Source organism: Cuculus canorus, chromosome 1, assembly GCF_017976375.1.
Source record: "Cuculus canorus isolate bCucCan1 chromosome 1, bCucCan1.pri, whole genome shotgun sequence".
NCBI lineage: Eukaryota > Metazoa > Chordata > Aves > Cuculiformes > Cuculidae > Cuculus > Cuculus canorus.
Genome location: NC_071401.1, coordinates 196,567,536 through 196,639,624, shown reverse-complemented (window position 1 = coordinate 196,639,624; position 72,089 = coordinate 196,567,536). Strand labels below are relative to the sequence as shown.

General features: G+C 37.5%; 1 protein-coding gene across 3 annotated transcripts; it reads right to left on the bottom strand.

The window, feature by feature from the left end:
• Positions 1-18,513: 18,513 nt before the first annotated feature.
• On the bottom strand, positions 18,514-58,619 carry LOC104066031 (guanine nucleotide-binding protein G(i) subunit alpha-1). Of its 3 annotated transcripts, none has more exons than XM_054057471.1 (9): positions 58,209-58,538; positions 46,978-47,057; positions 39,062-39,104; positions 38,842-38,983; positions 34,835-34,992; positions 33,888-34,016; positions 28,969-29,098; positions 28,154-28,307; positions 18,514-26,011 (listed from the first exon to the last, which is right to left on the bottom strand). In XM_054057471.1, exons 2-9 carry the CDS (start codon positions 47,012-47,014, stop codon positions 25,821-25,823), a joined length of 984 nt encoding a protein of 327 aa, XP_053913446.1. In that variant the 5' UTR covers positions 47,015-47,057; positions 58,209-58,538; the 3' UTR covers positions 18,514-25,820. The 3 variants fall into 3 exon arrangements, with proteins under 3 accessions (XP_053913446.1, XP_009566870.1, XP_009566869.1); XM_009568575.2 differs by lacking the exon at positions 46,978-47,057 and having other exon boundaries at positions 18,522-25,696; positions 25,797-26,011; positions 58,209-58,619; XM_009568574.2 differs by lacking the exon at positions 46,978-47,057 and having other exon boundaries at positions 18,523-26,011; positions 58,209-58,619.
• Between the last annotated feature and the right edge of the window lie 13,470 nt (positions 58,620-72,089).

The following is a 72,089-nucleotide window of genomic DNA, read 5'->3' as shown; positions in this document are numbered from 1 at the left end:
CACACACGCTGGTTTAAAAGAGCAGTGAAACAATATTGGTCAGCATGACTATTAAGGATGCCAGAAGACCAGCGGGCTAGCGGTTATCAACTAAGCCAATGGAACTGTGCTGATTTACTGAGAAAACATCCTGTCAAGTTTGGATTGTACTTAACTGCTTCTTTATATTTAATTATAAAAATCTTAAAGCAACACAAAAGCCTACAACAACAAAGTCAGCACCTGCTGAGCAAGAGCTGTCTGCAGTGAGGGCTCTAGGGACTAAAGCAGTCCTTCGGGAAACAAAAATACCGGCTTCTTCACTGATTACAATCTTTGTTGCAAGAGTACTTTTCCCCTGTGCCCATTTCTATCACTGGGAAATATTGTCATCGAGACTGATCATGTTTTCATTTGCTTCAGTGGGAGGAAAAACACCACGAGAAAAATTATGGGGCTGGAATTTTAATCCTAACACATCTTTTGGGAAGAGTGAAGAATAAATTCCCCTGACCTTTGCAGTGTTGTCCATCGTGTGGACAAAGCCCGGTACCCCAGCCCAAGGGTTTGCTCCAGGACTCCGCCACAGATCCGACTGTGGTGTGTACGAGTGCCAGGACTGTGCACGGCCCCCCTCCCTGGGGCCCAGGCAGTGCTGTGACATGCACACCGTGTCCTCACAACACAGATGTTGAGGAAGTAAACACATACAGAAGGCAGAAATCCTTCCTTCCAGAGAAAAGACAGCACGACAACAAGCTGGTGTACAAGCATGAGCTCATGGTTCGTTGAACAGTTTCTTTGAGGACTCATTCCACTCTGTATTTGTTTTGGGAACACAGAAAAAAATCTAGAACACTATTTTTGTCTCCTGGACAAATTCAGTGAGTCTATTTCAGAAAATTACTGTCATTAAACACCTCTGAAAGCAGCTGTAAGTAGAGGGAAAACCAAAGATAGTCATGCACAGAATGATGCTACCAGGATTACAGCAAGAGTAATTAATATTTTAGAGGAGGTTGGAAAAAAACTTATAATAATGCTAAATTACACAATAACCAAGTCAGAAGAGATTTTTCTTTCTGCCTTCTGCTGTTGAAAAAGAATTCCTGAAACATTAAGTCTCAAAGGATGTTCCACCCCTTCTCAGTCATCATCCCACCTCCCCAAATAAAGGAAAAATTGAAAAAGGCTTCAAGTTTTCTGTGCAGAAAGAGTCCAAGATCAAAGGAGACAGAGTTAATAGAAGAGGGTTCAAGACAGAATATTACTTGTAACTTGTCCGTTTTATTTCCAGCTTCCCCTTCAGCTGTTTATCACTTTTTCCATCTGCTTCAAGAGAGGCTGTCTATGATTTTGGAAAAGCAGACACGTTAAAATCATGCTAAAAATATTTCGATTGCAAAGTATGATGCTTCATAAAATACCAGAAGGCCAGAAATAATTCACAGGGAAGCTTTCAAAATACTTCAAGAACACTTTTGTATAAAATGGCATGCCAAATCATAAAAACCCTAGGAGAGAGAGGACTCCCCAAAGACATTTAAAGGTAACTGAAATTTTTTGTACATTAATATTTAGACATTTGGAGAAAAAGGAGGAAAAACATTGAAGAAATTTTAAAATAAGCTTTCTTAACACATAAAGACCCTGAGAGGATGTTTGCATATTTAGATTTTATTTTTTATTTATGAATTTTCAGATCAAAGTAAGAAATTTCAGGTAACTTTTTAAGAAACTTGCAAGACGTGTTGCCAGAGTAAACACTGTAATAATAAAGGGACATTAGTGTGGCATGACTTGTCTGCAGAGTTAGGTATGATGACTTTGTGCTACTCCAATGCTATTGTAAAGTAAAGCCTATTAACAGAAAACATCTTGAAATTTGACTTTGCATTTACCCTTGACTGGGAGTGCACACACGGTTTATCCCATAGTTCAGCTGACAACGGTAATTTATGTTAGCTGAGCTGCTCCACTGACTACATAGAGATGTGTGAAAGGCCAATTTCTATTCTGCCTCAGTAAGCTTCTTGACTCATTGTTATTTTGCAAAAATACCCAGTACTTTGGTTTCTGACTAATTCACTAAATCATAATCTCCCATGTACGCTTTAACATGTTAATTCTCCCACGCTTTTGGAGCAGGCTGAGTTTTTCACCTGAAACAAAGAGTGAAATCCAGACGTAGATTTTAGCCATCAACAGTTGCACGTATTTTGCAACATAATTTAATAACACCAGGAAGACGTCTAGTATTTCTCTGCCTCCTGAAGCAGGGCAGTTAGGGGATATTACAAATGATCTTGTAAAAAGCACTTCAGTGCGCTGTGTTTAAACTGCTCCAAAGCCAGCTCTGATAGATACTGCAAACCAAGAAAATCACTTGCCAAGAATTATTTGTGGCAGGCAGGAAACCAAGAGCCATTAAGCCCACTGTAAATTCTATTTGTTTTTTGACCGTTTATTCATGACTCAGTGACAATACACTCTCCATTGCCTTTCTTTCACTGCATGTTATTTTAAATGACAACACATAGTCAATATTGTACTGCCAGACTCAGTGTAATAACAGATTTTCGGCCAAATTCTCAGCTTACAGGACCCAATAAATGTGCAATTACTTTAATGTAACCAGACCAAATTGCCTGTCTGAGCAGCTCGTCTCTCCATGTATTTAAAAGACCCACAATGAGCATAAAGTTTAAATTTGTAATTTTAATCCCTTGATACAATATACATCAGTAATTCAACACAATTGTATATACATCGCCAGGAAGCAAGCTGTCAGCATCAAGATCACATTTAAATAGTGTTTCTGGGATCAAACTGTTTAAAATCAAAATGAAATATAAGAGCTCACTAGCCTTCCCTACCTGCCACTTGTGCATTAGCACTGCAGAGTGACTTTTTCCTTTCAGCCTTCCTATGTGGGAAACTCCGAACTTTCTACATGCACCCTGTAACTGACATTAGAATGCAAAGCAAATGTGTGGTGCCAAGAGACTTCTCAGTGTTTGCTTCTGATAATTCCACTGCTGCCCAAGCTGTAATTCAACTACAGCAGCCACGCTAGACTTCTGTAATTCACAGTAAATCATAACAATAATGGGATTGTCTGTGGATAATCGTCTGTGAGAACTGCTGACAGAGTGGCAAAAGAAAAGTCTGTCTATTGTTAAATCCAGCTTAGAGAAGGCCAAATGGATGGGGGAGTGCAGACCAAAGGCCCAGGGGTGCTTTCAAAGCACCCTAACACACTCCAGGCAACATGAGCCCTCATCTTTCCAAAGGTCTGCCACGCTCAAGTAGGCTCACCCAGCAGGGCCAAAGACAGCCTGTTGTGCTCTTACAGCAGCTCTGCTTCTTGGAGGCTCTTTATGTAAGAAAAAGCCCAGAAAGGCAGAGAGGGTTGGATTCCACTACATAGTCCATCAAAATCTTCCTTCCAAGAAACAGAGAATGAGGGCAGAAAATATTTCTTCTATAACATCACCCATGTTATGGAGATAGCTTGGCTTATTGCAAGAGCCAGTGTTGTCCCAGGAGCATCTACAGGACAACATTCTTTGCCTATATCTCTTCCACTCATCTACTCATCCTCAGTGCTACTTCTTTAGCCTCCAGCAAAGCAAGCAGCTCCATATTCCACAGGGTTGTTTTGAAGAATGTTTTAAAATATAAGTTGTTCTACAGATGTGAGGAGCATTCAAAGCAGAAAGGAAGTGTTTTGAAGAATCACAGCAGACCACAACAAAAAAAGCTCAGTATCCCCTGTTACATTTATTGGTGCAGTTGAGCCATTTTGCTTCAGTCGTGTTTGTTCTCTCTGTGAAATAGAATATTGATTGGAGGAAGCAGAAAGAACAGTTCACAAAAGCCTGAAATGTCAAAATTGTTAACTACCAGTTTTAGGGAATATCTCAACCCGAGTACTCCAAAGAGCATTTTGCTTCCCCATTCCCCTCAGACATAAGCAGCTGGAAATCTAGGTTTGAAAAAAACAAGTGATCAGTTGCACAACAAAAAAGCTGTCAATTTCACAATTTGTTTTATGCCTCTTGCTGATTGCAAGGCATGGTAAATATTTGTCTAGAGTATTTACTTCTACTTTGTTATAGGGCTAGATTCATTAATGTACCCTACCTGTGTTTTACTACTCCAAAGATGAAAACCAGCCATAAACTCTGCTGAAAAAAACCCCACAATTTATTATGCTTGCTTTGTATGCACAGAATTAAATAAAACATCAAGAATATACCAGTCAGTTTAGATATAATAATCTGTCTCCACTGGTAACATACATTTTGTACACATATTAAGCTTTAAAGGGAAAATATGTCTCTTGGCTACTGACATTATGTCCATCTTTCCTATAACATTGAGATATGTCTTAAAATTGCATATTCTAATAGTATTTCATGTTTTTCAAAGGTCACATACCACATTTCCAAATCCCCTGATGATTGAGCTCAAACACCAGGGGAAAGATTCTTGCAATGGCTTTGTCTGTTCAGTGTCTATATCTCTCTCCTTCCTGAAGAAAAGCACGTCATGAGGAAATATTTAAGTCCCTGGTCACATACGTGAATGTTTCATAAGCGATTTCTATATTTATTTTCTTAAAAGAAAAAGGATTTATCACCTCTGAATTACTCTGTTTATAAATTGTTACATCCAAAAGACACAAAAGGCAATTCAAGTCTTCTGAATAACATTAAGGCCTGATGTTAATCCTACTGAAGTTGCTTATTGGAGAACTAAGGTATCCCTGTATGCCTGGGTTTTTAGACTGAAAGACAGTGAACTTATTCATTATGAATAATTTAATGATCTGAACATTATTTGTTGTAGTTTCAATTCCAGATACCTGGCAAGGAGGTTTTGGAAGGACATTTCCTCATTTTATCCTCACTTCCTTCACTGTTACACATTGCAGCTCAAAGAGATATTCAAGTGTATATAATATACAACAAAGCTAGAAAGTGCACACAGAATCTGTATGCTATTCAGCTATTTTCTTTACAGCTCATAGCAGTATGCCTGAGCTGCTAATGGAACTGCCTCTGCACTAGGTCAGCCAGATCAAAAAGTAGCGGTAGGTACAAGAGCTGTCTGCTGGCTGTCTTTCCCTCTGTGTTAGATCACCTCTATTTTCTCAGGAAATAAAAAATGAAAAGTTCTCAAAAATTTATCTGTGATTTGATATATTCAGCTTTAAAGACACCTCATAGATTTCAGTAGATTTCAGTACATTTCCTTGATTAGCAATGTAATTTTTAGGTTCTTTAGCTAGAATCCCCCATTACTGAGAGTCTTCCAATATTTTAAAAGGTTTTGGGGTATTTTTATTATTTTTGAGATGCAAACCAATAATTTTATTCCTCTCCCAACAAATAAGTGGTTTCATATCACTTTCAAGACAATGTTGTCTTTAGGAAAGAAATAGTCAGAAGACCATCAGCTTGCATTGTTCAAGCAACACAAATAGGTTGTTGAGAACCCTTCCTGCCAGACTTTGGCTGTGACGACTGTTTAGTTACATGATTAATCATGTGATAACTCCCCTTCGGCTCATCTGAGAACAGCAATACAGTATTTCAAGCACAGAATTATAAGCAAACCTACCTGAAAGTGGTAAGGATGCCTGGCACTGAAGACCTTATGCATTTAACTCGCCCTTAATCATATATGAAACTATTAGGCTGCAAAGAATGTAGAAAGTTCCCAAAACACCTGGAATAGTCTTTTCTTTATGATTCCTGGAAACCAAATATCAAACACTGAATCATTCTCAATAACTGAAATCATCCTATGTTAGCAGCAAGCGCAACTCAGATCTATCAGCATAAAGTGGCATTCACTGGATACTCATTATTCCATTGTTAAAGACTTGAACACAAACTCTGGGAAATTTTTTATCTTTTTCATTCTTACAGTTTCTAATAGAATAAAAGTTCGTTTGCTTTCAACACTTAAAACTCATGTACCTTATTAAACAAAAAGAACAGAGCTGGTGTCAGACATCCTGAAACTCTTAGAGTTAGGCAGAACAAAGTCTACTTCCTACTGTAGTAACTGTCTACTTCTTTTCAAGCCAGAAAGGAAATAATGTTATATATATAGTGAGACTTGACAATATTTAAGATGACAGGACACAGATAACTTAATGAAGTCTACAAGTATCCAAAATATGAAATAGCCCTCCTAAAGACAGAGACACACAAATATGTGAGCTTCAGATTTTTGCTTTTTTGTTCTGCAAGCTTGTCATAATCTAGAGGATTTTTGTCTTTTGATAGGACAGTAACAGCCTCTAAATTGAAGAATACTATTTTTGCCTGTGAATATTGGATTCACCCTGTGTAGAGGGTACATATATCACCTGTGTGGATGGCACAAAATGCATTGAAGCAGAATTCTGAAAACAGGACAATCATTCAAATTTTGACAGTACTGACGTGTTGCCTCAGCAAAATTCCACTCTCCTCTTGAGTTTCTCAGTGCCAGGAAGGAAATAGCTTTATTGCTTCTTTTAATAAAGCACATTGAATGAATATGAATATATTCATATGAAGAAGTTCTGTGACACTGCGCTATGAATAGTTTGCGTAACTATTGATGAAACATTTTCACTATAGTAAAAAATCTCAGAGAATTGTTAAAAAGCACAAAAGATGGCTTAAGATTATCAATGCAGTGAGAACAATCCCTACTCTTAGTGCCAAAGGACACATCTACATTGAGCTCTTCAAACACTAACAAAAATTTATGTCACTTGAAAAAAGTAAGCAAGAAAAAACATGGGATTCTTTAGTACTGAAATTGAATCACTTCTGTGATTAGAATTCTGTTGAGTTGCGTGCAGCCATTAACACATTTAAACAGACCTAATCACCTCGCCTCAAAAAAACCCCAAAAAACACCACCTCAAACCACCAAAAGTAAGAAAACTCACTGAAATTTAGAATATAGGTTAGAAATTTAAATATTTGCCCTAATATAGAAATACCATTGACTGTTGGAGTAACCACTTTAAACAGGCTCATGAATTACAATTTTCGTTTGAAACTAATACCTTTAGCATGAGTCAAGGTACTTCAAGAGAAAAAAATTACATACGCTAAAGCCATTATCATTGTTCTCTAAAAAATAGGAGAATACTTCTGACTCAAAAGACCCTGCACTTCCTTCATAGGGACGAGTAATTTATCTTTTGTTTTGTTTTTGTTTGATAGCTTGATTTTGCTATTTTTAAGCAAATAATAAGAATTCTGACAACCCAAATTAAATGCTGACTTGAGTCACTCACATTATAAGGTGATTTTATCAGCTAGCGAAATGAAGGGAATAAGGACCTGCAAAACCACAGTGTTGTTCCACTATGTTGACATAAGTAGCAGAACATTAAATATATGAGTTTTATTACCAGATTTATCACTTAAGGAAAAAGTGTATATGAATATACATATACAAGTGCCCCAGAACAATCCCACCTTCCTAGTCTTAATTGTATATTGGCTGAGCCTGATAGCTAATCAGAGATCACTGCATTCCAGGGTAGGATTGTGGAACAAAGAAAATTACTACTCGTATTCTCAGGACCTAACCCTTGTTTTGGAAAGGTGACATCATTACCAAGCACTAGTAAACTGAAATAAGGCTGAGCTGATTTCCTGTACTCTGTGTACCTCCCTTAAAGATGCATTTTATAGACCATATTCACAGCTTTGCAGGAAACGGATGTTTATTTTTAGCAAGATCCTTAAATGCTTCTACCAGTGAGCAGATCTATAAGCAAACAGTACGACTGCTAAATCTCATTGATCCAACTGTTTTGTTGCAACTTAAGAACACAGTTAATTAGACTACAACACTGGACTTATTTAATGCACTCAGGCACCAAAGACTTGAAGGAACAATATAACCATCTTATGTTCTTTCTTAATTTTAATTTTTTTAACGTAAGAAAAAAAAGTCATAGAATATTTTTCCAAATACAATGATTCATATCTACAGTAATGAAAACATTACAAAATTCAGACCATGTACTTGAATCCCTTGGTGGAGATACAGGCCAGCTTCAGAAGATTTCAGAAACCTCGAGCAGGAATCCTGCCCTTTTCCTTTTTTACTCCCATGCCAACACCATCTGCTCCGCACAACATCTGCCACGGAATTCCTAATAGGGATTCTGCAATATTTCACTGGATTTTAATCCACTTCATTCAGTTCCAAAACAACTTTTTTTTTTAATCAAGACAAGGACAGGAATTGCAGATCCATCAGGTTTGCCATTCCTTGGCATCTCAGAGCACTAGAATCCACATCTCCATGGCAGCTTCCCCTGGATTTGGGAAATCTTAAGTATTCCATATTCTATAACTGCATAGACCCACTACTCTTGAGGGTGCTAAGGCCATAGGGAGATAAGCCGTTAGGCTTCTGTCTCAGTCATTAAAAATTTACCCTAAATATTTAATGGTAAGACAAAATGCAGAAATTCAGACCTGCTGCATTACTTTTGCTTTGATTTTCTTGCTTGGGGCAGGAGGAGGCACCAACACAGGCTGCACACTGGAAACAGATAGTATGGTTTGAAAGCAAGTGGCTGTTGGCACCTAGGAGATGGACATCACAAAACACATTATTTCCCTGACCTTCACACTCAACATTTTCCCAGGATCACTCCAAGACTCTAAGGCTGCTGACCTATATCATTACAGCCTGTCTGCAGTACAAGTCCAAATTTTTTACTTCCTCAGAAGGAATGTCAGCAGATTTTACTACAGTGCCCACTCCAGATATTTCTTCTCCATGCAGAACATCAGATCACAGTGTCAGTCCCACATTTAGCTGAGAAGCAGCAAGACTAACAGCAATACCCAGCAGAAGAGGATGTCTCCCCAAATGACGGAGATTAATCAGCTCAATGCCTCCAAAGCAGTCATCGGAGAGAAAAGAGGGATGGACAATTAGCATCAAACCCTTCCTACAGCAGTTCCAAAACACCACTTCCATCCAAACTGCTGTTTCCCACGGTTACAGGAAAGCTCATTCCACTCTAAGCAAAAAAGCAAGATTATCCAGACTCAATACAGGGACTGGTTCCCATTCTTTCTCCATGCTAGAAGCTGACTAACAGGAGTAAATCTGTTATTTCAGTTAAGGCCCTCCTCCAAGAAGACTTTTTGTGGTATGATCATCAAACTGAAGGTTCTTACTAAATACTCTGTGAGGTTCAAACAAACTAAGTATAGATAAGGGCAACAGTGTGTGTCTTCAGACTTAAACAGCTCCCCAACATGAAAATATCTGGAATTTAGCCTTGCCTGCTCCCAGGCTGGCACGTGCAATTCAGTGTGGGTCATACAGTGGCAGGTGAATTGTCAAAAAGTTGCAAACAAGAAAAAAAGGAACAAGATAAGAACAGATTGTATCATGGACTGCATTCAGAGGACGGTCATGGATACAAAGAAAAGAGCACTTACTTGCTCATGTTTTTCAATTTGAGCCTCCAGTTCCAGAAAACCCCATAGCAAATGTCCAGCAATTCTCTGTCCTGGCAGATGCCAAGTAGGCTGCCATCAAGACAGTTAGCAATCTCTTCCTGTTCTCCTCCCCACGCACAGGCTGGCTGGATACTTACCAAAATTGTAAAAATAAACCTTAAAATTCTGTGTCACTGTTTTGTTGGGAGATTTCTCTGCTCCTACTCCTCTCCCAAACAGCAAGCTTTTTGCCGAGGTGGCCACCCACATAGAAGAGTTGATACAGAAATCTACTCTGATAGAAGAGATATTATGGAGGAATGCTTTTAATCTCCATAGAATAAAGGCTGGTAGCATAAGGAGGAATGTCCAGAAACCTATAGAGGTTTGGTGGTGGCCAAAGAACAGCTTTCCAGCATATACGCCTGAGATTTTTTCACAAAAAAATTCCTAGCCCTGTAAGATTGAGATGACCTTTATGAGAATTAAATGGTTTGAATAAAAAACCAACATGCTGCTTATGCTTTGTATTGTACAAGCACCCTTTTAAGTGCCCTTACGCACTATAGTACATTCTGTGCATATAGCGTGCTTCTGCCATGGAGAAGTGTTCAGTGCTTTAGGCAGGGAGACAGAAACAAACCAGGAGTATAATGTCTAGTTCTGCTACATGGGAGGCAGGGACATATGGAGAAAGGCAGCCTGGGACAAGGCTGAGCCTGCTGACCCCTGCCCTGCCAAACAACTCTGGGGTACACCACAGCTCATGGCTCTCTTCCCTGCACAGTGATTTCAAGCACTTTGCACTGCTGGCAGAAAGGCTGTCCCCACAGCATCCTTCCCCTTAGTGAGATGACATAAAACACACTGCATGTCACCACTGAGGAGACAGGACCCTCTCAAAGCAAGTGCACGAGCCTCTTGGTGTCCTGGTAGAGCTGAACGGTAACAAAAACTGTGGATTCATATGCTGGAACCCTGAAGGATGAGGTTTTCTTTGAGGAGAAGAAACACATTTTCAGTGCAAAATAGCTGAGGTATAAAAGCCAATTTGTGATGTAAGCTGCAGCAGCACTCACTGAAACCCCTGATATTTCACAATAGTTCACAGGGCCTGTAAAATGACAGAATCATAGTTATTAGTTCACAAAATTGTGATTGTATTATGAAAGCTGCATACAGAGATGTGTACTTCTTTTCAATTGGGAGATCTCTGATAAAACCACCAGTACTGACTAACTTCAGGTATGCAACCATAATGCTCCATAATGGACCAAACTACACTGGAAGTGAAATATTAGGCTACCAGCAGATGGTCGTCATCTTCGAATTGATTCTTCACTGACCAATGCAAGTGAAGGATTTCCAAGATCCATAGAGAAAGGGCAAGTCTCTCTTCTAGAGGAATGAGTCCCAGAAGACCGTATGCCACTTCAGCAGAAATAAAAGCACCAGGCATGGTAACTGGAGACAGGTTGCTGCCTGCTTCTGTACAGCTGTTCACACAGTAGCTGAACAGCTGTACACATCCTCTTACACAAAGCATATGGTGTGTCTACATCAGATTTAGTTTTTATCAGGAATGTGCTTGAAAAGCAAACTTCCCAGTCAACCTCACTGGTTCCCACTGTGGACAAATCCTGCAACGTTTAACATTTGAACCAGGAGTGCACCTACCAAGTTCCAGCTGCTAAGGAGCACTTGGTCTAAAAGAGTAAAATTCCCTGACATGCGCAGAGCTCAGGTATTACTTCCTTAGCAACAGGCATTTCAGCAAATCTGCTTCTCTTGGTCTGCACTGTTTACTAAAAGATACAGCCAAGATGAGTATGAGACAGATGATTCACAAGCATAGAGAATTCTAGAGATGCATTCCAAAACAAGTAACAGTTTGTTCTGCAGGTGAACCATGGGAGAGCCCAGGCAAATCATTGTTGAGCACAATGGGACAGAGGAGTATGGAAGCCAGTCGCCAACACTTGGAAAAAGGACTTAAATGCACTCCTTGATAATACCTGTAAAAGTCAGCAGAGATGCAAATTTGCTTGCCTTCTTTCTATAGTCAAGGTGTGTTTGCAGTGTTCTGTTTTTCTCTAATGAATATAAAAAAGCATGTCAGGCTGGAAAAAATCTGGCAATTTCAGTTTCAGCTACAAACCAATCTTAGGACTAGATTTTATGAACCCTTGAAAAGAGCTCCAGTTTTACCTTAGCAGGATTGCTGACAGACCATACTATAAGCAGTACATAACTTTTTTTTTTTTTTTTTTTTTTTTACATAAAAGTACATAACTTTTACCATCTTACAACTGGACCTGAGATGCACACAAAACATGAAGAGAAGCTATGGAATTTATTTCCATATAGATTCTATGATTCTTCTTCCTTAGGGCTAGAGAAGAAGTTCTTCCTCCTCCTTTCACTATGACAGTGGTGAGGCACTGGCACAAGTTGCCCAGGGAGGTTGTGGCTGCCCCATCCCGGGAGGTGTTCAAGGCCAGGTTGGATGGGGCGTTGGGAAGCCTGATCCAGTGGAAGGTGTCCCTGCCCATGGCAGAGGGGTTGGAACTAGATAATCTTTAAGTTCCCTTCCAACACTAACCATTGTATGAATGTATGATTCTATTTTTCATGGAAGAAAAAACATGATAAAACAGACTAATCTGAGATAAGGATCATGTAAACATTCTTTCTAAAACGACATAAAAACATTTACCAAGAGAAACTCGTACATCTAAGTTCCAAAGGTAGAGTTTTACCATATCTCTTTGGAAAGTTTAAAATACTTTTCTAACCTAAGCTTTCAAACAAAGGCTCAGTACTTTTCCAAGCCAAAAGGAGAATTAAGTACTAAATAAACTGTCTGTACCACTGCAGCCGAGAGACTGAGATCTCAGAAATGGCCAACAGATAATAGTACAGTTTTGGAGAAATCCTAAAGATTACCTCATATCCAATTGTTCTGCCACAGACTTAACATGCAACTTAAGAGAAAAAAAAAATATAATGAATAATGTATACCAAGAAATGGTCTTTGAGATTCTACAGAGGTCAGGTTTGGACTTTGTTTTCCAGTAACAGAGTAATACCTCGTGTAATTTCCATCAGTGGAAAAGAACTTCCAACTTTTTCTTACAGAAAATATCTTAAAGACAAAACACACACAGTCTGCTTTATGAGAACCATCCTTGCCTGTACATGGCATTGTTCATATGCTCATAAATAATAAAGAAATTGAATTCAGAATCAGTAGGATTTAGAACCACATAAATTCATCAAAACATAGTATTAATGCAGGAAGTCCCGTTGCCAGTTATTACACGATGCTATTGCTAATGACAGCATTTGGATCTAATTACATCAGTCTAAATAGAGACCATCTTAAATGCTTGCTGGATACACAATGTCTTGCTAAAACATACTATATTAAATCATTATGCATCAAACAACATCCATTAAAAGTACTGCCATGTCAGAAGGTGATTGTTCACTTATTAGCCTGCGTGGGGCTTTGGGGTCATCGCAGGTAAATCAGTATTAGGTCAGCCAGTCATCCTCTAGCCTTAGTGGAAGCAGGATTCAGTTGTGTGGGATAAACAATGCTGGACACAACTACTCTCTACGTTGACAGCAATGAACAGCTCCGTCAGGTACATTTTACTATTGTATTCTAGTCCTAGGAACTTCTAGTCCTAGTGTCTTGAGAGAAACTTTGCATGATGAAGTGCGATAAGTGTTCCAAACTTTGTGGTTTCGGTTTTTTTTAAAGAGGATTCATAAGCCCCTCAAGACCAGGATAATCTCAAGTTATTCACTACACTAAGATCCTATCCAACTAATAAATTGTGATGTCATCTGCATGTGCTACACACTCCTTTGGCTGTGTTTCCACACTTAGTGGAATGACTTCTTACACTTCCCAGTTAACTGTGGGGAATTGAATCTTACTCATGCCTTATTTCAATAAAATACTATTCCAGATAGTTCACCTCAAATGATCATCTATGGAAATAAAGCAAAAAGAATTTTGCATTCTTGATTACAGCAGGTAATTTGTCCAGAAAACGAGGCAACTTCCAATTCAGGATGAGTTTGTTCACTTCAGATGGGAAAGGCTTAGAAAGTCTGGTTTCGGCAATCCTCTGAATCTTCTTGTATCATCACTGCTTCATCCTAAATTCAGAATGGTTTCATACTTAAAACACTACTGCCTTGGCTCAGACTGACCAGCTGTGACGACAGCATTAAAACAACAGCAGTCAGGAGTTCTCTTTCCACCAACAATGTTAAGAGTGACTGAGTGCTGCACTTTTAGAAGTACCAATCCCAATAAAGCCACACGATACAGTTGATAATCATGCACAAAAGCACACTAAATCACAACACAGCAAGAGCTCAGAAACACATGCCAAATCCTCCTTTGATCATACATACTGCATGGAGTTCAGAAGTCGCACAGAAGACAGGCTGCATGTACGTCCATATGAACATCATATGGAGACTGTTACAGAAAAGAGATCTACTCCTAAGGATTACATATTGCTTTAAAAAGGCCTTACTGTTCATCCTTCCATATTGTGCAGATGTGACAGTCTCTTTCCATCTGCTTCCTCTCCATAACATTAAAAATAGCATTCACAACAGAGATGTTAAAGTCTTATTTGTCAGCTATAACAAATCCTATAGCCACTGGCATCCACAGCTGCCTCCTCTTCCCCAAGATCCACTCACTGCCTTTCCCGTTACCCTTCCTCTGCTAATAAAAATGCCCCTAAACAAATGCATTACTTGGCAAATGCAATTATTATAGCCACAGATAAATAACTAGAGGAGAAAAAAAAAACTGTAAATAAATAGAAGGGTAGAGTGGCTCACAGCTTCATTAACTGCTCTGCTAGTATGAAAGTCTTGTTTCATGAACCAATGGCCCAAGTTAGGCTACAGAGACATTTCAGGATGCCTACACTAAAAAGTAATCTGAAAAAGCACTCAAAACTTTCAAGTGGAGTCCCTAAACAGAAAAAGAAAACATGTATGTAATTCCTAAACTGTGGAGGAAGCCTTTAATCACTGTAGTCCCACAATAATCATTGTACCAGCAAGACTAAGTACCTGTGGGTTTTTTTTCTGTTACCTTTAGCACAGTGCTACAGGACATGAAAAAGAGAGCAACAATGGAAGAATAAAAAAAAATACAGAAGGAAAAAACCCTCTAAATGTAACCCACAAAATATTTAAACCCATCGTATGACAATGAGAACAGAGCTGTAGAAGGATTGTTATCTGAGATACTTCACATGCATTGCATAAGATTGTTGCTGTGGAAGATAGGCTGAATTAAGACAGAACGCTTCGCAACAAAAATAGTATGAAATATTTTCAAAGCATTACCAACTTTCAAGGCCACAGAACAACTTGCCTCTTGAGCTGAAAAGCTTCCTATAAGCAGCAGCCAGCCGAGATCTAAACTAAAGATCCATTGAGCAAAACTATCCAAATATCCCAAAGAAGTACTGAATTCTGTCATTTCTCTCTTACTCCTTCGTTGTCTACAGCCTTTGGTATTAGAAGCTAATTCATTTTTGTGACTCAAAACACATTTTGATTATGCTGTTTGGTGATTATCATGCTCCGTGGCATGTTCTCCTTACTGTTTCACAGCAATAAAAAAATAATAAATCAGATTTTAAAGGCTAATAGATATAAGAAGGCAAATGATGATATCTTCTCACCATACTTCTCATTTCATCCATCTTTCAAAGAACACAGCACAGAGCAGTAAGTAGCCTTTAGTCAAAGTCAAATCAGACAAGGGACCTTGAAAGGAAGCTGAATGCCTTCAATCAGAAATTTAAAGTGTTCTATTGTACAGCTAAACCCCTGCAGTCCTGTTTAACTGATGGTCTTTCCTCCATATGCTACCTGAATTCTCCAGAATGAACACAGCATTCTGATAGTTATGTCTTTTCCTGGTCTAATAACATCATGACTTAATGAAAGTCAACCATTAATTATTCTAGTCTGACCAGACAACACAGAGCTGGAGAGGGGTTTTGGTATTTTAACCTACGATCATGTGGTTTTGGGAATGGAAAATTTTGAAGCTTTTTGAGATTATTGAAAATGATTTTTTCTTGGTACAACACTCATTTCATATTCTTTCCCCATCCATCCTACCAAAAGGAAAATTAAAAGAGCAAGCTTTCCACTTTTAAATCCTTTTCACTTATAAATAGCTTTGCAATTCAAGATACACAAGGAGAAATGGAAACTTATGCAACAAAGAATTGCAAGAATGAATGAAGGACTAAAAAAAAACATGCGTTGTAAAGAAAGTCTCATCAGGCTGAATAAAGAAACAGCTCAATAAAGAAACAGCTAAAGGATGACTAGATCAGTCTTAAGTGAGCGCTGTAAGGTTTTCCTGTTTGCAAGTAGTTACAAAAGTAACGGTTAAATTAATTTCAAATTGAATTAGACATTGCAAAGTATTATAAATAAGATGGTATCTGAAAAAAGGTGTAGAAAGGATGATTTTGTTACCATTCAAAGGTGAAAAGGAAGGACAGAGTTGTAGTCTTACGCAACATAATACAGCTGACCAGGATACTCCTTCAGGATACAGGCAGATGAGTTCAGCACCTGCTTTGGTTCATAGCAAGGGTCTGAGTAAGGTAGAACTCTGAGACCCTTTATTGAACTTATTTTACTTTGTACAAGATACATTTGTTACAAAAGAATGAATGATTAGGATTGGTAAACAAAACACACAGATTCTAGTGCATGCCGAAATAAGAAATCAGTATTGCACTAAATTAAATTTTACAGGACAAGGTAAAAATAACCATTTCAGGGTATTTACTAGTCCATTCACCAGAGCACTTCTCAGACTTGAGCAGGTCAAATGTATCTTAAAAATCAGACTCAGTTTGAACCTCAGCATCCCAGCTGACAGCTGATTAGCCTTGTAAATGGATTACAGAAAGTACTGTTAGTGTGATCATCCCCTCAGTTCTGTACATAGTATGACAATGAGAAGTGTGCATTGGTTACCTACTCCACATAATTTTAATTTTGCAAATTATTTCCTTAGTGATCACACCTTCCTTACTACTTAGATGCACAAGTTCCATTATGTTTTAAATAAACTGAACTACATTGCATTCGTCAAAGGCTAAGAAAACATACTCATTACCTCATGCCAGCTGATAGGCAATCACTTGAAAACCTTGTTTATCTCACTTGAGATGCTGAACATTAAAGTGAAGCCAATTATCTCATTGCTAACAGAACCACTCTTTGCTTTCTCTAGTCCTCCTGAAAGTGATGAGGCAGCTAACTCCTTTTAAAGCTTTCAGTGAAAGTCACTTTATGTAAACAACCCTTCTACAGCAGCCATTACAGTTTGGCCTCAAAGGACCTTAACTCTTGTGCTCTGGTAGTTTAGGGTCCAGTATCATCAATATTATTTTAATATTTCTTTCCTCTTTGTCCAGGATGTCAACTGTCAATGTACTGGATTAAAACACCAGAGCTATCAAGAAGCATTATGAGTTCTTTGCTGCAATTCCATGAAAGATGCAAATGATTCCATTTGGCTTTTCTTGCAGCCTGTGGAAGCATTTATTTCACCATTGGTCTCAGGAAGGCTCACACAGAGCACTGAGTGCTCCATTAATCTTCCTTTCACAGACTTACTGGGGAAAAGATGAAGCAAAATGAAATAGCTTGTCTCTATCTCTGCACTTCAAACCAGTATAAATCTCATTTAACAGCCTCAGGATTTATCTTTTAGATCATCTTTGAGACTCTACAACGCTAAAAAATCTGGTTTTGAATAAAAAAATCATTCAAGACTAGCAAACCATTACTTTGCATCTGTATTTTATTCTTTCTGGTGTGGCTTTTAACTAGAGGAAGACAGATCTTGAAGGGCTGAGAATCTGGATAGGACAAGATATTTCAAGATTAAGTGTAGAATATACCAACAACTTTCTCTTAGCAGCACCCAAATACATAATCTCTTGTAAAAGTGTATTAAACCCTGAGAGCATTCAAGTACAAGCTTAATAGACAACAGAAAAGCAACAGTAGCTACCTCCCTCCAGCCCCAGCTCTGTTCACACCCCTGGGGAGCGCTCCCTCTCTCCTTTCCAAGAGAATCAGGGTGACGCTGGCCTATTTCTTTTTGCCAAGTAGCTCTTTATTCCTGACTGTACAGATCTGGCAGGCTGGAGAAAAACCTTAAACAAGTATTATCTCCAGCTGTAACTTGTCCCTTAGATGTAGCAGGCAGCTCAGAACCTTAAAAGCTCAGAAATACTTTAAACTTCACATTAAAGTACAGAAAAGGGCACAATTCTTTCCTTAAATATTTATAAAATCAGGCTGCCTGGGCCTCTAATATGCAGACATTGAACAGCTTCATCTGGGAAAGGAGTAAGTGGCTGAGCAATTGCACATACCTCACTGTATCTCCCCATGATTAGAGCTCCAGGTGACAAAAACATGCAAGAACATACCAAAACCCAACTTTAGGTCACATCACTCTCCATCTTCAAATGTCAGACACAGCTGTGAAGTTTAGCACAGAGTACTTTCTTTAAACCTTCCCAGAATACCAGTCTAATACACCTCACTGACTAAAAACACCTTGAAATTGTTCTTTTTGTCTCGGCAGATTATATAGTTGACTTTCTTCCATCTCGTAAACAGAAGGCCAAGGACTGAGAATTTTCTAAAGAATTTAATTATAAGTAGAAAAACAAGGTAAACTAATGACATTCAAGCCAAACCAACATAACTTGGCTAAGAAATAGACTATCAGACTCTACAAACAAGTTCAGAATTTGATGAAATGTACTCAAACGTGCAGTACATAACAACTGCATTTCTTGAAGTATAAAGGATTAAAATCACATTTTTGTAAAAGATTAAAAATAGTAGAAAGATGATCGTTAGAAACTGGACGTGATGAATCACCCATGCAGACTTACAGATATCTTAAGACACAAGACACAGGACAAAATCACACCTTCAACATACGCTCAAATAACATTTGCTACAATAAAGTCACTGACTATAATTTGGATATGCCTTTTCTGGTTCTTGGTAGTCAGCACAATATTCTTAATCATGCAGCTGAAAACTTCTGTTTTTTTTTAATTATTTTAATCAACAAATAATTCTTATTAAAGAAATACAAGCTTTGGCAATTTACATCAAGTGAAAGTTAGCACTATTCTCATTGGAAAACTATCTTTAAAAACCAAGCTTTAGATGAAAGTTACACAAAGTATTTTATAGAATCAAAGCAGGAATAGCTTCATCTTTGATTTAACCTACAAAAAAAATCCTGGCATACAGGACAAGTATTAGCCTTTTTCAATCAAAACTATGTAACCTTCCCAGAATGACTTGGTGTCATAGGATTTTTAGAATGGATTTCACAGGTTTTTTATCACATCGCAAGCCAATCAATACATCGAAATAGAGGAATATCTTCCATTACCACAATAATAATGATAATCTTACATTACATGCAGACATCTGTATGTTATCTGCAAAAGAAATTAAAGATTAACACATTCTGCAGGATCTAAGGTACCCAACTCCTCAGACATCTAATTTCTCTCAGTGGAGGGACAGAAAAGGGGAGAAAATAAAGTCAGCTAGGAATATATAGCTCTGTGGAGCTGCAGAGACTTCCACAGACAATGCATTTGGTCTTAAAACATCTTTTGTTCTATTGCAATTAAAAACAAAGCCCAATTTCAAGTAGCACATTCTGATCAGTACAACCTTGCACACATACATCTTTCTTCTGCAACAGCTGCTCTAAATTTCCTTTCAGAACTGACACACTGCACTACTACAGAACTACATGGGTGGTGAAACACTGGAATACATTACCAGGACAGGTGGTAGATACCTCAGTATCCAAAATGGGAGATTTAGATCACTTAAAGAATCACTTTGTCATGAATCCTGACTTAGTATTCTGCCAACTATGTCAATTTTTTGCAAACTGATTTTTTTACATGGCTTTGATCTAACAGCAATTTAGGTTTTATTAACAGTTTGATGTAGATCACAAGACTAAATTATGTGATTTTAACAGCATATAAATCATTAGCCAATTTAACAAAGTGGTTTAATGGAATTTGTTATCAAAACAGAGACTTAAAAGATTAAAGAATGGCAAGGTTCACACAAGACTTACCACAAGGTTAAATCAAATCACACAAAGATACACATACAGATATACACACATAGATACATGGAAATCCAGACACAGATTAACATGGTAAAACTTCCCTCCTCTCCAGTTCAGCACACTACTTACTTCTAATGTGTCAGTAGTCCTCAACGGATGATTGTTGAGCCTCGAAAAGTCTGATCTTGCCCTTCTCCTTTGGCAGTTCTTGTAGAGGACAATCTTTGAATTCTTGTAAAATCTTAGTTCTTGGTTGGCTTTTGTTATTGGACAATCCTCACAAAATCTACTGACAGGTGTCCCAGCTCGTGGGGGAGATGCTGGTCATAGCCCACCGCGATCCAGCAGAGCTCAAAGAGTCTCACTTAAGATCAAAAGTTGATTGACTTTGGTCAGTATTTGTCCATTCTGGCCACAATTTGTGTTAGGTCATTCCGGTATTTCCCACCAGCTCTACAATTCCACTACATTTCAGACTGTACAGTTCTGGTACCATCGCGCTGGGGCTATAATTCAGTCAGCAGAAGTTCCAGGGCTGTCAGGGAGTGACTGAAAGTCGCTGGTTACTACCTTTGTTAGGCACCAGGAATTTCAAGTGCAGTCAAGGGATGCCTCATTGCTCCAACTCACTGCACTAGTAAAAAGGCCGGGACACAACGGGAATTTTCTCCCACAACACACATGCCTTACCCCGAGATCGCAGAGTGGCCTGGGTTGGGTGCTGCACCACCACACCCATTCCTGGAAACATTCAACATTACGTTGGATGGGGTTCTGAGCAAACTCACTTAGCTGAATGCCCCTGCTCACTGCAGAGGGGCTGGACCAGATGACCTTTAAAGTTCCCAGCTCTAACTGTTCTATGATTCTGTATTTCCACACTATGGGCTCAACTATTTCCTCCCTAAAATCCAGAAGGGTGAATGACCAAAAGTGGTATAACATTATACTATCCGATATGGCTCTCAACCCATTGATTGCACGTCAAAAAAAATTTGAATCATGCCTTACTCCTAGCAAATTATTATTAAAATAAAACCACACAATAACCCTGATGTCTGCTGTGTCTGGTTAACAGTAATAAAGCTTTCCCACTACCACAAAAAGCAAACTACACGTATAGTAAACCAACCAGAAATGCTTTATCTGGAACCATGATCGACTCTAAATTTGAAAAGCACTGCTCCTGAATATGCTATGGATAAAATGTGCAATAAATGTATTTTAACTCAGTCATTTTTAAATACAGCATACTTTCATTACCTGGAAACATACCTGATTGAAATTCTGCTCCTAGCTTCCTCTATGTTGAGACAGCTTCTTTGCAAGAATTCCAGAGACAAAGCTGGAAATAGTTTTCTTGCACCTATGCAACTGAATTCAGTATTCCTGTTCTTCAGAGTCCAAAAACCCTACATTTTTTGCAAAAACTACAGACACTGACATAGCAAATGACTGGTAATTAATTTACTGAACAAAATGTGTCCTTTAGATTTCCAGTTCCTCTTGCACCAGTCTCATCTTCCTCATTCGTAGCCTGTGAATGCACTCTCTCAGAGGCTATGAATTATTCAAGAACAAACTGCTTTCAGCCTCTGCTTGCATCTTCTATGCTTTTTCAAAATAACAATAATGATAATAATGGATTTGAAGTTTACAGCCCTGGTTTTACTCTTTAAACAACAGGCTATTAGATACAGCAATATGAAGTTTAATAACTTTAAGAGACATCCACACAACAGGATAGCCAGTACCTTGGAAGGGTTTCCTTTTTGCTTGATTTAGAACATAAACTTATCATCATAGTAGTATCATCATAGTATATCAGGGCTGGAAGGGACCTTAAAGATCACGTAGTTCCAACCCCCCTGCCATGGGCAGAGACTTCCCACTAGATCAGGCTGCCCAAGGCCCCATCCAGCCTGGCCCTGAACACCTCCAGGAATGGGGCAGCCACAACATCCCTGGGCAACCTGTGCCAGTGCCTCACCACCCTCATAGTGAAGAAATTCTTCCTAATGTCCAGTCTAAATCTGCCCCTCTCCAGTTTATACACATTCCCCCTGGTCCTATCCCCACAAGCCTTTATGAATAGTCCCTCTCCAGCTTTCCTGTAGGCCCCCTTCAGGCACTGGAAGGTCGCTATAAGATCTCCTATGAGCCTTCTCCAGGTTGAACAAGCCCAACTCTCTCAGCCTGTCCTTGTAGGGAAGGTGCTCCAGCCCTCCCATCATCTTTGCAGACCTCCTTTGGACCTGTTCCAAAAGCTCCATATCCTTCTTATGTTGAGGATTCCAGAACTGGACACAGTATTCCAGATAAGGTCTCACAAGAGAGGAATAGAGGGGCAGAATCACTTCCCTCGCCCTGCTGGCCACGCTTCTTTTGATGCAGCCCAGGATACGGTTGGCCTTCTGGGCTGCGAGCGCACATTGCCGGCTCATGTCAAGCTTCTCATCGACCAGCACACCCAAGTCCTTCTCTGTAGGGCCACTCTCAAGCACGTCATCCCCCATCATGTACTGAAAGCTGGGATTGTCCTGACCTGGGTGCAGGACCTTACACTTGGCCTTGTTGAGCCTCATGAGGTTTTCACAGGCCCATTTCTCCAGTCCGTCCAGGTCCCTCTGGATGACATCCTATCCTTCCAGTGTGGCAACTACACCACTCAGCTTGGTGTCATCTGCAAACTTGCTGAGGGTGCACTCAATCTCGCAGTCAATATCATTGATAAAGATATTGAACAGCACTGGTCCCAGTAGACCTCTGAGGGACACCACTCATCACAGATCTCCATGTGGATTTTCAGCCATTGACCACTACTCTTTGAATATGACCATCCAACCAATTTCTTATCCACCTTACCGTCCACCCATCAAATACATATCTCTCCAATTTAGAAAGGATATTGTAGGGGACTGTGTCAAAGTCTCTAGAGAAGTCTAGATAGATCACTTCTTTTGCTTTACCTGTGTCCACTACTGTGGTTACCCCATCATAGAAAGCCACCAAATTGGTCAATTATCTTCTAATTGTTCCCAATCTAAATGCATACTAGCCCTCATGCTGTTCAGCATGCTGCTGGCTGATGTCTTTTGCCCCTTAAGGTTTCATGCTGAAATTAAATCATGATGCTGCTAATTGCATACCCAGAAGCAAAAACTGCAATCCAGTAAATGCAATGCTGTTCCCATGCTATAATGGGAATCCTGTTTTAGTTACTAATAAGTTACTGCATTTTACATGAGACTTCCTCCAAATTCAATAGGTAGCATCATGAAGCCAATTATCAAATTTTTTAAACCACACTTCCTCATAGTTAAGTCCTTTAAAAGCAGACGTGTGTTTAATGACAGTTGTGTTTTACCCAGACTTTCAACCACAGACAACATGCTCTCATGACCACCATAACGTTGTATTTCCCTAAATATACTAAATTCAAGATACTTAAAATAATCTGAAGGAATGCCTAAGCTAGTAGAGGGATATTCCTTATGTAAGGGTAGAAAAAGCAGTTTGTCTAGATACTTTGCATAAAGAAATTAGTGGAATGGAGAATTGTAAGAAAACGCTGCTGAGGGACAAAGCTTGTCGTCCTCAAACAGTGGTGGACTTGCAGGATTTCCTCCACTTTCTGCAACGCTCTCAGATTGAGAGGCAGCATGTTGACAGAGTTGGGAGTGGAACCTTATTACAACTGCAGTGAAAACCGAGTGTGTGGCTCCCACTATTGCACGTACATCTTCTCATAGCTGTTCCTAGAGCCATGGCCTAGGCTGACAACTTTCATCTCAGGACAAAGATTGATCAACTAGTACACACCGATAAGGAAATATACCTGATGTCCACTCATCAAGTTAGAAAAGACAAGCTGATATGCCTGGACTAGCAAGCAAAAGTATTTCACAATTTTCTTCTGTGCAAGATGTAAATGCTTCAGAAAACACCAGTTATAAAATTCCACAATTCTCCAACTGAAGGTGCTACAAACAACGGCACAGGAAAATTTTTTAGGAATTAATCAATAATCAATTTACACTCACTTTCATTTTACTGTTTCTTGCATAAAGTTTTTGAATTTACTCTTGGCTTCATATCTTCTCATTTTTACTACCTAGTTATGTCCACAGGATGGGTGCAAAAAGATTTCCGTCAGCGCATTTAATGAAAAACATTTCTTTCAAGCAAGGCACAAAATTTAGATTTATTTATGTAATTTGAGTAATCCCAATTTTTGTTTCACATTAAGTACAAAAACCAACTTGAACGTAGGTGTAAATACAAGTTCCACAAAGAAGTTTGATGAGATTTAAAATCACTTACGTTTCCAGACCTGTAAAGCACAATTAAAAGCAGCCCAGGATATACAGATTGCTTACCATAAGTGCTGAAAGAGCTCAATGTATGAATATATTTAACAACCTCCAGTAATAAGTTACCTCCTTTCTAATCTTTCATTAGAAACACATTTAGCAATTCTGTACCTAACAAAGGCTTTGAAGTATAAAAGAATGAGAAGTGCAGCTAACCTTTACTCAAGCTATCTGAGGCCTAAATGAAACACACAATTAAAAATTAAATAACAGAACAAGGACTTAAATATATTGGTTGTACGTTTCTAAGAACAGAAATGTTAAGATAATATAGAAAAATAGCAACAAGTTCAAAGACTTATTTACTTCTCAAAACTTATGGTGTACTGTAGCTGCCTGGAATATTTTAACCATTACAGAAAATCATATTTCCAAGTTTGGTACGTTCATACTTTCTAGATGACATACATTTAAGACAACCACCCATGAACTTATTTACAAATAGAAGCTTATTCATTTTAAAATCTGTATAAAAAAATCAGTTTTGGCACTACCCATAAGGCAATGGATTATATGTACCTAAGATAGCAAATCACATAATGAAAGCATAACCTGAAGAAAATCATATTCTTTAACGTATTAAAGAGACTGTGTAACTTATAATTATAATTAAAGAGGAAATCAAAGAATCAGTATTTGTAAGTCAATAAAACACCCAATCCAAAATACTGAAGATTCTTTTCACACGCAACAGGAAATTGCTGTAACTTGTGAAGACGCTGTGCTATATCTTGTGTAAGTCTGATATTTCTATGGGTATTAAATTATCAAATGACTCTTATTACCAGAAAATAGCAAAAAGTTGAAGGACAACATGATTTTACTTAAGTAAGCAGAAAATACATCACTCTGAAGTCCAGTCTTCTTTAATGGTCTATCGCAAAAAACCCAAATGTAATTTTGTCATTCACACCACTGAGTAAAGACCACAGTTTCAAACTGTTTATTGATATGAATGGTTATAGCAACTTCCTTTTTGCATTTCCATCAGCTTCAATGATAGCTGAACATTAAAATTCAATTTCTCAGTGTTGCCATATTTGCACTGCAAGGAGTGCAAGCCCAGATCTCGTAAACTGTGGATTTCATTTAAATTTAAAAAATAATCTTTGCATTTATTTTAAATTTATAAAAAGATTTTTTTTTCAAAGCTTAAGGCAAAAGCAAGTTTTATTGGTTATGTTTCCTTAAATCTGAGCAGATGTACGAGGCTGTTTAAATATCAAAAAAGCTAACGTCATATACAGCATAATCAACAAAAGTAAAGAATAAGGCAGCATGCACCCTTAAGATGAGAAGAAAATTTCATTTTACAAGATGTTTAAATAATCCAAATGCAAAAATGTGCCTGTCTCCTCTAAGCGTATCTTCATAAAACATGGAAATTTTAGAGGACATCAAGTTACTAAAATATTCCGTTCAATGTTTATACAAATACATTACTACAATTATAAGTTTACATACAATCAACTGACATCTCTGTGTTAACTAATTACTTAAATTTACAAGACAAAACATAAATAAAGCTGTTAAAACAGGCAAGTACAGTACAGATCTATCAATCAGCATAATGTATTTCCTATTTCTTTCACCTTGAAAAGAATCAGATTAGAATTGTGCGAAGTCGTTTTCCATACCTAGAAATAAAATAAAAGAGAATTAAGTATATCTATTCAGGTTTTACACAGCATGGGCGTATTCCAAATGCCAAGTCCTGTTTTCAGGCATGTAATTTACCATTTAACAGCCTTTTGTCTGTTCTCAGAAGAGGCCACAATCTTTAAGGTTATTTTTAATAATGACATCAGTTACAGCATCAAAAACAAACTGCACATTTTTTGTGTCTGTGGCACATGTGAAGTGAGTGTAGATTTCCTTCGTGTCTTTTCTCTTGTTCAGATCTTCAAACTGACACTGAATGTAAGCAGCTGCTTCTTCATAAGTGTTTGATCCTAGAAGAAAATTGCTCAGTAAACAGGTTGCCAACTCAGGAAAAACAAGACGTATACTAAGTCTCTGAAGGAAGTGGTTCATCCCAAATACTTAAGCTAAACCTGAAGAGGGGTAACACCACAGCCACTGGTTTAGGACACAATGAATAAATCATGAAGGAAACCTTTTGGACACATTTTTAGGAACAAAAGCTAAGGACCCATTTCAATTCCAGCTGCATTAAGAGTCTTTCCATTCGGTTCAGTGGCAGAAGGACAAATAATTCCCGAGATTAGGATATTGTTTCCTTCATTCACGTTACTCACTTTCAATTTTATGTTTTTAACAGGTTTTGATTTCTCTCAATTAAAGACATTTGGCATACAGGGACGTGATTTAGAGATAGCCAGCATGGCTTCACCAAGGGCAAGTCCTGTATGACCAATCCAGTGGCCTTCTATGATGGGGTAACCACAGCAGTGGACACAGGAATGCCAACGCATGTGACTTGTCTGGACTTCTGTAAAGCCTTTGACACAGTCCCCCACAATGTCCTTCTCTCTAAATTGGAGAGGTATGGATTTGATGGGTGGACAGTACGGTGGATAAGACACTGGCTGGATGGTCGTATTCAAGGAGTAGTGGTCAATGGCTTTCAGTCCAGATGGAGATCAATGACTAGTGGTGTCCTTCAGGGGTCCTAGTGGGATCAGTGCTGTTTAATACCTTCATCAATGATACAGACAGTGAGACCAAGTGCACCCTCAGCAAGTCTGCAGATGACATCAAGCTGAGTGGTGTGGTTGCCAAACCAGAAGGACTGGATTTCCTCCAGAAGAACCTGAACAGGTTGGAGAAGGGGCTTGTGTGAATCTCACTATGTTTAACAATGACAAGTGCAAGGCTGTACACCTTGGTCAGTCGGGGCAATCCCCAATTTTAACATAGGAAGGGGGATGATGTGATAAGAGAGTGGCCCTGCAAAGAAGGACTTGGGGGTGCAATGCGTGCTTACAGCCCAGGCAGCCAACCATATCCTGGGCTGCATCAAAAGAAGCGTGGCCAACAGGGCGAGGGAGGGGATTCTGTCCCTCTATTCCTCTCTTGTGAGATCTCATATCTGGAGTATTGTGTCCAGTTCTGGAATCCTCAACATAAGAAGGATATGGAGCTGTTGGAATGGGTCCAGAAGAGGGCTACAAAGATGATCAGAGGGCTGGAGCACCTCCCATATGAGGACAGGATGTGAAAGTTGGGGTTCTTCAGCCTGAAGAACAGAAGGCTCTGAGGAGACTTTATAGCGACCTTCCAGTACCCGAAGGGGACCTACAAGCAAGCTGGGGAGACTTTTTAGAAAGGCTTGTAGTGATAGGATGAGGGGGAAATGGCTTTAAATTAGAAGGGGGAAGATTTAGATTAGACATTAGGAGGAAACTATTCACAATTAGGGTGGTGAGGCACTGGCACAGGTTGCCCAGGGAAGTTGTGCTTGCCCCATCCTAGGAAGTGTTCAAGGCCAGGCTGGATGAGGCCTTAAGCAGCCTGATCTAGTGGGAGGTGTCCATGCCTATGGCAGGGGTGTTGGAACTAGGTGATCTTTAAGGTCCCTTCCAACTCAAACCATTGTATCATTCTATAATTTTTCTTTTAACTTTTTTTACCTCCAACATTCTGTAAAGGAATAGTCTGAAGTCACAACAAAAACAATACTTTATGTATGGCTAAGACTTGTTAAAGCAAATCATCCTCTTTTGCTAGGTATTGCTTGAATAAGCCACATACTTCTAACATGTACATATACTCCCTGTTCAAATAAATTCTTGTGTGTCCTCAGAGATTCCTGCTAGTGAAAAACAATCACACTTAAGTACAAAAATGAAAGGACATCAGGAAAAAAATAAGCTAAATAGTTTAGGGTAAAAAGAGTTGGAACAATCACATGTAAATGCTACCAGTGGACCAGCATTATTCTGCCTGGCTAAAAAGATCAATCTGACTTAGCAATATTTAATTTGTGATCTATTAAAAAACCCTTCCCCACTCTAAATTAAATTTAAATATTTTAGACACCTACAGTCATTAAACTCATCCAGATTTGTGAATCAAAAAAGTAAAGGTAATTTAACCACAAGTCAACTGACATCTGCGGCCGCCTCCAATACCTGCGTATTCAGGGTAGCAAATAGTTAGAGGACTCCTTTTGATTTTTTCTTCAAAGAGATCTTTCTTGTTCAGGAAGAGAATAATAGAAGTCTCTGTGAACCATTTATTGTTGCAGATACTGTCAAATAATTTCATGCTTTCATGCATCCGATTCTGTAATTGGAAAAAAAACCACATTGTATTTTATCAGACTTCAGTAGTAAAATTAGGACACATGGTTTTGATCAATCACAAATGAACCAGGTAAGCTACAAAATTAAGTTTCTAGCTTAAAGAATGGATAAGCATCATTTTAGATGACTCAGAGCAAAAAGCATGCAGTTTCCGCATACTGTACAGGAGGAGTCGCACCTCGAAAGAAGAGAAAGGAATGGAGGGAGTGGGAAGGAAGAGAAAAATTCCCACAGCTAAGGAAACCCACCAGAGAAACACATTTAGAAAGAAACAAAAATTGAAGATTGCGGAAAGAAGACAAAAAGTGCAGTAAAGAACAAACAGACAAGGAACTTATTATATACTTCTAGCATCCATAAACAGACTAAAAAGTGTATTACCGACAATATATTCTCACTAGTTTGTCCTTTAAAACATGAGAGCTGAAAATACTTGTCTCAGTATTCCTTCTGAGAATGATGAAATATACTTTGAAACCTGAAAGCATGAATTCTATCACCATTTCCATTGATACCTTTGATACAAATTTCATACATCTCATAAAGCAGTAGTAGTCTAAAAGATGTACTTTAGCTTTCCTTTAAAACTTATTTAATTTCTATCCAACAACTATTGCCTTTTCCCACATTAAGGTACTTGCCATTTCCTCATCTTCAGCCAAGACCAAGTCATAATCACTTAATGCCACACAAAAAATAATTGCTGTAACACCCTCAAAACAATGAATCCACTTCTTCCGCTCTGATCGCTGGCCTCCAACATCAAACATTCTGCAAAACAAAAGTGCACAAGAGTGCAGGGAGTGAAATTCAGAATTTCTAGGTTTCTGAATATTAAGTATCAGCTGTGCAAGTCTGATTATGTAATTCTAAATAAGGCATGAAATCTGCAAAATTTATTTCTATTTAACGTCTCAGTTTAAAAAAATCAAATTTTAATAAAGCCTTCAAATCCTTCCTATACATTTTGCAAAACACGAGGAAGTGAGATGAAAGCTAAAGAACACTGATTATTTCCAATACTATATTTCATTAACAAATTTAATTGTAATCTATAAAAAATAAAAATACAGAGTTAGCTTTATTAAATGCAAACTAGATGAAAAGTGTATTCAATCAAATGACTAAAAAGTCTAAAAAAATGATATAACAAACTGTGAATCACAGGGGACCCAACACCGAAGAAAAGCAGACAGTGTTATCCTGACAGAATATGTTTCATATTATCTTTCATATTACCTCCCTCCCTATGTCAGTCAATTTTCTATCACATAAAAAATTTAATTTTTTCCTTCTACTTACAATAAAATACAAGTATTCCTTTTAACTTTTTTCTACATTGTCACAAAAAAAAGAGCTTAGAATTGAGTAGGTGTAAAAATGTTGAAATGGGAGGAGGAAGTCAGAAAAGTGTGAACAGAGGACACATCAACTCTTATATCTGTATCTTCTTTGCTGTAAGTAGTGGAAGGGCCAGGTTTATCATGAAAGCCATATTTGGGTAAAAATATCACATAACAGGAAGAGAACCCTAGACCAAAACAACTGTGAAAATGCATAGTTATAATTCCTGTAAAGATATTCCAGCATGGCTTAAAATCATCCAGAATTATATTAGTAATAAGGCTATTGCATTGAAGGCTTTTGGTAAACAGCAGGGTATGTAAAGTTGAACAACACATCTCATTCTTTATAGGACAGACAGAATACAAGACAGAAAAATTAACTAAGAAATCTAACAAGAGAATTGCTCCTTTTGCTTTTTGTGGATACCAGCTTTTAAGGAACATGAAAAGCTAAATGCTTTCTACAGATGGCAGTTCTGTAATTTCAATTTACATGGAACTCATCTAATTCAATAGTGACTTATGGCACTGCTTAACACAAAAATATTACTACCGGGGTGGTAACTTAGAGGTGTAAGAAAACACAGTACAACTTCCCATATTAATGAAGACCTGTAGCAAAAAGTATTCTTTCAAAGAACAGCTAAAATACATAAAGAAAACAAGGCTGCACAAGAGGCACCGTACGATTTCGGTGTGTTCAGACTATGTTGCCAGCATGCATCCTGAGAAAGGAGGGAAAACGCAGAAGACGGACAACTTCCATAATATAAATGAAATTTCCAATTCGTATTCACAAATACTGATTTTAGCAAGAAATGTTTGCTTTAATTCAGAATAGCCTCTCTGCCAGTTGTAGGTTTCACCAGTGATGCTTGTCTCTATTTGTTTTTCTAATGGCATACCTAACAAACTCCCAGTATGCAAACCAACTTTTTGCACTCATCTTTGAAATTTTTATGTGCTAGAATCTAGTGCTGAATGAAGTTCCGGCACCAATGAAGCTTCTGCATATGATATAAATACAGAGAAATGCAGGCATACGGGAAAAAAAACCCGAACTATTCACCAGACAAAAGTCTTTAAAAAATGAGGCAGTAAATATCCTTCAGAAAAACTAGATGATCTGAAGAGTGGTCTTAAAGTTCAGATCTTTCCCATCTGCCCTGTTAAAGTCCTACTACACCCTGTTAAGTCACAGTCTCAAAAGGCTGAAAAACCCATAGGATTTAAAATTTATCTGCAGATTAAGCAAAGTTCTAAAGAATGATTTGCAGATCCCACCTTCCAATATGGGAGGGTATGCACACAGGGTTGGGTGCAAGCTCATCTTTTAAGCTCTTACCTCAGATGCTAAAATTCATAGTCATGGATTGACTACTTCAAAGAATCATATTTTGCCTATGCAAGGTAAGTCAGAGTTTGCCACGAACTGAAAGAAATCCAAGATAGTACTGCTAGAACTGAAGTTTCTAACAGCTGAATGTATCTCCCTTATCTAAAAAGATGATTTAATGACTTTCCATTATTTAAAGAAAGAAGACTTCTCTAATGACATTACAATTAAAACTAACTACCTGACTGAACTAAATGTAAAGCATTAAAGATAATTCTCCAGTCATCACTCTACTAAGCTATATTACTTAGCTGGTTTAAATGGATAGCTTTCTGAATGGTTTATCTACAATTGTGCACGTTTAAGGACTTGAACAAGATCCTTTTATTAGCACAATATGTTTTTGAAAGCTAGTATTGCTAGATTTGCTATGTTTTGCTTCTTTCAGACTACTTAAAGTACATAATACCAGTACACACAAAAAAATGTGATAAGAGCCAACAGGACACCAGATATTTATTATAATTGCTTTCACTTCTTTAAGGTTATACAAGTTGGTTGTTCCAGTCCCCAGCCCTGCATAACACTCTGAATTCTATAAATTTTTCTTGAGGCAGGGTGAGTGTTTACAAAAATATGATAACATATGAAACATATTACACACTCACTAAAACTGATGTGTATTTTTTGTTACTGCCATTTCCTGTTTTCCCTGGGCTGTAGGATTATGAGGGCAGAGGCAGGTAGATTAAAAAAATCTAACAATTAGATGTTAGTTTACTACATGACTAGGTGAACTACACTTGAAGGGATTTAATTACAATTGTTATTTTTGGACATCTTCAAGCATTCTGAGTTGCTAGATTTTTACTTAAAAAAACCCCACACAGTAAAAATAAGTAGAGAAGGAAAGCAATTAGAGGAAAAGCAGACTGTTGGCTTTCTGATAAAATGTCAGATATATCATAGCCTCTAATAAGCTCTATTTGGCTACACTATCATGCAAAGTGACAATGCTCAGCAGTGTTCGTTACCTTCAGAGATACTTTTGAGAGGAAGTCTCTGGATATCCCTCTATATAAGTGCAAGTCAGCCACCCACTCCTACTCTGTTCTCAAATAATTAGTGATCACTATACCCATAGGAAGATATTTCATACTTGCACACCTTAATACATACCTTAAATTTTAGTCTTACTTCTGTCAATTCCAATGCTAATGTTTTATGATTTTGTACTAAGGACTGAATTTCCCTAAGTATTTGTTAAATTATTAGGAAGGACATTCCTATAAAATCAAGCATTCTTTGAAGACAAAAGTAGTAGATAACCAGACTCAGCTTCGTAAACAATTTACAGGAGTAGGATGAAGATGACTTGCCATCTGCATTTTAGATTGATTCAATAATCAAAGCCATGCTAAGCTAAGCGCTTTATAGAGAAGGCTGAAATGAAGCTCAGCCTCAAAGAATCTAAACACACAGCAAAATGGGAAGAAAAGATAACAAAAAACATTGACATACACAATATTGCACAGCTAGTCATGTTTATGTACCCTCACTTTGGTATAATCAAGTGTTTTATGACTTTAAAAAGAACCTTTACAATAAATTGATGTTATGTAAGGGTGTTCTAATAAATCACTGGGTCCATCTCTTAAGTCATCTAAAATTTGAACACCTGCTGTACAGGTGTTTAAACACACAACATTACAGTTAAATATTTCCAAAGCCCTGTCTTAAAGTTACACATTTTCTAGAAGTGTAATCATAATGGACTTTATAGGACTGTAATCATATTGTCCTTATAACAACTCTAATAATCAGTACAGATGAGAAGCAGCTACCAGCATTCAAATTCATTGAGAGTGTAGAATTTAAACCCATTTACAACAGGGACCTGAACAAGGAACACTAGAAAATGAGTGATAAAATGGATAGGTCATAAGAATACTGAAGATCTCTCTTGAGATATGGCTAATGACTACTGCCCTTAGGTCTGCAAGAGATTTACCAGCTGTTATTTTATGAATTAATAGAGACTTTCCATACTTAAACACTTAAACAAGGAAACAAAATATATTTTCACAGTACTGGTGGCCTTGATGCATCCATATTACTGTCCATACTATGCATTAACATATAAAAAAATATTATACATGAAAAAACTGAAATTACTTAAATATATTATATAGACATGCTGACAACATTCTCTCTGCAGAATCTAAATGCAGATGCAATTTACTAAGTCTTCTTCTCATTCTTCTTGATCCGTAAGAGGTAGAATATTACATTTATACTATTCTATAATTTCATCATAAATGTTTTTGTACATAACATGTTTAGAATATTAACATTATTTTGTAAATCCTACATCACAGGAAACATAAGTCACATTCTTTCATCGCTAAATAAAGTACTATCTTGAAGTACAACACATATTTGAATCCAGCTCTTCAGGAAAACCCATCTACTCTTTCACACAACACCGGGAAACATTTATAAGCCTTCAGCTGTCCAACTGAATTTAAAGGGAAGAATCGGATAGAAGAACAGCTATATAACATGGTAGAATATGCAATATTGAAAGTTTTAATTTACATTGAAAATATCTTTACAAAAAGCTTCCAATAAATTCAAAGCATTTATTACTTAATATCTACATGTTCATTCTGAGTTATCACAGGAGTTCCAATGGACTCACATCCTTTCAGAAAACTGAGCTGAGCATGAGGAATTTTTTTTCAGAAAAAAAGGGAGAGGGAAAAAAAAAATCAAAGTTGTGCTTAGACAAATGTGTTAAATTATAATTGAAAGTCTATCTTGTAGAACTTTACAGAAACATTAATAGACAGAAGCACATGCAGCATGGTTTACATACTTAAAATGAAGATCTTTGAAGGTAAAGTGAGTTTCCACTATTCCTGTAGTTTTCACTCTAGTCCTGAGAACATCCTGTTGTGTTGGAATGTAGCTGGTTTGTGCTATCCTGTCCAAATCATTCAAGTAACTAAAGGTAAAAATAAACACTGCTTTCAGTTATTCATAAAATAGTAACAACGTAATTACAAATAATTACATAAGTTCTACATCCATTCATTATATTGTGCTTCACTTTTATGAAATAGCTTTCTCTGTGATATGACAAGCGACAAGACCCTCAATTTTCCAAGACTTTTTTCAAGTAAGCTTTAAAGATACAAAGGTATTTCAGCCTAAAAGAAACAAAACTTACGCAACTCACTCCACTACAAAGAATTCTTCTTTTTAAATCCCAGAATGCAAACATGATTCTACATACAACAACCTAATTTGCATGACCTAGAACACCACATTCCACATCTGTAACCCACTGAACTCTGACCCACAGCCAAAGCCCAAAATTTGATAATGGGTATGAAATTAACAATGCAGTGTTCTGGCCAGAATTAGGGTGTTTAAAAAATGCCCAATACATAACAATTAACTTCTTAATGACCATTTCAACGTCACCGAATCAAGTTTCTTGGACGTGTTCAGAACAGGTACTTGAGTCATGTTTTTCTAATAAAAATGCTTTGTAACGTATTAATGCACCTTAAAGTAATTTCTGTCTTGCTCAAGAGGATGATAAAACTGGCCAGAACATGACTCCAATTCATAATTATACCACACTTCTTCCTCTCCAGCCCTGAAGGTTAGTTGCAGCATTTTAACCCAAGCAGACAATATCTTCACCCAGATACTTTCTATCCTCATGAGAGCAGAATTCCTGAAAAGAAGAGATCCCTATTCTATTCCTTTAGTTACTACTTAACTAAAGTGTCTTGTTCATCACATAGTACTTACTAGGCAGCAGAGTCATTAAGCTGGTACTCTCTAGATCTGTTGAAACACGCTTGAACTCCACTGTCTTTCCACAGTCTCTTAATAACTCCAGCAAGCTCTGCAGTCATAAATCCTTCTTCTGCTGCTCCAGCTAACACAAACAGCTGACGAGCATCATCCTTTAGGATGTAAACAGAAAGTGGAGAGACAAACATTGAGAAACACAAAGAAACTTAGGAACCATATTCAGCAATTGATTACTTACTTAACTCGGTAAATATGAATGTAATCAAACCAAAAAAATGAGAAAAACCCCCTGGTTTCAGTGTTCTGCATCAGGTATTAATTCCCACATTTTTCAACAGGAAAAGAGTAGTTAAATCAAATTTTTCATTAGCTGATAAAGCTGCTTCTATCTGTTTATAGCTTTAATTAGCCTTCTATAAAGTGAAGTAGTAAAATATTTTGTGCTTAAGTCTACAGCTAACCTTACTTGCTTATCAAATACTACAAACTTAATAGAAAGGTTAAATGCATACCAGAACCTTCAGACATGCAGATTTATATCGACTGACTAAAGAAAACACATTACTCGCTTAAGTTTCAAAGAGCAATTTTGTCTGAAATTGAGAAATGATCATTTATTCCCAAATAATGGATGAGGAAACAGAAAAAATACTACTTTAAACCTTTCCAAATAAGTTAAAATTATCCATTGTCTTAATTACCCTACAGAAACCACGTTTTCTTGGTAATGCCCTACCAAGCAAACATCAAGATTTTAAAAAGAGCAAATGCTGGATTTTAAGGCTATATATAATGACTTCCTTTGAGAGCGAGGCTAACGGAGTACAAGATGGCTATCCATCAGTCTAACGGATATTTTGATTAGTTAGCAACCTTCATCCAATTTTGGCTGAGGAAAAGAAACTTAAAAACGTTAGACCTGTAAAGCACTGGAAAAAGAAAGTAGCAGTTGGGTAGAGGAAAAAGATCCGCACTAGTAGCCTCCTGTGGGTAGCCGTTTGACCTTGGTTATTAGCTGTATGTGATCTAATGCCAGGGTATGTCAGCCAGAAAACATCAGCATACTTGTGGCTTGTAACTACTACCCACAGCATGTACTGCTTCTCCAATAATTAAAAGAGAACAAATGATACTGGACAGGAGGAAGGAGAAAAGAGAGACTTAGCTACCTCAGTTGGGAACTGAAAGTATTTCAGGGAAGGATTAAAGTAAGCAACATAAAGTTGCTCTCACAGAACATTAAATGTAAGTATAGATGCAATTCTGTAGAAAAATCTAGTTCTACCACCTTTGCTGTTCAAACAATAAGTTGTGAAAAAAAATATTTCCAGGATAAGCACATAAAGTAGTCATTGTTCTAAAGACATTGTTCTCTGTAGACTTAAATAATCAAAGATTATGACAGCTAACAGGGAACTTGTTTGCAGATGGATTGAGTAACACTGATATTCACAGCTTGAAATCAAAAAGCTTGCAGCTCAGTCAACTCAAAGCAAACTTGAAAAGATTCATATATATGTATGTATGTACGCATACGTAGTTCTACGTACAAAAAACAGGTATATAGTATTTAGTTTAAAAAGTCTTTTGAAAGAGTAGCTGGAAATCTAAATCTAAACATCTGTCAAACAAATTAACAGACTACTTATTATTCCACATGCACAGGAGAAATTGTGGACAACTAATAAAAATTCAATGGATCGCATTAATAATTCATTAAAAAAACCCCACAGTAGTAAAGATCAGAGTTGGATAGTCAGATCTCACTGACTGTAGTTTGAGCACTCTGTCTGCATAAGAGACACTGGAATGGCAATTCTGATCTTGAATATTGTTTGTGGATGCAAATGTCAAAGATATACAATTCACATTAGCAGCAGATCTCAAAGAAGAGTCAATATATTAAGACACATGATGGAAATAGCTTAGAAACTGACAGACAGTTTCATCATGATTATGCAATTTTATGCCAAACATGGTCTGATTTCCAAACATAAAATTTACTCTGTTTAAAATAGTTCTAATTTCTGCATGCCCTAAAACAGGGAAGAAAGGAAAGGAGAGGTGGAACAGGAGAATCAATTTCAGCTTTTTAAAAGCCCAGATATTTAAAGTGGCCTCTATTACATTCATATTCCCATTTCTAAGAATGGCAAGTACTACAGACACCACAAGTGAGGTAGTATGCAATGATTAAGTCCTGTTTTCATTATTAAACAATGCTAGATACTGGCCTTGAGATATACCGGAATGTGGTGGCTTCCTCTCTACACGTAACTACTTGTATACCAGTTTTCATAAATGAGATAATGTAAAGAACCTAATTTAACCATCTCTCTAGCTAACTACAGCAAATCTCATTCAGAAAGTGGTCCATAGCCCTTTAAAGCAGATTCACTAAATGTCTCTCAAAACAGTTTCTACTTCAGTACCGAAACGTCCTCTAGGACACAGGAAGACATGCCAGTCTTGAGACTAATCATTATTGAAGCTGTTAGGGTCATCAATGCTACCCTGATTCAAGAGATTTAAAAAAGAACATCTTCAATTCACTGCTTTACCATTAGTCTTTGCAAAATTGTATACTCTTATCTCATAACAAACTTATTCCATTTAGAGTAAAATCCTCATAAATTCCCCTCAGAAATTTAAGGAAAAGAGTCTGAATGTAAAGTTTTCCTCAGAAATCACAATTCTGAGGGTTTTCTTAACTTCAAAACCAACAAAATTACAATAAAATAAAATAAAAAGGTTGCACTCTAATAACCAAGGAGTAAACACACATTTTTTAAAAAACTGAGACTGATGCACAACACAGGCTCTGAATTCCTTTTTACATTTCTGACTTTATAATCGGTAAAAATCTTAGTGCTGATATTCCACAGTAGCATTGCTCAAAAAAAAAAGAACTTGGACCACCCAAGACCTGTCTAAGTGCAAAGGGATGGACAGCTATTTCAAGATTATACCTGATAAAAGTTTGCCTCATTATTTATAGAGGTCTCTGAAGTCAAACTCAGATGGCTTCAAATGAATATAACATATTAAATAGCCCTCAAAAATCTTCCTGTTATAACTCTATCTACCAATACCAAAATTTACTCCTCCCTCATTTTTTCTTACTATGTATTTAGTAGCATGAGTCTACCATCTGCCTCTTTCCAGCACTAACTGCCAGACTCCAGAGAGGACTCCGTTGTGCAAACACATGATAACTAACATGTGATAAGATACTGCTGCTTCCCTGGAAAACTTTCATCTTAATAGAAGACAACAGCAAACATCAGAACAAATGTAGAGAGGAGCAACCAATGGAAACACAGCTTTTACTACTTATATTTACAGTTAAAGAGGTTTTCAGGTAGCATTAATATACGCACATAAAAGCAATTACAAAAAAAAAACCAAAGTGACAAATAACTCACAATTCACATGACTGCGAATCAAATTTAGATTTCAGACAACTTTATGGCCCACTTTACAGAAGCTTATGAATGTTTGTCTTCCTTACAACAACCACACATAATGCATTTCACTAAAGGTGTACTCTGATATTTATAAATTACTTTTTCATTGTTTTTTAAGCAATAGATCTTGATCACAAGATACGTCAATAAAGAATTTTCATACTATTTATTTTTCCCGACTCCTCTCCTACCAAACTGTAACTGAACTTTAGCATGATGGAAAACTTATTTATGACAAAAAATACCTCTGGCTACCTTACGTACTTATTTCAATATGCTAACAGCAAAAATACTTTGAATTTAAAGAACTGTATATAAACAAAATAGTTGCCATGAATCAACACGTGCTGATTGCTCAGTAGGTCACCTTGGCACATAAAGACTAACGGCATTCAATTTTCAATCAAGTTTTGTATCATTAAAAGAAAAAAATTGGTTTTGACACAGATTTTTTTTCAGGCATTAGGAACATATAAAATCTGAAAATTAATGGATATTTCAGCTGTATATGTGTGTCTGTACTTCAATACTCACAGCCCTGGTTGGATCACCAAAGTCTATCTTCAACCTCCCCATTGCTCTAATGATAGCAATAATGGACTGAATGGTGTTGCTGTAGACAACAGCTTTGTACTGTTTACATTCTTCCTCTGAATAACCAGCTTCATGGATTATCCTACGGAAGGAAAAAAAAATAACTTCTCTATTCAAATAAAAAAAATATTTCTCTATCATAATATTTCACCATACTTACTTCATTTGTTTGACAATCGTGCTTTTCCCTGATTCACCAGCTCCTGAAAAATAAATGTGTGAAAATTCATTAAATAAGACTTTCATTGACAGTGTTAGGTTTACGGTTAGACTCTATGACCTCAAAGGTCTCTACCAACCAAACAATTCTGCGATTAATCTTTGAAAATAAACTTAGTTTCTACACTTCAAATACCAGCAAATATAAAAACCTTCAAGAGTTAAAAGCACATTTATTACAAATTAATTTTTAATATCAAAATCTAAGTGTCTTGAGCTAGAAGTTTCAAAATCAAGATCCTAGAAGAACAAATCATTCCACTCTGGAAAGTCTTATTTTTGTCTCTACAGTGATCACAATCTTAACACATCCTGCTGGCATTTCTAATGCAAACAGACAATCAGTTGTTCAACTTCAAAAGGGTCTGAAGCTCAGTTCCTCTAACTGCCTTTTTAATCAACACCTAACCAAAAATCTCCTTGTAAGTTCTTCACACTCTATTAATGGCCTTCAGTGTTTCAAATTAACATCTTCAGACTCCTCAGGATTCCAGTTCTTGTAACCATCTTTTGGTCCTTGCAAGAATATTTTCAGGCAGGCAGACTATTTTTTCTTGGAACAGACTGCATGAGGTTTTCCAAAGATGCTAAATACCCTTCCTAATGTGCAACAAATTAAACAAAAACAAAAAGAAACAAAAAAAAAAACCCCCAAAACCCAAAAACAACAACAAAAAAAAAAACCAAAAAAACCCAAAACCAAAAAAAACTATTAGTATGCCTGTCAGCAGACAGGGGAAAAAAATGAAAAAAATTGCAGGTTCTGCTGTCATAACAACCTTAGTTTACTCTACTTCCACTTTCTTTAGTCTGCTTCTTTCTCTGAAAAACGTACGGAATTCCTTGAGCTGTGATCAAATCCCCTTAAGTTGCCTGTTCACAGTTTGTGGCTTGTGCTGAATTCTCCCTCTCATGTTCCCTTTTCTCAATATGGTTTTGCAGAATTATTATTTTCACAGAGTCTACAGATGTCCAATTCCAACATAACCAAACAAAACTCTCCTTAAAGGTCACTGTGACCAGAAGCCACTGATATAGAAGCTGTATTCAACTTCAAAAAAGGGCACGAAGGGGAATCTAAGGCATTAAGAAACAGCCAGCCTCACCCTGATTCTCCGACTAACTATACAGCAAATACTCCTGGAAGTCGTTTCCAGGCACACGAACAAAAAGGTGACTGGGAATTGCCAGCACGGATTTACAGAGTGCAAACTGCAACCGACCTTGACAACTTTCCGTAAAGAAACAGTTGATTCTGGAGATGAAGGACGCTAATGGATGTCATTTACTTTGACTCTTATAAGGCTTAGGACGCATCCTCCCATAGCATTCTAGTACCACAATCGAGTAAATATCAATTTCAAGGTGTCTGACAATCTGCCTAGATACACAAACTTAAAGGCTTGTGGTTAACTGTTTAAAATCTAACTGGAGGCCAATCAGAAGAGGCAATCTGCAGGAGATGATACCAGGCTAACACAGTTTAACATCCTCAATGACCTGAAAGCCAGGATGGAATGCACCCACATCAAGTCTTCAGGAGACATCAGCCTGGGAGGCCAGGAAGCAGTCAGTGTTGGAGAACAGTGGTGCTAGTCAAAGGATCCTCAACAAGCCAAAGAGCTGACAGAAATCTCATGACAGTGAATAAAGATAAATGTGAAGTTCTGCAAGTGGTACAGATTAACACATGCAACACAGACTTGGGGGACTAATGAGTATGGGATGCTGTGCCTTGGATTTGTGGCTAAACCAGTTTCTATTATTGCTGAAAAATACATGCACAGAATCACGGCTTTCTCTCTTATCTACCCTGTTCCCACTTCTAGCGAGAAGCTGGGTGTGGACAAGAGGTTGTGAAGGGGTATAGCCAGGATGACTGACCCAATCTGATCAAAGGCATATTCTGTATTGTATGATGCTGTGTTCAGCAGTAAAAGCTTAAGGAATAACAGAGGAAAGGTGAACATTTGTGATATGGTGTTTGTCTTCCATCATGCATGCTGAGGTTCTGCTTTCCAGGAAATGTCCAAACATCTGCCTCTCAATGGGAATTAGGAAATTAATTTTTTTTCTTGCATTCACTTTGCTTGCGCATGCAAGCTTTTGCTTTCCCTATTAAAATATCCCTATTAAAATATTACCTTGATCCACAGAGTCTTCTTGCCTTCCTTCTGTTTTCTCCTCATCCCAAGGGAGAGGACAGTGATCAAGCAGCTGTGAGGTGTTCAAGCTGACCCCAGTCAACAGCTACTGCTGCTGCACCGACCAACAACAGTCAAGTCAAAAGAAGCAGTTGTTGCCCAGCAGTCAGCATTCATGATGTTGTATCTGAGTACTTCATAGCGTACTCCAGACAAAAACCAGTAGAGAACCACCTAGTTGATTACAGGCCTGGTACACATGGCAAATGAGAAAAAAAGCTACACAGAATTTGTCTTTTTAATCCTGGAAAGACTACTGGGGGGCGAGAGGGAGCTGAGGGTGGGTGTGTCTAATTGCTGTCCTCTACGTAAAACTCAAACAAAAAAAGATGTGAGGTAATCAAGAAGCTGCAGCACAAGTAGTTTCACAGAGATGTAAGGGTGGGTAGGGAATCTATCCACATGGAAAAGGTTAAGCACCAGAACAAACTGCACAGAGAGGAACTATAAACTCAGCGCTGGAGATCTTCAAGATTCAACGGAAGAAGGCTCTGAGCAACCTTATCTATTTTGATGTGAGCCTGGCTTTTGAGACAAGGGTTGAGGCACGTGACCTAGACAACATCTAGAGGTTTCTTCCAACTTAAAATATTACTTTATGTCAGTATAACTGAGTATTTCTATACTTAGACTACTATATAGTGATGCCTTTGGAATAATCCTCCTATTAAACCAAATACGCAGCTTCATGACAGGCTCAAACCAATTTAAGACTGGCTGCCAACACTTGTCCCACCTCCTCCTCAGCACTGCTACTCAGATGGCTAGACTTCCCTTCCTCCAGCATAGAGCAGAATGGGCGTCAGCACCAACAGAAGCTACTGTACTTCAGATTTAGGTAGCTAAGCAATAGAGTAAGCCTGTCAACAGCAACAGAAGATTGCTTAAAGCCATCTTTAGCTAATGTCCAAGTAAAATGTTGATTTTTTTATAAACATGCAAGTTTGTAGAGTAGAAATAGTCTCAGACCCCGAGCTGCCATGGAATTTTAATATCTGTATATTAACTGAAAAGATAACAGTACAAAAGTAATTTGCCGTTGCGATACTCGAAGCGTTTATAAACCAAATTAACACTTAATCTGTAAATACCTAATTAAGCACTTTAACAAAAATAATTTACAAAAGTGTAAAGATTAGCTTTATTAATGAAATTATATTAATTTGCTTTGGGTTAATATTTCCACTCCAAAAAACTGAAGAAAGAATATAACACAGTATTCAACAGTAATTTTGGAGATGATTAAGTATTATGACTACAGCATCTAATTTACATTACTTTGTGACACGCTCTTTCTGTAAAAAAATCACTACATATGACTAAATGAGCAGGTCAGTGTCACTGCTAGTCACAGTATCAAAACTTAACTTTATTATTTCATAATACCCGTTACTCATTTTTTTCCCCAAGTCAGATCTGCATGTTTCTTAATGGTGTTAGAATTCATGTCTACCAAATACCTAGAATTCTTATAAAAGCCACCTCAGTTAACATAACTGCACTCATAATACATAGGAAAAAAAATTAGGTCATTTATTACAGAGCACCTGACATCACATCCCTGAAAGATGCATTCCCCTATTTTATTTAATGGAAAACAAAACAGTTATGTTCCGTTTTGTTTTGGGTTTCTTTTTAAATTGCATGCTAAAATGCCTGCAACTTGCCTAATAATCTATGTGAAGTATGTAAGGGAATTATACTTTACACACTGTACCATACTGAAAAGGGATTCATTATTTTTGCACTCCTGAATGCAGAGCTCAGCCAAGCTTTCTGATGGATGCATTTGTGAAATTTCTTCCTTTATCTCAGTGTGAATAAGCTGCCCATACAGAAAAATGAGAACAAACTCTGTTTCTGAAAGTTTAGACAGGACCAAGCACTACCAAGTATTTCGTGTGACAGCTGCATATAAAATGTCAGAGCTAGCTGCACTGTCACAACCAAATCCTACCCAAATTTAGACAGACTTCATTGTATATTCCTCAACCATCCCGTAAAGGATGCTATTTATTCCCAGCTACTTAAGTGTGATACTTGATTTCAGCTTCACTACTGACAATAATTTGAATAATCAGTCTTATTGGCTCAGTTACTATTTATGTATAGCATAAAAAAAAAAAACATTAATAAAAAGACACGACAGTTTTGCACAGACTAGAAAAACAGCAGTGTATCAGTTCAGAATTTGAAAGAATGGTGGTGATTTTTTATTTGCTTAGTTTTAAATGAAAGTCTAAGCTAACTGTTAAGGCATCACTTTGACAAAAAAACTTTGAAAAATTGGCAAGTGTTTTAATTTCTCTTGCACACCGTGTTCTTTGTGCACTGCACACAAAGACAGCAATGCATATCCTACAAAAATCCAATTTAAAGCACAAAATTTTAAAACTTTCATTCACATAGTTCAGTAGGAACGTAAGTTCAACTAAGTCTAATAACTCTCGTGGCACCTGCTTGCCAGAAAGTGGGCAGACCCTTATGCTTTGTCATGTAGACGAAGTGTGGAAGCAAAGCACGTTCAACTTAACCAGCACAATTTGACACAGGAAATAGCAGAAACACTTTTTCCCCCCATAGATTCTACTATAATCCAAAGGGTCTTCTACCTCACAGTTTAACAATCAGGCTCTACCATCATATGTCAATATTCCCACAATTAGTTCTGGTGCTTTCCTAAAACAGTCATTTACCTGGATCCAGCATGAGTTATGACAGCACTCAGTGAATTCACTCTTGACACAAACCCAGACCTACGACTAACCCTGATGCACCACCTATGACACAGTCAATCTGAAGCCCACCTAAATAAGGTTAACTAAATTTGTATTATAAATTTTCTTTCAAAGCCAACTTTCAGTTTTGGAAACAGAGAGGAAAAAAACAACGAAGCTTTCCCATGTACAAATATCTTCAATAAAAAAAAAAAATCCACCCCACCCCCCCTCCCAAATTTTAACGTACCAACCTCACTTACAGTACTCTGAAAGAACCAAGCAAGTCTTGCAAAGTTCAAATAAATTTAAGAAATAGCTAAAGCAGTATTTGATTCTCCAAGCTGCTATTTGGCCAGTTACACAAGAGCTTACTGAAAAACATTAAAAAGATAAGACTTAGTTGGACTCAATGTTCTTAAGGGTCTTTTCCAACCTAAATGTTTCTCTGCTTCTGACTCACTGCTATGAAATTGTAGCAAACAATATTTTAAGCAGCTTCAATATTCTTTTTCTTTCCAAATCGAACAAGTCTGTGCTTAAAAAGAATCAAAATATATATTTTATAATTTGATTAAAAATAACGAGTCAGCAAAAATGTTACTTTAAACTACTCCTACTCGTCTCATGATTTCTTGTCCCACACACTGCCCACATAGCAGGCATTCCAGAACTACAGATTTCTGGAACAAATGTTTTAGGCACCCAAGAGCAGAAACTGCTGTTTGTAAGTGCTGAGATCTTGATAGTAAGATTTCTAACTCGTTAAGCATTCACTAATTGCTTACTGAAGAAACTAATGAAATGCTAAAATAAAAAAACAATGCAAACTTCAAGTTCATAGTATCACTCTTAAGAGGAAACCAACTGTCAAGTTCAAGAACTCCTAACAGCGCAAATATACTCCTTGCAACACTAACACAGAAAAAGCAGTAGACTATTTTTTTTTTTTGGGGGGGGGAGGCAGAGGTGGGGAAATAGATGAAGAATTAGATAAAAACTTGAGAGTAGAATGAGGCTGGATTTCAACAACCAACTAAGCTGGACAAAAGAATAGAACCCATAAACAAGCATAATAGTCTTACATGTTGCCAGAAAAGAGTTCAAATATAGACAAGAGTAATGTTCAATGTAGGCTGGTCAGCTTTTCAGATGGTAAAACAAGAGTCTTGAACCATGTTAACTTAAACATAGCCACATGTGAAATTTAAAATAAAAAAAACCAAAACAAAGCAAAACACATTTACAGTAACTGAATTGAACAATTTATGAGTCAATTCCTCCCCCACAACTCTCCTATCCAGACTTCTGTCAGATGTTAGCATTTCACAGCAGAAGGCACAAGATGAACGGTGACTGTTCCTCAGATGCCACTGGCCACAGCACAAGCTAATCACCCTGTGATTTCTACCATTTCTGCTATGGAGCCAGCAACGCCTTACAAAAGCACACAGCAAGCAATAGCTTGGGAGTACAATTTCTTAAATTTATCACTTCATGACACTTTACCAGAAATAAGACTGAAATCAGAATGCAAACTTATCATGACTATATTCAAAATACATCAGCACTAGTATATGAAATCCCAAACCAGCAGAAACTTGTTGCTATGCACCCACTAGACAGGTTGACCATTAAGTGAGACATCCTCTAACAACAGCACCTACACCGCTATATCCCACTGCAATATTTTTTTTGTCGCATGTCCCCTCTCCCCTTTTTTGAAGCTACCCAGCAGTTACACTTCTTATCCAACACCATCCTGTATTCTTCTAATTTCAGGGCAGCTCCTGCCATTGTCACCTTCATAACTGTTTTCATCTCGTCAACCAAAGGTTGTCAGTACTTATTATTTATAAAAAGTGCCATTAGTCTTGGAATTTCCATAGCTACTGGAATTGAATGTGTCAGGAAACTCTGAACAAGAAAGAAGCTGTGTGAATAATATATATAGGGATTTCATTAAACTAGGCATGTAGTAAAAGCGTGTGAATCCCAGATTACATCACTAGTTGAAACCACAGAATGACAGATGCTAAAATTATGACACTGACTCAGAAAAAAGACCTGAGATAAATCTCAAGGTTTCAAGTAGCTGCACGATGGCTTAGTTCTACACAAGAAGGACCATTTAAACTATAAGCCACTGTCACTTTCGTAAATTCCCTAACAAATCAAGAATTAACTACAACTAGTTATTTCTTCCATAGGTAGATGTTTGAATCAATAGCACAAAACAAAATAGTAAATATTAAATATAAAACATCATTTAAGAAAACAATTAATATAAAACTGTTACCTCAAGAGGCAATCACATATTAACTCACGTTAGTTAGCAGAGTACATTCCATTTTGCAAACCTGAAGGTGACATTTATTCACAACTTTGTAAGCATAAATTAATTTTCCAACTATTTCAAATTTTCTATTAGTGCTTAATATCTTTTTATGGTAAAGGTTTTATGAGGTTTTTTTTTACTTAAGATTTGATGCATGTGATAAACAGGCACCCTTGGCAAAAATTTTGTTATGTGCAATTTTACGTACACCATGAATGTATACAGCTTTTGAATACAAATTATATCTAGTTCTTCAAAACTGTTCTTATATTTTTCAGCTGTTTCAAATTACTGGCTGTAAAGCTTCTGCTGTGCAGTAGGATCCCTTTTAGCATTATGTGCATCATTATACCATAACCATATTGTGGATTCATTTTCTCACTATAAAAGAGAACACCACTACAATCTCAAGTGTCACATTTCAGAAAATCTGTGAAAAATTCAGAAGGAAATATGGTGCCTTGGAATTGAATCTACTTTTAAAAGACATATCTGTTGAGGAAGTACAAGAGTCCTCTTAAAAAGGCATTATAATCACACTACGAGGGACGGAGCTATACTTGAAGAAAATATGACAGATTTTAAGATATAGTCATACCTTCCTTTGTGTGAGGTGCAAAACCCAGCAGGACCATGACACACAGACTCAAAGGTTTGGAAATAAATCTCTTGCTTCTGCTGGAAATTAAATAAGGGAATGGATGAACATCTAGAGATGAAAACCACATAGTAATCACACTTGCTGCCTGACAACTGTATGCCTTACCACCAGGCAGCTAAAAAATGCCTCTGGCCCAAGGTTTATCTTAACATGTTAATACTAGTAGCAGCTTCATAAGATTATCTGTTGACTACTTAAAACATATCAAAGGCCAGTATCCACACAACTATATACCAAAAGCTTTGGGAATCTTCTCAAAATTCATAGTCCAGAAACTTGTTAGTGTTTCTAATGGCACTTAACTAACATCAAATAACTGATCTGTTCAAAATCAAACCAAGATTTAAATTCTTTCTTCCATAGATAGTAGTAGTCTCCGAAACAATCAGTACAAAATATGAAATCATGGTATGAAAGAACATGATTAAAGACCTTCTAGAACATGAATTTGAGTGGATATTGTGTATGACAACACTATATCAGATAAAAGCAGATTGCTCCAACAGAAGAACCACCTCCCTTGCTTTTACAACGTTTACCAAGAGTTACTGTCAATTTCTGCCAACAGAGAACAGCTTGCCTCATTCAGATTTCCAAATATATGTGTAAAACCTCCAGAAATCCAGAGTGCCCTGACATTTTTCTTGACAGCATCATTGGCCTTCATGGCCTTCTACTATTCAACAAGCTATAAATATGGTGTTCAAAGACGGTAGGCTCAGTGCTGAGATACTACAGAGAACTTCTTTTACTAAGCAGATCATTATTCACAAAGATGCTTTACAAACAAAATTCCCCACTGCAATGAGGCATACTTTATGCAGGTTATTCCGGTGGAGAGATACAAACAAAGAATTTGTAATTCACAATATTATCATCTCAAGCCCCACCTGGAATTCAGAACAGCCCTACTGTCATATGACAGATCCAAAGAGTTTGGAAAATCAGAAAGTAAGAAGCATGTATTCATATCAATATAGGAGAAGATTTTATTCATATCAAACTAGGAAAAGATCTGTCATGTAAATTTCAACTGATTTTATTCAAAGCTCTAATTGTCATGTAATACCAAGGTATTATTTGCAAATGAAATAAATGGGTACTGTCACAGTTCAAACCAGGGCAAATGCAGTTCTACTAGAAGTTACCCCGTTATTGTAAAAGTAGCGCAATAAACTTCAGTTCACACAAATTCCTGATTTTCATTCATGCCTAATTTAAGAGTTTTTCACCCTGCAGGTGATAAGATCCACAAAAATTAAGAGAATAAGCATACCAATAATTGACCTTAATTTGCTACAAAAAGTTCTCCACCTCTATCAAAAAAAATGCAAGAGCTTTCAAAATGACACAGACTGAAATGTTAAATTAAAAGATCTAGCTATCCAGACTGATCTTTTTCAAAAGCAAACATTTGCAGAACTTTTATTTATATATGAACCAGTAAAGAAAATTCCTGTGTATATTCAACCACATTCTTTTGTTACATGCACATGCATTTTGCCACACAAAGGTACCTACAAGCAGAATATTATTTGTGGTTAACAGTACTAAAACAAAAAATTGACCTTTTTTTGTTGTTGTTCATTAAAAAGACTTTGTTTTTACCTGGTCTCAAATTAAACTGAGAAAGCTTTTAAGTATATGAAAGTTAGAACTCATGCAAACAGGCAGTTGCACCCAACAAGTCCAGAAACAAGCAATAAGACACACACCTACATCTAGAATCATAGAATCACAGAATGCCTTGGGTTGGAAGGGACCTTAAAGATCATCTGGTTTCAACCATGGGCAAGGTCCACTAGATCAGCTTGCTCAAAGCTTCATCCAGCCTTCACTGAAAACCTCTAGGGATGGGGCATCCATGACTTCTCTGGGCAACCTGTTCCAGTGCCTCACCACCCTTCCACTCTTACAGTGAAAAATTTCTTCCTAATATCTAATCTAAATCTACTCTATTTCAGCTTAAAATCATTACCTCTTGTCTTTTCCCTGCAGTCCCCGATAAAAAGTCCCTCCCTTGCTTTCTTGTCGCCCTCCTTTATAGCAGCTTGTTAGGCCTCAAACAAGCACATTGCCAAACCCGTAAGCTAACCCTAAAAGCCCCTATGTTCCAGAAAAGCAGACAGAGAAAATAGCCCAAGAAGTCTCTCATGTAGAAATTAAATCACAGCCTTTGCTAGTAAACACTGAAGCACTAAACCACATTAGAAAGAATCTCTGTTAATGTCTTTAAGAGCTTTAGAAAGCATATAATGGTTTTGCTAAGAGTTTATCGGATTTATCAAGGATCAGTAACCAAATCTGCATACAGCTGAGAAATCCACTTCCAAAACATTTTAAGAAAGGGACAAAGACAATACTTAGATGAGACTTACCAGTTTATTTTCAGCCCATTTTTGTACAGTACATCATTGGTAGATTCAGAATTCATGACCACTTAAATTAACATTTAATTACTTAAATAAAAGCTATAAATACTGAATACAATTGTGATGTTTACACCCAATTTTGTTATTGCAAGACACATCTCCAATCATAGCAAGTTCTAAAATTCCACTTCCATACTACATTCACAGTGTATTCTGTTTATAATATTAGTACAACTTTATAATTTTAATTGCAGAGAAGTGTCTCCATTCTTCTCTCTACTCCTTGGACACTGAGCTGGCAGTTACGCTTCTTGCCAACAGCATCTTATACTCTTCACAAAGTGCTAGATAGAAGAGGACCCTTCCTAGTCAAGCCTATGACCTGTCTATTAGAATAGCATTTGGAAAAATAAGGGAATGTAGGTCTGAGACTACTTGGACTTGGAAAGCAAACAAACTCAATTTTCTAATCAAGTGCCCTACTAAACACACTCCTTGAGAAAGACAGGCACTGTCTCCTATTCAAGCAATGAGGTTATAAAGTAAGCTGGTAGTGAATGGAATTTAACACGCCTGCCTTGCAAATGAACACAATTTGATATTATTCCTAAAAAGATTCTACAGTAAACTGTGACTTAGAAATGCAGAAAGAATCCCATTTTGCACCTGTTTCCCCCTCCACCTCCAGCAATGCACTTGCAGCACTCCATATGCACCAGGCACACACCTCTGCCCCTACTCATGCTTTTGTTCTGATCCTCGCCAGACTATTATGAAATACCAGTTAAATTGACCACTCTAGCAGCAAAATAATTCCAACCAGGATAGCCAATTTGACTATTAAACCCACACAAAACTGAATAAAGCATTTAAAAGTGTCAGGGAGAGGGCAAAACCATTCAGCCAGATACTGCAAGAGCACTATCCTTTTTAGCAACACAGAGCTTCCAGAATGGCTTGACTGTTTATGTCACTACAGTATTAGACAACATGCACGGCTAATTTCCAGCATTCCAAAATGGATTTAGAAAGTAGGTAAGAACTTCTTCAGATTTACTTAAAGTTATTAAAAAACTGCACAGATTTAGAACCTCATTACAATTGTAATGCGTAACAACTCACATCATAAGCCAACCAACTACAACAGCTTCATCCATGTAAAAAAACAATGTGTGGTTGCATGCAAGAAATGATTCTATCAACTTCGCAAAGGGAAGATGGGGCACAAGTAGTCATTTGATTCCAACAGTATTTTCATTTCAAAAAACAGACTATATTAAGTTCTAGAAGATACTAAGACAGCTTCAATTGGAATTTATTCATTACAGTACATAGCTTTCCTCTTTAAAAGCAATCTGTTTAGAGCAATGATTGTAAAGACTTCCTTGTCCACTCTGGTTGCCTAGATACTGTTGTATCTCAGTAAAGATATACTCAGGTACTCTTGCTAAGTATATCATACACTTCCAATTTAATACTACATTTCTAAAAAGCAGACATGAACAACCAATGAGGTATATTTTATTTCATAAACTGAAGTACTATATATTCCAGTGGTGTTGATTCCTTTAAATAAGTAGCTTTACAGGAAGCATTTTCTAATTTCAATATTCTTTTATGTAGCTACATATAATGTTGCAGTTTACATGCATTGCTAAATATAAATACACAGCATGAATATAAACATACAGATATATGTCAATATTGCAATTTGATTAAGTTGATACACAAACAGAAAAGAAACTGTGTTATTTAGAGCTTCAATGACCCTTTAATTACCAAAGCCAGGAAAGGAAAGCAATTTATTTGCCTATCATATGCTTAACAACAAATATCTTATTTAAGAACCATTAAATGTTCTATGGTAATTATGTCCATCAGCTGAGATCCTGAAAGAATGATATAAAAAGAAACTCTGGGAAAAAAAAAATCACATAGAAATAAGGTTTTCAAGGATGGAGCTATTAATCAATCAATTTGACCTGAAAAGATAACATTTTCAAATCAAGGAAGAAGGCATATGGGTATCTGTGACACTAGGTGATTATTAGGACATTTTACTGGGACAGAATAAACAGGATACTTTACCCCTTGTTACATATTCAAGCTATAGATAACTCCACACATTTTTGAAGCAGGATCCACACTGCCAATTTCAAAGGCAAAACCATAACAATAGGAAACATCTTGCAAATCCCCAACTCTTAACACTTCTTACAGCTACACTGTGAAAGAGTTATCAGCAGTTGCAAACCTAGATAGTTAGCCTACAACATCATATTATTCCTTCACACCCTGACTCTCATTAAGAAATCTTATTTTGTCTTGTCTGCTCTTATTCAATGGACAAGAACAAAATATGCTTAACATTAAGATATGATTTCAAATATTTTATTGCAAAAGTGTACATTCCTAGTACATAAAATTATCTTGGCAATGAGTTTATTTTTGTTTTAATCATCTGATAAATTTCAGTATCTTAATTATCCTTCTACTGAGAAGTGTCATTATAGTGAACCACTTCAAAATCTTCTGAACAGTGCACTCAAAACTTCTTGGTCTCGAGTTTAAGTTTGGATTTCTCCAATTGCTCTCTATATACCTCACTAACTTTAATGCTTTTTGGATAGGTCTCTCATGTGAAGCCAACTAAGTTCCATTTACAGAATAACAAAACAGTAATTTACACAAAGCCTGATGTAACAGTAGGACATCAAGCAAACAAAGGCAATAAATAGAACTGCTGACCTCAGTAAAGCTGGAAAATGACTAAGATTCAACCTCAGAATAGCAAGTTTTCATCAATACAGGTTCTCTTATACATATCTTGGAAAAAAACCCCACTTTCAACAGCTAATTATTAAGTTAGTTCAGATCTTTATTTCAGTGTTTCTGCAGTAGAAAAACTTCACATTTAACGGCACATCTTAAACTTCTACTTTTTTTCCTACTTCCAGTTTTCTACCTTGACATTTGCCAGATAACATATTTACAGGAAACACCACAGACATCCATCAAGCTCAGCAGCAAAAAAGACTTTAGAATTTCATGCCCTCTGGAGTCAGACTGATGGTTTGGTTCAAAAATATTCAGCCAGACTTTTGGATGTGCCAACTACTCAATTCTTCTCTCTCTGAGGACCAAAACAACTACACAGTGTAAAATGTGGCGGCGAAAGAACAATCCACTTTGGCAATATGATTACATAAGTCAGTACAGCCTAACTCTATAGCAGAAAGCCCAAGTTCAAGCTGTGCCAATACAACTATGCAAGGACTTGTAAACTTTAGCTCTGAAGCGAGTTAAAAATAACTTCACAAAAGGAAGTTAGCTTAAACACATCATCATTTCAGTAATACATTCTACAGGATTGAAGTAAACTGTCATATCACAATGATGATATGGTAAACACTGCTGCCAAAAAGGTAGGAAGAAAATTAGTTAAAAGGCAGTGTAATACAGAACTTATGCGTAGTTCTGAAACACCACTAACATCTGGAGTGAATGGCTTACCACACAGTACCTTACTAGAGCTTTTTTGGTCTCTAATTAAGAAAGAAAAAGAAAAAAAAAAAGTATTACACTTTTTAGAACACAACTTGAAATAAAATCATTTGTTAAGCTTAGAACATTTTCTAACCCTTAAAATAAAATATATATATTTTAAAAAATCTGTAATGTCTGATGCAAAAGATGAGTTAAAGTGATTTTTGTATATCTGTAACTACACTTTTAAATGAAGAGACAAAAAAAGGCAAATTTGCCTTTACTGGTATCATGACACAGCACAAAACAGTTTCTCTTCAGTCTTTTCTAAAACAGTATGTACTAAAATAAATGTCATCCTAAGAATGTTAAAGAATTAAAATGATGATATAATCATAAATTATTATATTAAATAAATAAAATTATTACAATGATTTTATAAATAAACTTCCAAAATGAAGATTTAAAATAATAATGCAACACATACCTTGAAATCACTAATCTGTATTGTCATGAAGTCTGTACACACAATAAAGACCAATATTATGATGTAAATTATTACACCAACATTCAAGTATAAAGAGACAAGCATAAAAGAACCCAAGCTACAATTATGCAAACACGACCATAACTGAGTGGTTGTGTTTTCTATACATCCATAAGCTTCCTTTCACAAAAGCAAGGGGGATTATTAGAGTAGGGGAATCTAGTAATTTTTACTTTGTTCTTTGAATTTATTGTTATATTTAGTACAAAGTCTTGAAGAGTTCATTGACTTAACCAGAAAGTCAGATATAAAAGCCCAGGTAAATAACATCTGGATTGCCAGAGTCCAAATGTATGACATTAAAATGCAAGTGAGCTCCTAGTTCAGAACTCCTGCTAAATCTAAGATAAGAGTTAGGGAGGAAGGGAGAAGAGGATGCACAGACAAACAAGACCAACAAGCTAAAAAACAACCCCAAACCCTAACATCAATCGCTTCTTTTAGATGTCACAAAGCAGCCTTTGAATAGGAGGTGAACTTTGTAAATAGCTATAGGTACTTATTTCTGAAGGCGAGACAGAAAATATTCTGTCAGAAATGTTTTAGTCTAGGCTGGCATAATTATAAAGATGATGTCAACATCTGAAATGTGTAAAACTTGTTTGTGACAATGTGGCTTTTTTGAGAACTCCATTAAGTTCAGACTTCTAAAGTCTTCATTGTCAAAAAGTGTGGAGAAAAAGAATATTCTGAGGAAAAGGCGAGGAAAGTAACGGTACAAAAAGCACATATATGTATTTTTCAGTCCAATAAGCAGTCAGGTCTGGAGGAAGGCGGGTATTGCCAGGAACTGCAAGAATCATGCTTCTGAAAAGATGAGTATGTAGTGGGAGTCAGTTAACTGAGCAGACAGGAGGATGCAGGTCTGTAACAAAAGAAGAGCAGCCAGAAAAAGATGCCTGAGATATGAAGCCTTAGAAGAACAATTGAATAGAATTCTGCCAGGAAGAACTGCAATGAAAAATATTAAGATCAGCACTCTATCTTAAGTCAAAAACCAGGTATCTTTAAGAAGACAACATGCCAATGTTCCAGTACAAATCACAAGGGTCTGTTCAGCAATGAAAAAGTGTCTCTGTTGGTCCCAAGTACAAAGGTATCCATTGAATTTAAACACACAAATGTGATTATGCAGAGAGAAGACAGATAATTACAGTTCTCAAATATGTTTTCTGTGACCTCCGGACCCAAGATCCACTCCTAAAGAATGTTTAGGACACATCTATTGCCTTTTTCATTCAGGATACTAAGAAACTAAACACAGAATTTACTATATTATTTGAAGAATGTGATAATCCGCAAGACAAAGTGCTAATCCTATAAACTCATGCTGCCAACTTGAATGTATTCATAAAACCTGATGAGTTAACCTCATACCAGAAGGCTTTCAACTAAATGAGGTACTGCCTGTTCTTCTGCAGTTGGCATAAATTCAGTCTTGTGTGCTTTAGCTAATTCAACAGAAATGTACTTGAAAATCCACACCTGATCTGGATCACATGTATACTGATGCAGCACACAGACTGGTCACACAGAACCACCATCTCCCAGCATGAGTACAGTTATTGTGCAAGCATCCCTGGAATTTTTAATGTTGAACGCTAAGAGACAAGATGAGAAATCATGGAAGACAGAACCAACTTGGGTCTAACTGCTTTCTCTACTCCCAAGCCAGCCAAAATATACACTGTTTTCTTAAAAAATCTCACTCACACTAAGTATATGAGCTTATTTGCAAAAAAAAACAACCACCATAATACAGTACAAAATGTTACTTGAAGCAATTAGGAAATGGAAGTTTAGGAACTGTAAACTTAAAACAAATACTAAAGTATTTAAGTATTTAATACTAAAGTATTAAAGTATTAAAGTACTTCTGTAAGTAAAATTTTTAGTATTGGACAATGTATACCAGACTGCACTTAAATTTTTTGTTGAGTTCCCGTGAAATGTAAGTATTTGTCACACATTGAAAATAAATTTTAAATTAAAGAAGCTCATTCATTTAATCATTTATAAAACAGAATGACCAAATTCTAGGTATAAAACATCTCCCATTTGGCTTACAAACTATACACTCAAATTCAGCTTACTTCTAATAATGTTTCTTTCAGAAAAGGTTCTCCTGCTGCTTAGATAGCACATTGAAGTGCACACAATTACAAGGTTAAAATATTGTTACACATGGATAAAATTCAGAATCCAGTATTTTGATTACAAGACCTGATGCACGACCTGATGCATTAATTTACAGATATGACAAAACAAGTTAGATAATCCAGGCCAATAGTATTTTGCACAGCTTAAATATATCTGCTTCTTCCTAGAAACAGGACAACAAAATACAAATCTAACATTTGTTCACAAAATCATGGTTTACGTACAATGTCACACCTATCTCTTAATTAAATCACTGCAATTTCCTGTTTTAGAAAAACCTTTAGAAAAGCTCATAACGTAATAAAAAATAAAGGCTAGAAATACACTGTTTTTATAAACACATCTTTCCTCAGTTAAACGTTCTAGCTCACGCTTCAGTAAGATTCTCTAATCATTACACAAAAATACAATTTTTTATACATACTGGAATAAATTTGTCTTATTAGGTCAAGAGGTACAGCTACATGCTCTTTTTCTACACAAGCAAGGTATTTTAGATGCCTTTCGTACATTGTATTTTCCTGGCAGCAGGCCACAATTTGTACTTTTCCTTTTATTTCAGTATCTTTTAAACAGAACAAGTCCATAAATAGATGTAGTACAACCAAGAAGATGATAAACTATGACATATGAGCTGAACAAGCAATTGGGAAAGTGAGCAGCAAGAATAAAGTGAGTATACTGGAAATAATTTTAAATAGTTCTGCCATCAGATAAAGAACTTGCTTAACATTTAAGACATCTGACACAGTTACAAGGAAGAGTAACAGAAAAGCATTCTTTGGAAGACACGTGAAATAGACAAATGCTTCCATGGGTGTGCATACAAAACCTCATCCTCAGTTCAGTAAATATTTAAGTATTTTTTGTTCAAATAATGATTGAAACACTGGTCTTCAAAGAAGTCAGCGTGCTAGTTTTCAGACCTCTTTAAGAAAGGAGGGGGAAATATTAAACCAACTGGGCTACAGGACAGAACACCATGAGAAAACACATTGAGCCTTTGTACCACATCCTAAGATTTAATGAGATTCCAGCAGAAAGCCATACTTTCCTTAAAAGCTTTTATGTATCAGGAACACAGAATATATAAAATTTAAAACATTAAAGCTCATAAGACTTTATGCAAAAGAACATTAAGCAACCAAAAATAGTGACAAAATTCCTTATGAAATTTAAAACATCTTTCAGTAGATGTGGACTTAACCCATATCCACAGCATATGATAAAAGAAATGAAGATGACTACATGTACCAAAAGTTCTGTAAACAACAGCAAAATTCTGAAAAATCTTTTTAAATACCTTGCCAGAGGACATCGGAAGCATTACTTTGCCACCTTGGGAAAAGATAGTAACCCTTCCAATGCAGCAAGCTGAAGATTACAAAGCTACAACAGGACTAGGCACAGTAATTACTAGAAGCCTAACACTTCCTTGAAAACAAACCAAGAAGAAAAAACTTTACCTCACAAGCAAAATTTTAAAGCTACAAGCACATTTCATCACATTTCCTTTTCTCATACTCATCTCTCTACCTACAGAAGAAAGTTTCCTGTACCTTCCTGTTTTGGAAATTAGCAACAGGAAGCCACTCAAGAGGTGTCCTACAATGTTTGTAGCACTGTAGATGTGCAATCTAGCAAAATCAGTGTAGAGGGCAGTGAGAAATGGGTTGTCATTTAAAGTCTGCCTGAAACAGTAGCTCTGAGGAACAAGGAAAGCTGCAAATTAATTTTTTTAACTCCATATTAGAAGGATTCAGTCTGGTTTAGATATATGGCATATACAGCAAAACTACTTACACCACCAATGCAACGCACATCTTGCACCATTTAGCTGCCCACGAGTTGTACAGTAGTTTTAGTTCTGAACAAGGGTATTTCTAATTAAAACCCTAGCTTCCTTTTTTCTTACAGTTTCTAAAAATAATCTTTTACTCATCTTTACCAACAAGCATATCACTTAAAATACACAAAATAAGCTAGCTTCAAGTACTTTTGAGCAAAGCTCAAGAACATACGACAATATGTTATGTGAGTCACTATTATTAAAACCACTATCAAGGTTGAAATCTTCCAATGGGAAGTACAACATAAGCAACTCCCACAAAAATAAAACAACGCAAAAAGTTAAACAGCCTTTTGTCTTCGCTGATGCTTTCTGCGCTTGAGAGCAACAGTTTAAGAGACGTTCAGGTCCGCAAGAAATATTAAGAGCAAATATCCTCCAACCTAAAATTTCCTTCGCCTGAGCAGAGGTACAGAGACACCGCATCAAAAGCTCGGTAGTTCATCCCCTTCGTGCGGATGATAGGGACAAACTACCCCCTACAACGGCCCTGCCCGCATCCCCAGGCTGCGGTGCCCCCCCTTACCACTCACAAGGGCCACGAGCACACCCCAGCCCGACAGAGCGGCGGTCCCTCTGCACGTTATCCCCAGCCAAGCATCCCACCTGCCCCGCAAGGACTGGGCCCTTCTGCCACCCAGGGACCCCCGAGCCGCGAGGCGGCCCCGCCCGCACCGGGCCCGCACCTCGGGGGCTGCTCGCCCCCCGGCAGCTTCGCGAGGGGAAGGATTACTCGCTTGAGGGGAGCCCTTACCCAAGAGGAGCAGCTTGACTTCCCTGGCCGCCTTCTCGCCATCCTCCCGCAGGTTCCTGTCGATCATCTTGCTCCTCTCCACCGCCGCCTTGTCCTCGGCGCTTAGCGTGCAGCCCATTTTGCTCGGCCGGGAGAACAGCAGCGAGCGAGCGGCGAAGGTTCGGAGCCCGGGGCCGGAGAAGGCGCTGAGGAGGGAGGGGAGAGAGCGCCTCCCTGCTCCCCTTCTCCTTCCCCCGCTCCTTCACCTGACACGCGGCGTGCGAGAAAACGGGGAAAGGGGGGTAAGGCGTGTGGCGGAGGCTTCCCGGGGTACGCAGAAAGGGAGCCGGCAGAGCCTACCGAGCGGGCACCGGACGCACCGCCCGAGACGCTCCGCTCCACGCCCGCCCCGTCCGAGGCGCGCGTACCGCCCACACGGCGGCGATGGGGGGAGCGACTGCGCATGCGCACGACATCCGCGAGCCGTTAGCGGGGGGGCCGCGGGGGGGGGTCGGATTGGAGGGGGAACAAAGATCACCAAGTTGGCGGATGACAGCGGGCTGGGGGGTGCAGGTGTCACGTTGGGAGGATGGGATGGCATCCAGAGGGACCTGGACACACTGAAGAAGTGGGCCTGTGAGAACCTCAGGAGGTTCAACAAGGCCAAGTATAAGGTCCTGCACCTGGGTCGGAGCAATCCCCGTTTTCAGTACACGATGAGGGATGACGTGCTTGAGAGCAGCCCTGCAGAGAAGGACTTGGGGGTCCTGGTCCATGAGAAGCTCGACATGAGCCGGCAATGTGCGCTCACAGCCCAGAAGGCCAACCATATCCTGGGCTGCATCAAAAAAAACCGTGGCCGGCAGGGCGAGGGAGGGGATTCTGCCCTTCTGTTCCTCTCTTGTGAGACCTCATCTGGAGTCCTGACACCATTTCTGGAATCTTCAACATAAAAAGGATGTGGGACTGTTGGAATGGGTCCACAGGAGCACCATGAAGACGATGAGAGGGCTGGAACACCTCTGCCACAAGGATAACCTGAGAGAGGTGGAGTTGTTCAGCCTGGAGAAAAGAAGGCTCCAGGAGCTACCTTCCAGTAGCTGAAGGGGCTACAAGAAAGCTGGGGAGGGACTGTTCACAAAGGCTTGTAGTGATAGGACGAGGGTCAATGGATATAAACTGGAGAGGGGCAGATTTAGACTAGGCATGAGGAAGAATTGCTTCACTGTGAGAGTGGTGGGGCACTGGCACAGGTTGTCCAGGGAGGTTGTGGCTGCCCCATCCCTGAGGGTGTTCAAGGCTGAGTTGGATGGGGCCTTGGACAGCCTGATTTAGTGGGATGTCCCTGCCCATGGCAGGGGGGTTGGAACTAGATGATCTTTAAGGTTCCTTCCAACACAAACTATACTATGATTCCATAATCATCCCTGTAGTCATTCTCCATCTCAAATGCAAGGTCAGGCAGAGAGCTGGAGCCATGTCCAAATTAGCAACAGTTTTCACCGTTGTGAAATTAATAGTAACATTAAAACTAGTCCTTGGAAAGTAATAGAATATGCATAATGTTTCTTGGAAAACTTATATGTATCCATGCAAGTGAGAAATAGATTCTGTCCCCAGCTTTTGTCTCGTGATACACAATTGGTGGATATCACTCCCTAATGTTGCCCAGGCCTGATAGCGGATGCTTGCTTTATAAAATTCCAAATCGAATCTTAGTTTATTTGCTGGCATTTTCAGTATCAGTTCAACCCCACCACTTGCCATGGGGCAGAATACCTGCCGCCAGACAAGGCTGATCGAGGTCCCATCAAACCTGACCTTGAACACTGCCAGGGTTGGGGCATCCACAACTGCTCTGGGCAACCTCTGCTAGTGCCTCACCACCTTCATTGCAAAGAATTTCTTCCTAATGTCTAACCTAAATCTTCTCCCTTACGATTTAAAGCCATTCCCCCTTGTCCTATCACTACATGCCCTTGTAAAAAGTCCCTCTGTCAGCTTTCTTGTTGCCCCCTTCAGGTACTGGAAGCTGCTCTAAGGTCTCCTCAGAGCCTTCTCTTCTCCAGACTGAAAAAAACCAACTCTCTCAGCCTGTCCTTGTAGCAGAGGTTCTCCATCCCTCTGATCACCTTCCTGTCTCTCCTCTGGACCCATTTCAAAAGTCCCATATCCTTCTTATGTATGGGATTCAAAGTGTGTGCGCACTGCCACCGCGCGTGAGCCCCACAGGCAGCAGTGGTGGCACAGTGGAAATGTTTGTGGACTCAAATTTAAACAGCTCTGTGTGGGTGGATCCGTTCCTGGGTGGGGCATCCCCTCTTAACTCCGTGCTTGCATCCCACCACTTCACTTCCGACATCCCGAGGGGAGACCAGGAGTGGGCCTGGGGCAGCAGTGGGGCTTTCTGCTCTTGGCACTCACCAGTCAGCAGTGCTTTTGCCCCAGGGAAAGCAAACCAAACAAAATGATCCTACCCCATGGCTCAAAACTATTAAGTTAATTCTCTTTTTGTGTGTGTTGATGCTGTGAAAAGCCAAACTCAATAAAGAATGCAAATTTGATTATTAAGTAAGTTATTCTTCAATGCAACGGTGGGCATGCAAGGGATCGTTCCACCTAATGTGCATGCAACTTCCAGTACAATTCACAAAGATGATATACAGTTAAAGCATACATATTCATCACATCTCCTGGAACAGGTGTGTCTATTATAATTAGTTCTCTATTTACATAAGTTTCCTCCCATTGACTCACACGTTCTGCCCTCTGGGGGTCTTCTTCAGGGATCTCTGGATGAAGGCTGTAGATCTTCCTCGCAGCTGAACTTTTCAACTCTCCTTCTTGCACGTGCTCTTAAACTCCTTGGGCACCTCTTCAAGGCTGCATCTGGTCCTAGCTGTTTTGGATATTTTTTCTCTAGTCCTTGTTATCTGACTTAACTAGATGCAGTCACATTCTTTCCCATTCGTTCTAACTGCAGCCTGGTTAAAAGTCCTTAGTTAAGCATAAGTATCCAGGCATAGGCTAGCTAGAAGTTATTATTCAAGCTAATTCTACATTTTAGTACTAAAATCCCCAAATCTATACATAATATTCAAATACATTGTAGGTTAGCAACTTATAACAAATAATTTCTTCCTCCAGCCTGGTGTGCTTTCTGGTTTGTGGCTCACTTGTTTTGTTCTTCAATATAAAACCCCTAAGAAAACTCATATATTTTCTTTCTCTCCTTCTTGTTTTCTTTCTTTCACTTTTTAAAAAACTTCAGTGTTCCCAGCTCTTTCTCCACCATGCATGTGTTAAGCTGTTTGGATTGCAAAAGAAAGATCCTATTGCCCCATAATAGGATCACAGAAAAACTTGTGTTAGAAGGAACCTCAGGAGATCATCCGCTTCAATCTACTGCTCCAAGCAGGGTCAGCTGAGCTTCTGCGTGACTTTGTATTCACCACCCCCCTCAATTTATGAGCGCAGCCAATTTGAAACAAAGATTTTACAGAATTTCTTACATGTAACAGCCTGCGCAGGAGATAAAACTTTGTGAATCTCAGGAAAAGTTTCTCTCTCAAGACACAAAGGTGTATGAGGCAATTCTGATAAATTAAGGTTCATCTTCCTCAGTGAATCCTTACGTTTTTTTATTCTTTAATATCTTAGGAATTTCTGCCCCCAGAATGAGCTCTAAAAGAGCAGAATTTTACAGTACAGGAAGTGTTTCAGCATTAGAAGACAAAGACTCAGCTATTACTGCATTTGCTAAATTAAAAGTTTATTTCCTGTAATGCTTAATCTTGAAGGAAAAGTAGATCAACTGTTCAATTTTTATTGGATGTGTTGGGTTTTCTTCTTTACAAGGTTCTTTGAAAGATGATGGTTAATAAACAGTAAGTAATGATGTAAAATGAAGTAGTTAACAATTAAGCTGTGACTTAGATTATTTTAAGATTTTCTGGTTGTTAAGCATGCACTCAACCCTAGCAAAGTATGGTATAAAATAATTTCTTAAAGACACTCCAGACAGCATTAACTCTTAACACTTCATGAGACCTCCGAGACGTTTTATTTGGCCACCGTCATTGTGCTACTGCTATGGGGAACGACTGAGCAGCAGAAACAGCTGAGCGCTCCTGAGCCGTTCGTGTACATAGCCCATTTTGTGTTCTCTTGTGCAGACTTCCACGATGGTACCATGGGATAACAGAGTTTTTCTGTAAAAACAATTCAGCTCACATACAGGAACCTAGTCCTACTTTAGGGTTCCAGTGTCTTCTGTGACAAAGTGGCAGAGGTAGTGATGTAGACTGCCACTCAGGAAAGACTGGAGTGAGAAGAGAGAAAAATTAATAAGCTTAAGGATAGTTTTTGGTTTGTAAATAAAGGATAAAGAGAGACTTCTGAGATAAACGGCACATTGTTTAGATATTGGCAAAAGGCAAGTGCAGATTAAAAGATAAGATAGTAAGCAGATATTACGGTGGATGGAAATACATGATATGAGACGAGAAGTTCTGAGGATGGAGAAACTACAAGTAGGGCACCCCAACTTTGCATGGATTTTGTTTCATTTAATCATGTGCTTAGGCACACATTTTTATACTTTCAGCTAAAGGTGCCTGCTTGTGTTCTGTTCTGTCTCTGTGCTTCTTGCCGTTTTAACACTGTCACTACACTCGCAGGTATAAAGGGTGAAATAGGCACAAGTTCCTTTTCTTTTTATGACCCTGTACCAGGAGAATAGAACTATATAATATCTGCTTTTTTACACATTTGTCTCCTCTGAATTATAAACAGATTTAATTCTCTTTTTAGTCCTATTAATTTTAAAATCACTTGATTTCATAATTAGGGACTTTCCTCCTACCTTTTTCTTATTACAATCTTGTGGATAAGGTGTACCTTTTTGTACATGGACAACTTTACCAAAACCACGGCTACTCCTGAAAAATCTTGCTTGTTTATGTTTACTGATGTGTATGTTATTTGTGTTGAAATTTGCAGGCAACTTGTATTGATTTTTTATTTTAGGGGAGCTGAAGAAACACTCATTACAGGTTACATACGCTTCACCTATATTATTTTGTTATGCAATATCCTTTGAAATAAGATGTTTTCAACTGTGTTCACCACTGGTGGTTGTTGAGTTTTACTTGCAGAATAATAGTCCAAGTGATAGATGATTATACTCTAGAGTTACTTTGCATCAATAGAAGCTCTCATAATTGTGGAATAATGTACATTATTTTTAAAGTGCTTAAGACTCCTGAAGAGTGATGGTGTTAAATACCGTGGCCAAGAAACTCCCAATATTCAGAACAAAATTTGTCAATGTAGTGCTTTACAAAAGATAATGTTTTACATGATGGGAAGTTGTAGAGCAGTGGAGGCCATAATCTACATCTGGAGCTAGTATCGATCGATACATGGTGGCAGAGGTTCACTTCTGATGTCTTAAGGTATTTTCCTATGCTCTAAAATATTCTGGTGCATAGTAGAAGAAACTATAGTTAAATAGTTAAATGTAGCCTGTATTTGGGCAGTACAGCATGTATGAGTTTTATTCCAAAACATCAGGAATGAGTTTGCTCTAACACATTGATCAGAGTTGCTTCAGAGCAGTATGGTTATATGACATAGTGTAATTCATCCCTAGAGTTAGAATTATATGGCTTTCCCCTTCATCTGACATGTTGGGAGATTGCTCAGAAGCTGTGTGCATGTTTTGCAGCCTCATTCCTGAGAGGGGATAATTTCAAGAGATTTTGTTGGTTTGCTTGCTTTAACAACAAATACCTGTTGTTTGATATGACCTCCTTTTGAGTCCCCGTCACCTGTTCCTGGGCTCGTTTTTCTAAGATTATCTTTAGGTGCTATTGCACTGGCTTAATAGATAAAATTTCTTGTGTTTGGTGTGGAATATACTGTGTTGTGTAGTGATAATGATCAGTCTTTACCTTTCTATTTTGCTGGTTTTCAGATCTTAATATAAATCATCTGATTCTGCCACCTTACTTGCTCTCGTTTTTAAGTAGACACAGTATACAGTCACATATGAGAAATTGAATATAACTGTTATGAAAGAAAGAGGGGATAGCGGGAAAGAATTTCAATTTCTATGTTTGGAAAAGTGAATGGACCAAAGTAAAATAGTTTCTGAATAAAGCATGTAACTATGTGGGTAACTATAACTCTATGCCTAAGTTAAATAAATTTTTCTCTATTTTTTTTAAATTTCTCTTTCTAGAAAAAAAATGTTACCAAGATTGAATGCAAGGTATATTCTTCCATACTACTGCTTTACTTCTAAAGTGTATATTGCAGTTTTGCCTTTAGCTAGCTTCTTGGCTTCTTTGCAGTCCTAGTAACCCCCATTTATTTGCAGATTAATGAGGGGCCTCCCCTATGATGCTGTGGCACTATGTGGCACCATGTGGCACCATATATAAGTCATTACCAATGATAAGAAGCTGTATTACGCTAATTGAATTTAAACAGGTAACAAATGATAAAATAGACACCAAAGGCAGTTAGAAAACACAAATCCACCACATGAATTAAATGTCAAATGCTCCTCTGCCCTATTGTTGCGTCTTCTGGCAAAATATATGCAATCCACCTTCAAGGACCTCTGGATTACTATACATGCTTATACAAAGCTGTTTCTCTTCTCACATTAGTGTGGTTAATTAATAAATAGTGGATACTTTAGCTGTGAATTAGGTAGGATAATACCCTTGTTCAGCCATATTCCTAATGACAGGGCAGACTTGAGATGTCTCATGTGACACCTCTGTGAAAGGCCTTTCTGAGTAAGAGATTTTGTATGATTAATTCAAAATTTTTTTGGAAGCACAAAACATGTTTAATTTTAAAATTTCCTAACACCATAGCTGAACAATACTGAATTGCTAAAGCTTTAAGTGGTAGCATACAAACACCAATGGTGCTTGTTAATATGGATGCAAGCAATTATTGTCAGTGCCTTGGGAGATTCCAACGTGTATATTGGGCAATGGGAGGCAGAGGAGACGTATGCCATGTAGGTCGGTGAGTGCAATGCACTTTGTACTCACTGCTGCCCTGAAATACACAGTGAGAATTCTGTTAATTTTAATGAAGGCAATGCTAATTCCACTGATGTGGGAAGAGAATCAGCTTTGTGTGTGCATACAGTGTAATCCAGAGGTCCGTGAAGGTGAATTGCGTGTATTTTGCCAGGAGAAGGCTTGGCGATGGTGCAGAGGAGAATTTGTAATTTAATTCACATTAAATGTTAACCTTTCAAAAAGATCACGTTTCCAACAAGTTGTGTAAGTCTGTAAATTGATGATTTCAATGTTCAAAACACTGTAGGTTAGTCCTCTAGTAGAATGCAACAGAGCGAGGGGCAAATGTTTATCAATGTGGATTTCTTTTTTTGCAGCCTGCATGTTGTTAAAAGGTTGTCTTGTTAGAATTAATTCTGAATAGTTATGGCAAAACAAGCTATATAATTTCCTGTCCATTCTAACCCTAAGCTGCAAACGAACTAGCCATGATGTAACTTTGTAGTATAAATAAACAGATTAAGTTATTGAAAAATTGAGCATGTTATTAATAAAAATTGTATTAATTTGTAAAAGACAGACACACAGATACACGTTTGTTTTCATAGTGCTAATAGGCCAGCACAAAATCCTGTAGAACTTCAGAACATATTGCCTTTAGTATACTCATAGCAGAAATTAATTATACATAAAATAGACTACACAAAATCAGGTAAACAAGTAATATTATTAAATACATGCCTTTCGGTGATGCGGTCTGAAGAGTTATATTGTTCTCTGTTCCTTTATAGTGTGGATGAATTGAATTTTTTTTCACAGTAAGTGTGAAACAGCACTGAGAACCAGTAAGTCTTGTGTTTATAAATGTTAATGGATGTGAGTAAAAATTATGTGCATGGATGTATATGTATCTTCATGTGCAATTGTCACATCAGCAAAAATTATAGAGTGGATATTCTATTCGTGTAAAGCCGTAGTAAATCTTTTTTATAGTGATGATTTCAATTTTGAATTGTAGAGGGTAAACATCAATGCTTATGCAAAAACATCCATCATTATAATGTTTACTCTTACAATACTATGTCATCATAAATTGGTGTCTTTTTTAAATTACTTTAAGATAAACATTTTTACTGAATATTGATAAAAGTATATAGAGTAAAACAACTATGTAAGTTGTTTCACTAAATGAGATATTCAGGAAAATAACTGCAGGAATGCAGTAATCACATAATCACAGGGTAACTGTAAGAAAATATAACAATTTTTTTACTTTCATATCTAGTGTCTTCACATGTACTCTGAAAGGCAGATTTTATGAGTAGGTAGCTTGGATAGTCTTAGGTTTTTTACCACATTTAAAAAATTGCACATGAACATAGCTTACTGTGATGAATAGATCCTATGATGTATTAATATGAGGTTTTAATTCCTGGTTATAAGCATACTACAAATCCAACAACCATTGTGGTGACAAAGCATATTGACCAATCACTTACGGAGGTTCAGAGACTTTTTCAATAGTTGCAAATTTAAAATAACTTGCAGGTAAAGTTGATAGATTGAATGGAGTAGATTATGACCATGTTATCCAATAAATATTACTTTTTTTCTTGCAAATCAAAGGTACATGACATTTACATGTAAATAAATAATGATTTTTTACTAAGTGATCCATTTTATTTTTGCAAACATTTATGTGTGGCAGTAGTCATTCCATTTTAGATTGTTGCATAGCTGTGAGTACTGATCACTAAATACCAAGTAAAATAACTTTGAAATATATATATAAAATGGATTTGTCCTTTCCTTCCACAGGAGTGATGACATAAAGCCTAATCCTAGACCTCGGGATTCTGTTACTATGACACTAGAGGATTACAAAAGATGGAGCAAGAACAAAGACATAAAACTGTTTCCTCTTAGTGTTTATTACCAAGCAGCAACATCAACGAGGACTGAAGGAAGGCCTTTGCTATGGCTTACATGTATGCAGAATCTTCAAAATGCTCCTGTTCATTCTCAGTTATAGAAGGACCCTCATTCAATCCAGAATTATGTTTACATCTATGCTTGCTTTTACTCTTAACTTGTACTTAGCTTTGAACTCTGCTGCTTCTGAAGAAGGGCTTGTGTGCCCTAAAGCTTGGCACACACCAGTGGATCTAAATAAAAGATACTACTTCAATATCAGCAAACCTTAGTTTTAAGCAATTTATTAGTAGCAAAAAGTTCATGATTCAAATCCTGGCTATGCTGAAGTCAGTGAAGTCAGTCAAAGTAATTACTATTATTTTAGCTGTTCCTGTACTTCAGTACAGCCAGAATTTCTCTTTTGGAGCTGCTGAAGTGCTTCATGTGTTACATATATGTGTTTAAGTGCATCCCTGATCTAAAGCCAGAGGGTTCAGCATCCTTCCATGTCTTATGTTATGTCTTACGTAGTTAGACAGATTATGCCGACACTTACTGGGTTGCGAAAACACTTTTTTACTGGGTAGATGAAGAAAGTCATTATAACTTTCTGTCTAAAATCTAATTCTAAATTATTTGGGATGAAAAATACCGATAGTTTAGGCCTTGAAATCATAGTGTCTAAGTTAATTTCCATCTCCATTCAAAATGTTGTGTTTCTATGGACTGAGTTATTTTCTCATTTAAGTTTCTCCTTCAATTGCCTTAAAAAAGCAGAATACTTCCTGTCATCATAGAGATGCAGATAAATATGCAGGATATTCTCTAATGTAGTGGCAGGATGAGTTGTATTTTCTTGATATATATGAAATGAATAATTACTCAAAGCAAAACAGATATTATCCTTATTACAGGAAGCAGCGGTTTCTAGTGCTTCTTCCTTCATCTTCTGAACAGGAACAAGTAAACCCAGCCTGTAGCTGGTTATATTTAAGTGCTCTTTTGTTTGCCTTGACATTTTTCTTCAGTTTTACATAAATTAGTCCAAGTTACCTGGGTAGTGTTATTCATTCTGTTATTTGTTTACGTGTTCAGTGCCCTTAAACCTGATAGTAATAATGGGCTGCTACTTTTTGTCAAATAGACTCGTTCGCCCTTATCAGTATCTGTGTAGAACACGGAAAATCAATGGTCAAAGTTGTTAATTTTTAATTTTCATCATGAATTGAATACCATTATGGTGTTTAGCCGAATAATGAATTATGTATAATGATGCCTGAAATTATAAATTATATTGTGAATATAATCTTCCCTTTGAAAGCTTTTCCTTGAAGCATTGTGTTGATCTATTTAAATATGACCAAAAAAAAAAATATCATGTGGACCAGAGCAGGATTCTGACAGAAGATTTTTTTCATGGATAAAATATGCAGAATCATGTGTGTTAACAGAATAAAATCAAATAACACAAACCATGTTTTTTGTAGAACTGTATTGAAACAGGCTTAAAATTTGTTTCTAAAACAATGAGAAAATATTTTCAGTCATATTTTGTTTTTAAAATGTTATGGTTAGCAATAGAAATAATACGTACTACCCAAATACTGTCAGCATTATTAATACCAAATCTTAAGATCCACTGTAATGGAAGAAGAATGCTGTAACCAATATCCATAAGACGTGGTTGTAACTTTGGGGTTTACAGCATTGAAGAAAATGCTAAAAGAATCCAGAAATAAAAACCTTGCTTAACAAAATATTTTCTTCTCCTCTCCAGTGTGCAAAAATAATTCTTTCTTGTCGGTGTCATGAGATCACCCAACTGAACAATCTGTCAAACAGTTCTACTCAGTTTATTCCATTATTTTGAGTTTTGGCTGGTACATCTAGGCTTTATTCCCAAGAAAGTCGATGCTGTTTTCAGCTTCTAGAAGGTCCAGATATTTCTCTAACTAAAGGAGAACTATAAAACTGAGTTGTGAGCCTTCACTGCAAGAATTTGAGGAACCTAGATAAAGAAAACTACGTATTGATAAAACTGTCTAAGGGAACAAAAACAGGAAATGTTTTTAGATGAGAAAGAGCTATCAGCAATTTAAACAGGAAAGACGGAGTACTTGTTTGTTTCTGCAGAATGCTAATGCTGTGTGCAGAATGACCATTGCCCTAACGAATAGAGCTTTAACAGAAACTCACTCCAAGGTCAGGCAATCCTGCTCAGCAGTACAAAGTGGTCCACAAGGTCCTTTGCTGGTTGAAAAAGCTGAAACTGGAATTCAGACAAGGGAGTCAGAAGTCAAACTATGTCCCAAATCAGTAGGACAAAGTTGCAAAGAAGAATTATGATCAGAAAAAGATGTAGGGCATTCTGAAGAAGGCAAAGTATTACGGCTAGGGTCAGAGAAGTCAGAGCAAGCTGTGAAGTCCAGACAAGCAGTGTGCTCCAGCTGGAGCAGAGTGATCCAGTACAGATCCAGCAATCACAAGCTGATCAGGAATGTATGGAGCTGCCACACCGAATGGGTTGTTTTCCATAAGGCAGAAAACCTCAGAAAAGAGGAAGAGGAGTCACAGGTTTAAATGCCATCCTGATAGTGTACTCTGGTGTGACTGAAGAGCTGCTTCTCATGGGTGTGGCAAGGCAGGTTGGTGTTGGACTGGCACTTGTTGGGCAGATGGGCTCCCAGTGCTGCTTGTCACTGGAAAAAGAGTGTTGCAGGGCTCACGGCTCAATTTCTCAGTTAAGAAACCATTACAATTCTTAGCATCTCTTTTGCTGATGGATAAGAAGTATCACGTTGCTGAATATTTTCAGTTCACAGTTTCCACTTCCTGAAGCTCACAGCAGTCTCTTGTCCCCCATGAGTGGGCTGGGCTGGAGCCTGAGGCTCTGCCGTCAGAGCAGACTTGGGAAAAATGGACAGTTTTCCCCTAGAACTTTGTCTAGACTGAAACCAGATAGCTAGTGAGCAAAACAGTTTGGAATCCACAAGCTGCATTTTTACAAAACCAAACCAAACCAAACAAACTGAAAACAAACCACAAGCAAACAAAAACACCCCAAAAGCTTATATTATTCTCCAAAGTTCTAAACTGACCCATTTGGTAGGTGTCCTGCATCTTAAATAAGCCTTCTCTCTCACTGATTTGTGCTTGCTTTGCATATTGGAGAAAAGATAAAGTCCCACCACAACCCTTGTGTGTGCTAGGCAAAGTTGACATGAGTCTGGACTATATTGTACTTTTTTGTTTCCAGAGATATTCTGAAGTGTGTTCAATTAATGTATAAACAGTAGGTTTCTACAACGAATTTCTATTCCTATAAAACCAGATCTGGTATTATTGTATTATCTATTAAAAAGTAGCAATGAAATGGTACAGAAGTACTAATATTTTTTAAAAAATTATATTAACATTGAAACAGTGCTGCCAAGATATGTACTAGAGTACGTTGGTTAGCTTGAGTCAATATAACAGAAAACAGATGCACAATTGACTTCTTTATGAATTAAAAGGTAGGAATAAGGTCAATTTCAATCAACATTTTACTGAATTTTTTATTTTCCAAATTTAGATATTTTTTTTTCTGAAAGCCTGTACTGTTTTTGACTGATTATTTCGTGACATTCAGATTGAAAATGTAGCAATATGCTTTAGCCATGATTCAGATCATAGAGATTTAAAAGAAGTGAGCTGGCAGATTTTTAAAATATATATAGAAAATTTTATATCTTTATATAGATATGTATTCCTGTAATTTGTGACATTTTTGTAAATGTTATGTCCAGATTTTCCTTGGTGGATGGGATTTATAAAAGGGCTCTGCAGAAAACAGGACTCTTCTGTTCTGTTAAACACTGTGCTTCATAACTTTGAAATAATTATCCTACTATATCTGATAAAACTTCCATATGAGACACAGGCCAACAAAATATTAAGTAATGATGAGGCTAAGGCAGTTACACAGAGTGACCTAGAATGATTGCGATGCTGGACCCCAGGGATGGGGAAGATGTTTGTATAGCTAAACAAAGAATAAGTATATGAAGAGGCAATTATACCTCTTCTTGAAGTTTTAATGAGACTAGTATTGAAATACTACTTACAGAGCTAGTGTTAATGCACCAAAGAAGGAAGCTGAAAAACTACAGTCAATCTATAAATCATCATAAATACTCCCATGAAGAATTCTGTAATAAAAAGAATGACGAATGTGAGCTGTAACAGAAGGAGCTGGCTGCACTATTCCTCGCAGCAGCTTTGGGCCATCTCGTTAGAAGGTACTGCACTGTGTTTTAATGAGACAAAAGCATGAGTTCAGAGCAGTCACCTCATGCCAGGCAGTACACGAAGGAAACCATTACAATGTTCTCTCTCAAATGACAAGTACATAAAAAAAGGGTCAGAGAGAGATAGAAAATCAAAGTATACAATCTGTTTTTTATGCTTCCTGTTATCAATATACCTATGACACAATAGTTTAGGAATGAACTGTAGCAAATCTCTTCTGACTGGAGATTAGAGATTGCTTCAATGTGATCTTGCGAAAGATCCTGGAAGTGAAGCTGATTGTCAAAACAGCTTGGTCATCCCTTAGTTAGACCAAAGCTGTGTGACTTGCCGCGGATAGCTGTGATACAGAATTCTGTCGTTTGAATAAAAAGAACCTTTTAATTCGTTGCGAAACACAATGGAGATAGCTGGGAAATTTCAGGTTCCTTTGAACTTCTTTTTAGCTCATTACTAGTCTGATGGCTGCTAGCCCTTACAGGTAGAGTTCAATCAGGTAGAGCCTGATTTATGTTACTAATTAAAAATTACCTAAAAGCCATTGGAAAAGAGAAGTATGGATGTCTAAGTATGCAGTATAGATCTGTCTGCCAGGTTTGCCATGCCTTTTGCTGGATCTAGCTGTTGAATTTTCATTCTTTAGTACTAAAAT

Bases quoted from the DNA above. Each gene is read 5' to 3' on its own strand.
- LOC104066031 (XM_009568575.2), bottom strand. From the start codon at position 58,326: ATGGGCTGCACGCTAAGCGCCGAGGACAAGGCGGCGGTGGAGAGGAGC. The intron at 39,105-58,208 runs GTAAGGGCTCCC...TTTATTTTTCAG, and splicing joins AGTCAAGCTGCTCCTCTTGG to GAGCTGGTGAATCAGGGAAA. The intron at 38,984-39,061 runs GTAAGTATGGTG...TTCCTTCCGTAG, and splicing joins ACGATTGTCAAACAAATGAA to GATAATCCATGAAGCTGGTT.